The sequence below is a fragment of the Populus trichocarpa genome, chromosome 4, assembly GCF_000002775.5.
Source record: "Populus trichocarpa isolate Nisqually-1 chromosome 4, P.trichocarpa_v4.1, whole genome shotgun sequence".
In the NCBI taxonomy this organism is placed as follows: domain Eukaryota; kingdom Viridiplantae; phylum Streptophyta; class Magnoliopsida; order Malpighiales; family Salicaceae; genus Populus; species Populus trichocarpa.
This window is the reverse complement of record NC_037288.2, coordinates 5,695,153-5,755,928: the sequence shown is the minus strand read 5'-3', so window position 1 is coordinate 5,755,928 and position 60,776 is coordinate 5,695,153. Positions and strand designations below refer to the sequence as shown.

The following is a 60,776-nucleotide window of genomic DNA, read 5'->3' as shown; positions in this document are numbered from 1 at the left end:
AGGACCCACACACATGATTGAAGACACGTGTTGCCTGTTCCTGGCTCTTCAATGTCATCTAACCGTTGCATAGTTGATTTGATGCTTTGTCTCATAACGTGGCAGATTCACAACGGCTCCAAGAAAATCTCCATCTAACAATGTTGTGGCGCCAGCACAAAGTTACCGATCCAGAATGGCAAATATCACGCGCTCTTCAAGGGTCAAAACGCCTCGTCAGTGGCCGCGTGTCCAATCTACACGTGCGACAATCCCATTAAATTTAAATAATTAATATTTGGATCACCGGCCTGGGACGTGAACTCCATGAATGGACCAATGAGGGACAGGGATTAGATACTGATGAGATGAGATGTGGTGACGTCATGCTTAGGTGAATCCACGTGGAAGGCTAACAGATGATGGACGGTGGGTTAAGAGGGTGACTTGTGTTGTTCTAACTCAAGGCAAAATGTTCGGTCCTTTCTTTTTTGTCGCTGTCTTAATTATAACATGTTTGATTCTGTTTATTAAAATTGTTTTTTTAATTATTTTATTTATTTATTTTAAATTAATTTTTTAAATGTTTTCAACTCGTTTTAATATACTGATACAATAATAAATTTTTAAAAATAAAAAAATTATTTCAATATATATCATAACAAAAATAAATATTTTAAAAAGTAATCGTTACTCTAATACCATAACATACTACTCATCATATCTTATAGTATTATTGTGAGGATTTTCATCATGTATTTGTATTGTACATTTCAATACTCCTTTCGAAACCCTTACTTTTGAGTAAGAAAGCAGTATTAGTTTGTTTTTTGTATTTTAAAAATATTTTAAAAAAATTAATTTTTTTTTAATAATATTTTTGTATTTTTAAATTATTTTGATTTGCTGATATTAAAAATAAAATTTAAAAAATAAAAAAATATTATTTCAATATATTTCAAAGTAAAAAGTACTTTGAAAAGACCTATTAGAATATTTTTAAAAAAATCGGTTCGGTTCAGTTTTGGTTTCATAAGCCTAAAATCAAAAAACCAAATTGAACCGAACCGTTTTAGTTAAGAAATAAACCAAATCAAAACAAACCAAATCAAAAAGAATCCATTAGAAAGTCCAAAAACAGCCCAAAAAAACAATATAATTTTTAATTTTTAATATAAAATAACCGAACTGAATCAAACCAGTCGGTTAAATTTCAATTTTTAATTTAAAATAACCGAACCGAATCAAAACCAGTCAGTTGGAACCAATTTTAGTTTTTTTATATATTTTACAAAATTTTAATTTAGTTATTTTTATATATAAAAATCAAATCGAATCGAAAATTATCATCCCTAATTAACATGATTGTTTTCTTTGGTAATGGATTTTTTTTTTCAATCATAACGTGGCTTTTGTCGTATATTAGGAAAGATATTGAGATTGTTTAAGGATAGAGAGCTCTGTGGATCGATTAATGTATGTGATGATGACAACACAAATGGCATTTATGAGAAATATGATATACTTAAGTATCGTGGAATGGTTCAAGTGGTTAAGTTAAGATGATGACGAGGATGGATGGTTCAACATCCATCGGCTACAAAATCCAATGCCAACCACTTGTTCAGATTACAAGATCTACAGATCATTAGAGTGCATGAGTTGAGTTAAAGGAATAGATATTTGAATTCTATAGAAAGAATTGATATATGTGAATTGATATATGTTTGAGCTTGCAAATTGATAATTAGATTTCATTTCCAAGTTTAATTTGCGGAAAAATATTTATAGTGCTCAGAAAAGTATTTCAAACCCCGGATTCTTTACTTGTTTGACCATCATATCTCCATGGCAGCTTCTCAGCACCCAAAGTTGTTGTTGGATTTTCTTTCTTTGAGTTTTCTGGGCTAAAGATTCCAGCTAAAGATTCCATGGCAAAAACATTGAAGTAGTGATGTTTTTGGACAAATTGTCGAGATTTTCAATAAAAAGTATTGTTATTTTGGCTGAACAAGGTGTGAAAGAGATATGTGGTTCTTCCCATCCCGATATGAACAATCTACGTTGATATTGCTAAATCTTTCCCCATTGATTAACATAAAAGTACAGAGTATTTTATTCAATGATGATCTAGTAGAATCAAATTAAGATTTATTCCTTGAACAGAATAGATTTGTTCATGCAAATATAAGAATTGCATAGCAGAAAGGGAACAGCAATACAGAGTTTGGATTGTACTAGCTATCAGTTTTTTATTATTATTAATGTGAGTGTCCGGATTAACTTGCGTGCACCTCGATTAATTCTATGGGCTTTGAAGTTAACGATCATTTAAGCCTCCAGTGACCCTGAGATTTGTAATACTCGAACTAATGACCTCTAGAAAGTAAATCTAAAACTTGATCAGTTAAGCTATACCCTTAAAGCTAGTTACCTGTCTTCTTAGAAGTGTATAGTACTTGTCAGGTATGCATCAACTCTTTTTGAATGCCAGTGACAGCTGAATACCCCATTATTTTATGTCTCTTTTTTCATAGATTATGGCCCCAACTCTGTCCTAATCAACTAAACTCGCCTATGCCTAAGGCCCTAAAACGCTGTCTAGCTGCATAAACTCTCTGTGTTTTGTTTCCAGCTGGGCTGTCAGTTCATATTTTCCTGAAGAATTGAACGATTAAGCCACGGATTATTCTACGAGATTGGGATATGAATTCATAACAATGACTGTTTTGGTAGGAAGGACGAGCAGAATATATGGACCAAGTGCCTGTGAGGTTGTCAAAAAGTCTTCAAGCTTCCCACATGGTAAAACAGGCAGGAAGCTTGCTGGACTCACGAGGACAAGTGGGAATAAAGTTCAAAGTTGTCATTCGCACATTCACAGTGAATAAAGACAGCAGCATCCATGCACTTGGCCATGTTCTTTTCGAGCTTATTGAAAAATCAACAGCATGCTATGTTCAGTTCTCGATTTTTCAGAAATTCTCGATTTTTCAGAAATTACACCGCATTTCTAAACACACCCTTCAACTTCGAACCTCACTAACTTCGAACCTCACTCAGGCTAGCAAGCAATGTTCAGTTTCTCGATTTCTTTAAAACTTCTACTGACTAGGTGGAGACATGCATATGTATGACACTTTGTTTATGATTATTGTTCGTGCTTGTAAGGTTTGATCACGTCTTCCCTTCGACAAGGAGCTTGTTCGTGCTTGTAAGATTTGATCACGTCTTCCTTTCAATAAGGAGCGAGCTAGATAGCCTACCCTGATGGGACTGTTCCTTGCCGTGTGTGGTCCCTTCTGCCCTGCCCAACAGCTAGCCCAAGTAAAGGAATCCCAAATGTATTTTCCCGCAAACCATGTTTACACGCATATATGTCACGGTGATTTCATGGGACGCGGACAAAAATCATGCATCCAATTCTCTCTTACATGGGATATCAGAAAACATGTTTGATCATTGTGGGTTTTATTACCTTTGCTCGGAAATTACAGTTTACGAGTTTTTTTTTTTTTTCAAAAAGTTGTTTTGAAAAAAATTATTTTTTTTTGTTTTAAATTAATTTATTTTGATGTTTTAATATTGTTTTGATGTGAAAAAATATATCATTTTGATATATTTTTCAAGTGAAAAATCTTTTGAAAAACAACACTATCACAGCATCAAACAAGCTCTAAGACCTCGTTTGACATTGTACGCGATTCAACCGCGCATATAAAATTTTTTTCGCTTTAAATTAAATTTTTTAGTGTTTTTTAATCATCTTGATGTATTGATGTCAAAAATATATTTTAAAAAATAATAATATATTCTCATATAAAAAATAATTTAAAATATATTTAAAGATGAGTGTATTTTCATTGGAAGAGCAAGTCAATACATATCCAATGGTGTAAGATTAGTTAATAATTATAAGTGAAATCCGCATACAATTGCCACGCATGTGTTGCCCTAGTGCATTGGGGGAGACATTCTTTGGGATTATTTTGTTATAAAAAAAGGTTAATTAATCCATTAATTAAGACAATGATGATGTAATGTATATGCAAAACAAATATTAAAGTCATATACTTTTATTATATATTCTTACCGTCACAGCTCAATTATTATTGTCATGTTACGATCTAGGGGCGGAGCCACATAACTTTTTTTAAGGGACCAAAACTTAAATATTATTTAGTTTTGACCGTAAAATTTAATTTTTTATTTTCTTATGAAAGCATAATATTAACGTTTTTTTATTTTTTCTGAGCCCAGCCCCAGCCCCTGGTGCAACCTCATCATCATGATTTTATCAACTTTTCAGCCCTTTTGTCCTGTGTAGGCTACTAAACCTTTAATTCAAAATTTAAATTAAAAAAATATATATGATGCTTGTTTTTAAAATAATATTTATTTTTATATTTTAGAATTTATTTTTAATATCAATAAAATCATAAAAAATATTAAATTATATAATTTTTTTAAAAAATATTTTATAACCACAAAAATAAACATACTCTAAATAATTAATCTTCGTCCATTTTTTCTCATGATATTATATTTTAGATCTCATCCTCTTTTTTTTTTTTTTTTTGGGTTAAACAGTTGAAACCTAGTAACTTGAGAATGACTGAGAAAGACATTCTTATTTTTTTATTTTTTATTTTTTTCTGGTGGGATCTCGAAATGTTTGTAGCAAAACACAAGAAGAGAAGTGGAGTTGAAGTTAAAAGCATCCCAGAGACAAAAAGATAAGAGTCAAAAGTAAGGCTTTAAAAGGGTGCGTGTGTGCTTGTGTTGAGCGCCAATCAAACGCTACATACACACACACACAGTTGCAACCATAAAAAAAGAGAGAAGAAGCTTACACTCTTTTTACTTTTTGCTAATACTAAAGTTACTAGCAATAAATCCTCTTTTTTTATGTATATATAAACAGAAAGTTCGACTTTTTGTCATAAAAAAACCAACAAAATTTCCTGTCGAACCTTCTAAACTAAACAACTCTCTTCCTTTTGATCTTCTTGTCAGAAAGTTTTAGCTTTCTCTTGTTAAAGGTTTTAGTTCTTGATTCTTGATTTTGAGTCCCTTTTGCCCTGTCTGTACTGGCTTCACTTTCAGTTCAATTGTGTCTTTCGGTTACCACCACAGCAAAAACGTTTGATGGTAAGACGGTTTTATTCTTTCTTTTCCGAGTATGTTTGTAAGAAAAGATAACCTTTCCCTTTTGGGCTGCTTGTTTGTTTAGAGAGACGTGAAGAAGATAATAACAGACTAAGATGTGGAAAAAGTTTGTTTTTTTTGGAGTCTTGAAATTCAGATAAGTTTCAAAAATCTGTTGAATTGACACAACCAGTTCTGGGCATTTGTTTGTATTGATAAAGTTTGGATCCTTAATCTTATCGATTTCAAGTACAGTGGGAAATGATAAAAAAAGAGATGGCTTTTACTTTGCTTCATGGGTTTTAGGTTGCTTGTTTTTGTTTTGAAACTGGTTTTGGAGATACTTTACTCACAATCTTTGTCCAATTTTCTACTGTTGTAATTATTACTTTAATGGAATTTATTTGCATTTTTCTCTGTCAAGTTCATTATTCAATCCTGTGAGTTTTCTTGATGTGCTTGCTACATACCTACCTTTTTGCTGCTGCTGCTGCCTCTTCAAAGCTATTTCAGTTCTGTTTGTACCCAATTGCATTTTACCTTCACATTTCTCTTCTGAAGTTTTATTTCATGTGTGATGGGAAAAAAACACATCACTTTTTCCCTCTCTAAATTTTAGTTATTGCATTTTTCCTTTTCTCATAATGGGGACGAGAGTAAATTATGTAGTGTCATTTGGTTACTTTTATCGGTTCCCTCTTTTATTGAATTGTTATCTCCCTTTTCTTTGCAGAAATTACTAGAAGTTTTGACCCATTTGTCAATCTTCTAATTGTGGATCAGGTGATTTAATCTATCTAGTACTTTTGTTTGGTGATGAAGTGTTTTAGGAGAAGGATATTATATACATATAGCTTGAAATTGTCAAATACAAAGCATCTTTTTCTAAAGCTTTTGGAGAGTTCTAGAAAGAGTTATTTGGATACGGCTCGTGAGTGACCTACTACTTGTACTTTGTTGGTTGGGACATTTAATGTCTTCTTTTGTATCTTGCTTACTGCTAATCCTCCACTTTTCCTTGTGATTGCTGTCTGCATTCTTTGAACTTAATTACTGCTACCATCCTTTCTCCAAGTTCATGCCATGGGAATTGATACCCTTGTTGTGCTTTGAATCACTGATGTTCCTTGCAAGAGTGATCATATATGCCAAAGATTTTTTTTTATTGCAGCAACTGACTTTCTGTTCCTTGGATTGGTGTATACAGTAACTATTAGGATATGGGATGCCTGGTGTCTACTCCGCAGGATTCGGGTGGAAATCGAAGGAGACCTGGTAGTATAGGGGATGTGTCTGTTTATGTACCTGGTTTTCGGATACCTAAGCCTGTTGATTTCTCTCTGTCACTTGGTGATCATTTGCCGAAGAATTTAGTGAAAAGCCTATCTGCTTTAAGAACTCGTATCGTAGTTATGGCTGGCCAAGAAGCACCAACAGTCTCAAGAACAAGAAGAAAAAGTGCTACACAACATGGTAGGTTGTAACAATCCTGGTGCAGATATCATAATAGATCAGCATTAGGTGAAGTCTTTTGAATTTCAATTTATTTGTTGTCTGCAGGAGGTTCAACATTGGCCGATCTTCATCAGGCTCTTGAAGATTACTTGCCTGTTCTGTTGGGATTAGTTAAAGATGGAAGCCAGCTACAACACAATGTACAATTTGTGTGGATGAATCAAGAGGATGAAGCAGAGGTGGGTGGGGAGTGTGGTCTTGCCTATCCATTTACTATCTGTTGATGAAATCTTCTGTTTTATGGTTTGCAATTCCATTTTTCTGTGCTGAAGAATCATTGATCTGATATTACTGAAGAATTTTACAGGAAACAGCGATTTCTAATGCATGGTATGAGGTGTTGTCAGTTTTGCACTTGATGGCAATGCTATCATTATCACAGGCCAACTTGTTGCTTCTTCCAAGAACATCTTCTGATGGTTACCAGCCAAAAGTATCTGAAGGTAGGTGTTTTCTATAAAAATTTTGTGCATCGATTGATGAAGCTTGGCTAATAGTTTCTTTCTTGCCTGTAATGTGAAGCTGCAAAATCTGTGCTGTAAACAATTCTCTTCTAGAATTAGAAACTCTTTTGGCAAGCATAAGGTAATGCTCTTGTCCAGCAGTTGGAGAGTAACTGCTGGCACAGGAAGCTATTCATGGTATTTCTGATACTTTCTAGCTGGGTCCTGGTTATATTGTAATAGATTGTTAGGTGTGGCAGACAGAGGTGTTAGTCTAATTAGTGACATAAATATCGGCAACATGTTAGTACATAAATATGCATTTCAATATCTAACCTTTAATTAATTAACAACTAGCTATGAAAAGAATAACTTAATATGAATAATCTATAGAGAGGGGTGTGAAATTGAACCTATTGGGTAAAAAATTAATGAGACCCAATGGAATATGCTATCTGAGATTGAAAGACCAATTGCCATTACCTACTAGCGGTCTTACTCATGCATGGTCCTAGAAGGAAGAAATTAGAGATAATGCTATCATGTAGCATCTGTTTGATGAAATCTTTGCACGTGGAGGTTTTGTAAATTATAAGCAATATTGTTGTGGATGAATTCATGCACACATGTTCATTTGTTACCTTTTACTATGCTTCACATTAGATCTCTATTCTGTTCTGGTCACAGAGAGCAGGCGAGCATCAATTGATATTTTCTTAAAGGCTGCAGGATATCTGGATTGTGCTGTCCAGAATGTGCTCCCACAATTACCTAATCCATTAAGGTTTACAAAGATGAAAGACTTGTCCAGAATTGAATTGCTTGTTTTTCATTGCCATCATTTTTATTGCATAATTATTCTGATTTGACTGACTTTTGCTCCCAGGAAAGAACTGCCAGTGGACCTTGCTGAAGGTGTTCTTAGAGCACTTTGCCTTCAAGCATTAGGGCAGGTACTATCTTAGTTTCCTGTATGGATTTGTTTGATGAACTTATAATTTCTACCCATGCTATCCTTGATACCTATGAATGGTAGCTGCACATGGAGATTATCTTGCAGATTTGAGATTAAACTCCTCTCTTTACATTTTTTTTTTATTATCAATACATAAGTTGGGTACCCGCTGACTGATATCAATCATTTTCTTACACTTGATATATTGGACTCCAACACCTCTTCTTTCTGGACTTGTAGCACATACATGACAAGCTAAGAGCATGTAACCTCTTTGTTTCTTTTCATTCCATAAAATTTATTAGAGCAATTCGTTCTGGCAGTTGACATGATTGGAATGATTAAGATTTCCTCCTTTCCCCTTTTGGCTTGCAGCTGTCTCTATGAGATGCTACTGCCTATTGATTAGAATTTTCTTATTCAGTTTTCAGATTTTCTTGTCTTGCTCTGTTTTGGTCATATATTCTTTCCACTGTCTTAGTCTTTCTACTCTTTCCATCTGATGCAGAGTGTTGACATCCAACTAGGAATGGCAATCGATAGTGCCAAAGCTACTCTTGCAGTGAAGCGAAGGCTTGCTTGTGAGATGGTAAAGTACTGGCAGCAGGTATGAGGGCACTAACCTTTTTATTTTTTTACTTTTGTAGCTTCATTTTTTTTTCTCTCTTTTTCTTTGGTCTGTGATGATTATTAAATTACCTTTCAGTAGCTTCCAACAAATAATATGGTTTAGGGATTTACAACCATCAGAAATAAAATTCACAGCATTCACTTGCAATTACCTTTAGCAGGATTTTGTTTTTGGGTTTTCGGTTCAACTGCCCTACTTGTTCAATAGGATGCATTCTAGTTGTAGTAAATGGAGGCAATAAAGAGAAATAGGGGAAAAAAGGAGAAGGGAGGGGAGAGTCAATAGAAGAATAACATGAAAAAATATTATTAATTTGAATCATCAAATTTCACTCTTAAGGCAGCCATTTGAGTGGTAAATTCTCTAATAATGGTACCAAAAGCCTAGCACTATATTTTGGAGTTGAATGTTTCAAGGTTAGGGAGGGGAATGAACCTTTTAAACTTGTCTGGGAGGTTTTTCTTCTTAAAAATTTTCTGAAAAGTAGAGATTCGGAAGTCTATCACAACCAACCCCATCTTTTTCTTTTATTTATTTATTTATTTTGGGGGGGGGGGGTGTTATACTTGTTTTTTCAACATCGCTTTGGTTACATCATTAATCCCACTTTCTGAGCAAATGTGTAAATACATTTGTCTCTAAACTAGAGAGATAAGTGCTCTGCGTTTCCTGACTGTCCCCTTTTTTACTTTAAAATCCTAGCCTTTCCTTCCTTTCTCTTCTTGGTCTACAATAAATGACATCCTGTAAGAACATGTTTCTTGTTTTTTTCTAATTTTACACTGTTCCTACTTCATATACTGAATTAGAAAGTTCAATCTTGCAGTTATGGAATATAACTTGCTTTCCTTTACTGCTTTCTTGACAGGCTCAAGATAATATAATGAATCTTCCATTAGCAAATGGTTGGGGGGAGAAGCACCGACTCTTAATAGAGTGGAAATATGTGGAAGCAAAGGTATCCAAGAATTGCTTTCATTCCTTTGTTTCCTCTCAGTATTTTGTTGTCATTCACAATAGAAACTGTCCTTCCTGTCTTTGGTATAACTATTGCTTTTAGATCTTAACTTATGAAAATGATATTATGTATTCTCCTTATGCTATGTTGCATGGAAAAGATGAACTACTGAAAACTGAACTAACTATTTGATTGGTATTGGAATATAACTGCAATGAACTTGACTAACTTCCTCTCTTTTCCTTACCTTGCTTCTTTGCTTCCTAGTTTCACCTTCTTCCACATCAATGATCAACTAATTGGTAAATCAAGCTGACTTGCACTCAAGAAACTGTACTTGCTTTCACCAATCTCGAATTGCACTCGACTTTAACCTCATGAGAGCCCGGCATAATTTCTCGTGATTCTTGAGCTCTAAAAAATGGTTTTGATCAAACAGGATCTGTAGCACCTCGCCATTTTGTCCACTCAAAATCTTCCATTGACACGTGCACACACACACACACGAGCAAGCAGATAACAAAAATGAATTTTCTTTATGTCATTTGACCTTCCCATGCCACAAGACTAATTTCAATTTGGATCAGTAGGCTGATATTGGTTAGGTTTTCTAGCCACTGATTTGTTGGCCTGTTCTTTTTAGCTCAATCTCTACTGTAATCATATTTTTCTTTAGATAGCATGTTTTCTTTTCATTTAAAAAATCCTTTCTAACTTTTCTTGTAATAATATTCCAACTTCTCATATAAAAAAAAATCCTTTCTAACTGTTTTGGTTTCTTGTAATTTGCATTTTATATCGCTGACATTCCATCAAACTTTTCTTTTAATAATATTCTTTCACCAAACCAGGCTGCAGCATACTATTATCATGGCTTAATCCTTGATGAGGGGAACACAGAGAAGTCTCATGGGATGGCTGTAGCTGCCTTGCAAGCTGCAGATGAGTATTTTAAAGAAAGTAAGAGGGCATGTGAGGCATTCAATGCAGCTTCTCCATTGTCAAGGTAATAAATCTATTAAAGTCCCTCCTGCTTAGGACCTTCATAAGGTGTCTCTCTGTGATGGGCAATGCATTGTATACTGGTTCATCTTTGTTTTATGGTATAGCTTTTTCTTCATAATATCAATTTAATGTGATTTTTTCGGTGGTATTGATCTTCACTAAATTAGCGTATTTGTTTCCTGATCTTACTGCATGCTACTAGTCAAAAAGTTAAACAATTGCTAAGGGTCTTGGCTATTAATGCCTTAACGTTTTGGTATATCCATGGCATTGGTACTGTTTGGCCATGCTGTTTCCATGGGTTTTGCATGTTAGGACATGGTTTTCCAAATTATGTGATTTATTTTTATTGAATCCTAGGTAGGCGATGCATTCAGATGTTCTGTAGTAATATAGGCCTTCACTTAATTGAAATTTTGCTTCTCCTTTTCAAGTTTCAATTCATTTTGATGCAGAAAACCGCTGCTTTGGGGAACCATGAAATATCTCTCTGACAAAATTCCAAAAGATACTTCTAGCAAAGTGCGGATAAACCGCGATCTATACTCCTATGAAAAGTAAGTGATGCTTTTATTAGGTGAATTTTGGGTTGAAGTTATTTCCAAATTGCTTGGTTAATAAGTGAAATTACATGATCCTGTAACTTGGGGTTCTGGTGATTTTGACTGCAGAATCATGGAGACAGCACCAACGTTGCCTGATTTTGCTTTGGCGCTGAAACCTGATGACTTTCAGCTCCCTCCAGCTGACTCTTCCTGGAACGAGGAGAATGTAGTTGCTGGACAAGCCAGTTCCAACCATCTGAGGAGCGAGTGAAGATAAGCCATGCTACATTTCCAGAGAAGATAGGCACATGTGGCCTAAAAATTGTTGAGACAAGGGCGAGTCAACAAGTGAACCATTCTTCCATTGGGTGCCAAATCTACTTTCGGCACACCCTGCTTTCCGCCTCTTTATTCCCCCCCCCCCCCCCCTCTTTCTTTATCTTCTCTCATTGTCAAAGATCTGTAAGTTATCATGCAGTAGAGCTCTGTACAAGTGCCCGTTGTGTGTAAATTGGATACTGCCTGAAATTGATTTTCTTTTCCAACACCAGAATAACCGAATGCCATTCTCCTCATTGAACTTGAAGCTAGCAAAATTTGTCTAGTTTGATAGAAAGCTGGCGTGTAAAATTGATTACAGCTGGTGTATCTGTGTGCACAGAATGAATGGCGTGGGAAAGAAATAAGGACAAGCATTTTTTTGCTATTTTCTATTGGTAGCCTCATTGCTTTTACTTCTTCCGCAACACTAGCATTGATGTTGCCTTCTTCAAGTTCTCAAATCTCAGCAGTAGAATGTCATCATTAAGATTAAATGAATGATTGACAGGAAAAGAGCAGCTTCAGGTGCCCCCATAAAATTGCCATCTTGAAAAAAAAATTCCAATCCAAGCTCCTCTGCCTACACGTAGTGCTGATTGTTCATTCGGCATCTGAACAGCAGTGAAGTAACAATAACCTGGTTCTGAAGTATTTTTTGTGCTTGAAAATAATAATTCAATAATATCAAAAATAATAATTTAAACCGCAATACCAAATATAATTTTAGTTCTTATAAATTGGCTTGCAATATATAAAAAAAAAATACCAGTAGTAACAACTTTGTACCAAAATTATTTTAATATTAATTTTACCACTAAATTATTTTAATATCTCAATTAATAACTTTTTTTTATATAAAATCACTTAAAATAAATATTTGCTACCAAACGACATTGCTCTTTAGAAGGAAAACAATACAATTTGAATGGAGAAATGGCTGAAAGTGATGGTAAAAATGATATAAAAAATTGTTGGGTAATACATTAAAACTGCCTGTATAGTTGAGTGGCGTTTTTCAAGTTTATCCTAAGAAGATCATCACTTCACTTGTAAAAACATAGAGGTAGAGAATGACAGTAGAAAAATCTAAAATTAGCAGAAACTAATCCACAGACAGCCTGTGGCATGGGAAGTTTACTCGGACATTAGAAACATACAACTAGGTTGCCATACTGCACATTACATGAAGGATATCGGTTCCTGTGTTACTAATATTCCCAATTTTGTAATGCTTGATTCGTTACTGAAAAAGTAAAAAAGTTCTCTCACGAAGCTGCAGCTTTGGCTGGCCAAATGAACTACAACTCTGTTCTTGGTAAAACTCCCCTGCTAATCTTCGACAACACCATTGCCACCATTCTCAGACAATTGCTTTTCTTTTTCCTGTTCCTCTGCAAAAATGACAGTGATTAGACAAATGTTATGGATGTTACATCACCGCAAATGGCAAATAAAATGACAATTTCTTTGATAATTTAAAATGGTCAAATGCAATCATGGAGGCGACCAATTGAAATCACATTTCATCACACATGCAAAATCAAACTGCACAATCACTTACCCATTAGTTTATATATTGCCTTTTGCGTGCGTCTTTCAAGCTTATCAAGCTTATTCTGCACATCTCTTCGCAGGTCCCAGTTTGGCTTCTTTGGAGCAATGTTGAGAAACGGATCCTAAAAATACAAAAATATAAGCAGAAAAAAGAGAGAAAGAACAAAGACACAGACCACTACTAAGGAAACTTGATATTTGAAGTAACAATTACCTCTTCCTTCTCTGATGGTGGAGGTGCAGCTGCAACAGGATCTTCAAACTTTGGTAGCACTGGTGGAGCAAGCTTACCCTCCTGAAGCTCCTTGTCTTGAGGAACATAATTTCGGAACTTCATGCTGGGATTACTGAAAAGAAGAAAAGGCAGTTGTGCACGTTAAAACATACTCTATGATATTATTAACACACGCACACTGGACATAAACACCCATAAACATGTCAAATTTGTAGCACATTTTCACGAAACCAGCTAACTATATGCTAATGATTTCTATTTGAACATTGTTTTGTTCTGAGCAAGGGGGTGTTAGGTAGAAAGTCTGATAATCTCTAAGATCTCATTGACAATCTTCATTGTATCTTTGCACAATGAAAGGGGGCAGGGGGAAGCAAACCACTAACTAATTCACACAATGAAACATTTATCCTTGACGATTATTGATTCAAAAAACCCTTTGCCTTAATATTAGATAAGTTCCATGGCATTACAATTACTTGCTTCTTCTTTTTTTCAAGTCATTGGAAAGTTTCCTTCGAAACAAAAAAGCATATATCCAATCAAATATCTTCTGGACTAGATGGATCCTATTCCTAGATGGTGACTGACTATAATTTCATCTTTGGGAAGCATTAACAGAGCATTTTCCTAAATAGCTACATATTGGGATAGAAATAACCATTATAGATCCTAGCTGTTCTTTTTTCCCTAACATGTACAATTTTTCCCCTCAATTATCCCAATAGCTAAGACAAAGAAACAATAACTTCAATCTAAGCAGTTGTCTTCAACCCATCCAGTGATAAACAATAAACAAAGTAACTAGCCAACCAGTAACCATTAACCTAACTACAAAAAGCAAACGATTTTCTAAATCTTTATTTATGCAAACAAAAACATATTAACTAACTTGTGGGGTTAGGTTAATGAGCAAAGTTAAAAAAGGGGAAGAGGGTGATATATTAAGCTATACTCACGATTCTTCGGCAGCTTCATCGTCATCATCGTCGGCGGTCTTGGCAGAATCAGCATCAGGAGTATTTAGCAATTCTTGAGCAGCTTTGAGAGCCTTAAGCCTCTCACGGCGGGCTGCTGCTGCTTGTTCAATTGACTCTTCTTCCTCTAAACCCATTACTACTTACAGTCTTCCTTCCACGATTGATGCTTCAAATTAACCTTGAGCCAGTGATGTAATCCCTGTCTTTCCCTTTTCTTTCTCTCCTATGCCTCCTCTCTAAGCTCCAAAAGGATGCTTCGAAAAATAAATATATGGGTCTAATCCAACCGACCCTTTATCTTTTAACTGGGCCACAGGATTCTAAAAATGGGTTTTAAAGCTCGCGATGGTAAATGGGCCTTTTCTAACACAGAGACAGACAAATACTGCCATGTTGCAAAGGTAAAACACTACTCCCATCCCATTTTTCCTTCTTCTTCTTCTTCTTCTTCAAAGAAACCAGTTTGATTTGAGAGTGATATGATGAGCTAACTTATAATTGATGAGTAGCTGTTGTCTGTATTTGATGATTGATGATGGAGCAAGTAGAAGCAGCAAGAAAGAGATGCTCAAGAGTCATTGACACCATACACAAATTACCTTCTCAAACCAACATCACTGAATCATGCAAACGCACTCTCCTCAAATTAGCCCAATCTGAGCTCCATTTCCTCTCCTCTCGCTCCACATCTACCCCCCACCACACGCCCCTCAGGTTTTCTCTTCAACAAAAAAAGACCATCACTTTTTCATCACTGAAACAAATCCAATATTACAATCTATTCTAAAGTTTCGTGTTTTTGTTTTGCAGTGTTAATATTGGGCACTTAGAGGCTGTGATTCACATTCTACAACAACCCTGTATAACTGGAGTTTCACGGGTTTGCAAGCCAATTCCTTCATCACTTCCAAATAGGAAAAAGATTGAATCTCCTACAAAGAATGCGGTTCATGTTGATATTGTCTGTACTCTTAATAAAAACCCAGTTTGGATTATTGTTTCTGATAGGAACCCAAGATATGTTTCTTGGTTTAGAGATGGTAAAAGTAGTAAGGGCTTAAAATTTAGACTTGAACAAGTTTTGGGTGCTGCTCAATCTACTCAGATAATGAAACCTTGCTCTATTGTTTTGTTTTTCTCACACGGGATTAGTGATTTTGTTAACGAGAAGCTTAGAGAAGAATTTGGGGCATGGCAGCTTGGATTGGAGTTTGCTTTGTTTGATTTTGATTTATGTGAGGAATTAGAAGGTGGTGAATGGATTAATGTGGTTGCAAATGCAAGGTCATTTCAAGAGGCATGTGTTTTTGAAATCAAGGTTGGTGGTACAAAGGAAAATACAGTTTTGGGTTCTAAATATGGGGTTGAGAGGTCATTGAGTCTTAATCCTACTGGGCTGGAGATGATGGAAGAGGTTACAAAAGAAAACTTGGATGATGGTTTTGATTCTCTTATTTCGGAGATGAAGTTGTCATTGATGAAAGTTAAAAGTGTGGATGTTGTTGGGCCGGGGGATTTCATTGGAGATGATGATGGTGATGATTTTATAAATCTTGATACAACAGCCTTAATTGCAATTGTATCAGGAAATAGCAATGGTTGTACTGAGAAACTTTTGGCTACACCAGAGGATGAATTAAGGAAGCGATTTAAAGGAAATTATGAGTTTGTGATTGTACAGGTAAGATTTGATTTGATTTTTTGTTTTTGGCTGCTTCATTGCCGCACAATCTTTAGCATCTATATCACATAGGGTGTAATCTCTGTGCTTGTATTTCAACTGGAAGTTCAAGTAGCTGTTGTTATATATTGCATGGATTGCAAAGCTGAAAATGGACAGTTAAGTTAGCATACATCATAGCTGTTCAGATGTCCTTGTATTGAGTGGCATGCAGTAAGATGTGTGCTAAAACGGTTTGATACGTTATTAATTCTCTTTAAGAGTGTTGCTATTTTAATTTATAAATTTTCTCCTATGACCATTATGGACCGTAGTGCATGTTGTCCTCCAATGTCAATGTCTAAATCTTTCTCAACCTCTCGCCAGGTCAAATCTGAAATTCAGAATCCAATACTTGCAGAGATGGCTGGTGTTATACAAGGAAAGAGAGGCATAATATGTGAAAGTGTTCTTTCAGAGTTTAAACAGTTGGTATCAATGTGTGGAGGGCCTAATGAGAAGCTTAGAGCGGATAAAATACTGAAATGCCTTATGTAAGTTATTTGGCAGATTGTTCTTTTCTTAAGCCATTGAATCTAGTTTAAAACGGTTCAAGAGAATTGATTTTGATAATCATGCAACTGTTGGTGTTGTTGGAGCTTCTTTATTTTTTTATTTTTCTCTCTCTCAGGTTTTCTTCTTCTAATCAGTCTATCCTCCATCTTATTAATTCCTCTTCTTATCGTGCTTCTTCTTTCTTTCTTAGCTGTACATATAATATGTAGTCTTTAATATGAACAAGATCTGAAACCAGCCATTGAACTCTATTTTTGTGCTTCAATTTTAACCTTATAGCAACCAATCATACATATTTATCCATGAAACTCTGTTTCCCTAAAGCCGTTTTAATCAACTATAAATAATAAATGATTCTCATCCCGCAACTTAGTTGAGAGTGTCCTGGTTTGGTTCCAGGATTCCAGTGCTAAATGTGCTCCCTTTTTTCCCTCCCTAAAACAGAATGTGAGTAAACTCTGTTGGTGTAGTTCTGGGCCTAGGATAAATCACATGAAACCAACTGAATCACATTTCCACAAATATTTTGCTCAATTCCAGATTTCATGTCTTTCTTTCCTTATTTTTTTGTTTTGTTTTGTTTTTTCTTTTTTGATGTATGGAATATGGATATTATGTGTGATTTGCTGTACTGATGCTAAGAAATTGGAATAGGGTTGTGCCGGATAGTCCTTCAGAACGCATGATGGGCGTCCCAACAACAAGAAAGTTGGCATTGAAGAACAAGGTCGTTTTTGGGACTGGTGACCATTGGCGTGCTCCGACTTTAACAGCAAATATGGCATTTGTGCGAGCAGTTTCACAGACTGGGATGCCTCTGTTCACCATCGAGCATAGACCAAGGGCCTTAACTGGTGATTAGTTGTATGCAAATGTGTGACTGATTAGCAATTAAAATATTTGTGGTTAGCAATCACAGGTATCAAAACTTTATCTTGCTATTCATTAGTTACTAGCTGTACATCTGTAGTACATAAGAAAAAAAAAATTTGGCTTACTATGAAATTGATGCAGAAAGTAAAATAGGAATTGATTGGAAATCACTAATCTTAAAATGTAACTAACAACAATAAGAAGTCTGTCATTAAAGTACTGTAATGTTCATTAATTTCAACACTGTTAAGATTACATCAGAATAAGCAGGATCTCACTGCCTAAATGTGGAATTCTCTCCAATAATAATCTTAGAAAACCTCTCTGCCCATTTGGAGAAAGAATTTAACTGGAAAATCTGATCATATAATTTTTAATTAAACGCTGTCTTAGCCGGTGCAAACAAGAAAATAATATTGACCATCTTCTGGGAAGTTCCAAATTTGTTGATATGGTTAATTACAGCTGATTTTTTTCTCTCCTCCGCCATTCTCAACTTATCTTATAGTTTGAGGTGTGACATTCTGAAGAACAGTAGGTTTCGATTGGGGTCTTTTCTCAAGACTTGCTGTATTTTTGTGACCGAATCATGGTTCTTTCACTAATATGGTAATTCTGTGTGTCTAGTCTCCTCCGGAATGTGCTTTTCTGAACAAGTCTTATCGTCTAGAGCGTGTCATTTTTTAAGATTGGGTTGGATCCTGGTCGTGCTTTTTGCTTAGACTGCAGGGATTTTGTGACCTAGTCATGGTTCTTTTACTCATGCTAGTTCTGTGTCTGTGTCTGAGTCCTCCAAGAACACGCTGCTTACCACTGTAAGAAGTAAAGTTTTAGCTCACTTTCTTAGTCAGAAAAGTTGTTTTTAGCATGGTGGTTTGATGTCAGCCAGCAAGCATGCAGGTGGCATGCATTCCATTTAACAATTTCTACTTTCCTAAAATAATTATATCCTTTGTCACTGATATTACAAAAAAAAAGAGTAAATATAGGAAAAATCATCATCACAACTGAGAAATGAGTACCGAAAGCCGGGGGGAATGGGAAAAAAAAATAGAAAGAAAAAAGAATTCTAATGCAATACATGCATTGAAATTCAAAGCTTTAATCTAAACTTGCAATTACTAGCCTTGATGCTAATCAGATTGTTGGTAGATAAGCTATTCACCACCAACAAGCAATTCCCTAAGATCCTCACCTTCCTCAGCTTCAACCTCCCAAGTTTGATAGAAACTGGTGCATCAATCTTAAGATCCAATGGAATACGTCCTGTTTGTTGTTGCTCTTGCAATGTCCTCATTAAAGTGCTTCCATACCGTGTTTGCCCTGTTAAGCTCACATCCAATTTTGTTATGTTCTGGTGACCTTGGTAGAATTTTGGTATTGAACCTTGACAAAGCTTAGTGTCTGTGTACCATACACTCAGCAGCCCACCTTTCTCGTAGTAAATTCCAATCTTCTTGTTTGGGTTATTTGCTGTGATCTTCACATCGAATGTAGCATATAAGGTCATATCAAAGTTGAGCCTCAGGTCACTTATTCTCAAGCTATCTACGGAGTAGTTGGGGATTTTTGGTTTGAAGACAAGGTAAAGAATGCCCGCGGTGGCTCCGACAATCCCTAGTAGAAGGACAAGGAGACCTACTGTCCAACATATGCACTTGCAACAGCAACAGCTTGTGGTTTGTGATAACTTACTCCCTTGCATAACTGCTGGAATGGTACGTAATGACAGTGGAGGTTGCTGCTGACTCAGACTCGAACTGCGCTTTCCAGATGCTACCAAACCTCGCAACACCAGTGGTGCTGCTAGTGGTGGCGCTTCCACATCTACTGCTGGATGAATTCTCTGGTTATCTCCCATCACCTGAATTCTTTCTTCTTCTCCTTTTTTTCCCTTCTATATCAAAACTTATTTGCAGACTTGGGAGTTTGTTTTCATCGTTGCTCTCTTCTTTACTTAAACCAGTAGTTGTACCTCAAAAGCATTGAAAATATATAAAACCCTTTCATAATTATATCAAGTAGAGGGAGCTAGCTGACTAGAGGAGGTTCCTTGTAATGTATGACCTCTGATTTTGTGCTTGAAACAAGGCACTTTTTGACAGGGAAGGTCTTACCTTCCGCGCCTAATAATAGCACATGGGACTCTTGATACAAGGTAGTTCAACTAAGTAAGATGCATTTATTGGAATTTCAACATTCCAGGAATCTTTATATGCAGCATGTCTCCCTAGAAATTAATTAAAAAAAAGGGCAAGGTACCTCCTCTCGGACCTAAATATTAAAATGTGCTGCAAGTAGATTCATCTAGAAGAAAAGAAAAACAACGTCGTGATGTAAGGAGCTAATTTTTTTTTTTTTTAGAAATCCTAATAGAAGGCCTCAATTGAAAAATAAAATTGTTTTGGGGCAAAATTGATTCGAAAACTTGTTTGAGGGAAATTTGATGCTAACCAAATAATGTGATTTCTCATCATCCACTTTCGCTTAACTTTTGTTTTCAGAACAATAATAACCCGAAGGATTAATGAGAAATTGTGAGAGCTCACACAAAAACTAACAGAAACAAAGAACACAAAGAACAAGAAAGGAGATGAGAAGTACACTAATAACACAGCCTCGTTCTGTAACGCATGAACCATTTCATCAAGTTCAAACAAATCTTCACAGGTACAATCATCCCAATGTATATGATCACATTGACCAGGCATAACCTTGAATAAACACTCATCTTTGCTCCACTTACCCCCTCTAACAAACTTCTTCAGCCAGAAGCCGAGTTATTTTGGCATGTGGATGACACAGCGTAGACACTTCCCTTCTCTCATGAGTTCGAAAGCTTTGTTGATTTCCTCAAATGGCAGATTATGTGTTATGAACTCATCTATCTGGATTTCCTGTATTAAAACTGTGAAGTTAGTACAAACATCTGGCAGATTATATTTGAAAGATACTTTTGATTATAGATGACCGAGTGTTTATGGACTTGGAGACAATCGATCCCGGTGACTGTAGAATTTGACATCGAGGGCTCGTTTGGTGACAGAAATGGACACAGACTAGATCAACCAACCAGTAAACTGGAAAGTTATTTCACAACACAGGATGTGCTCTTGTATAAACTCGATAATGGCATATCAGGACATGTAAGAATTGTCAAGCTAGTGGACAAGGTACAAAGAGGCAGGTGTTTCGATCAAACTTGAAGGGTATGGGGTAACATTTTCGTCAAAACAACCTTCAGTTGTTAATATAATGCACTCCAGAAAGTTATTGTAGTGATTATCAAGAAGGATCTGCTATGAATTTATGATGCTTTACTTACCTTATTCATATACATGTCAACTAATGAAGGAAGATCTGATTTTGGTTTCCACCCTCCAAATAAAGAGCCCTTCAATGTTCTTCCAGAAAGAAATAGGCCATAATGAGCAGATACTTCAGGCTTAACTTTTGGCACACCGAGAGTAACTGTTAATCCCCATCCCTATGATGTGCACGATAAGAAACAAAAAGTTCAAAAATCAATAAAGATTCAAGTAAATAAAGAAGCCAGAGTATTGGAAAGAAAGGTACATCACAGCAAGATTGTAATGCAGTTGTAATCATTCCAGTGTCACCGATGCATTCAAATGAGTAATCTGCCCCTCCATCAGTAATACGTTTGATAACCTGAAAAATTAAACATCACAAAGACAAGGTAAAACTAATACAAAATCAAGTTGGCTTCTGGTATTTCCATTTTCCCATTTCTTAAAAGTACAAGAAGCAGCCAACCCTCTATCTGTAAATCTTTGCTCTCCTTTTTCCATCACTGCCTAATCATCTATCTGCCTTGTGAATGTCCCTTTTATCAAAATTTAAAATTAACATACATTTTTTTATGTTAAAGATTGAAGAAATTCCTCATTCCTGCAGTTTAGGTGAATGATACCTGTTGAATAGGTTCGTTGCAGTCATTTGGGTTGATAAACTCAGTTATTCCAAAATCCTTTGCTGCACCCGTAAGAGAATCTCCATTAAGATCCAGAGATATTGGATTGCTTATAAACACAGAACCAAGAATTTTAAAGTGCGATGCTTAATTATACCCTTGTCACATTTTTCAGGGTTAGTGTCAACACCAATTATTTGAGATGCCCCTCTAATTCTAGCACCTTGCGCGACCTAATCATAAAATGAAAAACAACATATATATTGTCAACATCATGCTAATGAAAGTACATTCTACTGGTATTTGGAAAATATTGATGCTATAGATGTTACTAACAAGCATACTTACAGAAAGGCCTACAGTCCCAAGACCAAAAATCACTACAGTTGATCCTTTAGATATATCAGCAACATTCCAAGCTGCTCCCAAACCTGAAATTGAACAATATTTATCATGCTCAATCCTACCAATGAATACATTGACACTCACGTGCTATTGGAGTGATAGCCATGTTATCATCTACTTTCTTGCTTATCAATCTTATACCGAAAGGTGGATGGAGAATCTATATTTGTCACCTCTGGCCCTCCCTCTCAAACAACACAGACAACCAAAAAATTCCTGAACACCATTGGCTGGAGCCTGTGGTGAGGGACTATCCCTGGTGTTTTAGCCATGTTCCATGGACCTCTCACCTATTCAATTAAAAGACACCCCCGTTTCTTCTTGTACCATGTTGGTTGCAGGTGTATACCTAAACAATTGGGGATGATTGTGGGATTGAATGTGATAAGAAGATATAGACAGAAGACCCTAACATTAACTTGATAATAATATCGCGACTCTAAATACCATACCAGCAGCTAGACCACAACTAAGAAGGCATATTTTCTCCAGAGGTGCAGCGGAGCTAACTTTAACAGCACATCCAGTGTGCACCACTGTATATTCACTGAAACTTGAAACTGCACAATAATGATAAACTGGTTTCCCATTGATCGAGAAGCGTGTTCCTTGGTCACTATGCATTACACCTCGCCTTTCCAACCCCAATACTTGGCACATGTTGCTTTTTCCAGACATGCACTGTCTACATGTCTTGCATTCTCCGGTGAACACTGTGAGCACATGGTCACCCTCTTGAAATTCAGTCACTCCCTCCCCAATACTCTCAACAATCCTGCAGATTTATTGTTAGAAATTTAACATAAGTTGCCAACCTCGCTGCACAGTAGACAATCTTTATTCTTTAAATCTCAAGAACTACAATTCGGTAGTAGTAAGATGTACAATATGCATTAGTGCTTCTCATGCAAAACATAGTGATATAAAATGCAATTATCTTGCAAATTCTCTATCACAGAACATTTTTGTAGGAAATCTAAGACAAATTTTAGCTGCCAACAGATGGTCTAGATTCTCATATTAAACTGACCAACACATGCACATACACATTTGTTTGAACTTTGATCTAGACCAATTAAACAAATCCAGTAATCATAGGAACCTCAATTTTGAATAAATCATTTCATAATTATGCACAGGCATGCAGAGCATTATGTAATTAGATTGCAAGTAAAAAGTGCAGAAAAGACCCTGATGCTTCATGGCCAAATATCCGAGGAAATATAGCCTGCAACAAACAAGCATGATCTATTAGACATTCAGCCTGTTGGCTTGATTGATTTACAACTCTCAGCTAAAACAAAAAATTCTAACTATAACATAAACATGAGCATATATTTCTTAGTTTCGATTGACGAGGAAGGGTGGACTGACATACTAATTTCAAGATAACCCACCTCCCAAAAACTTAAATGAAAACTTTTTCTTCCAGAATAATTTCAAGATATACACCAATTTCAATTGGATTAGCTTAGAATCCAGTTCAATATATATAGCAATTGAGTTTGAGAAGTTGCCATTATTTAATGTTTAAGCTCCGTTCAATAAGAAAGTAGACTGGAATTGGTTGGCTAGGATTGACTAAAAATTATGAAACAGTAAGTAAAAATAAGTAGAAAGTAGGGTTAAATTACATGAGAATCCAAAGCAGAGATGTCACTGCGGCAGAGAGAGGTAGTGACCACTTTGATTCTGATCTCTTGAGGGTGTGGAGGACTCACTTCGACTTCCTGCATCACCAATGCCTCCCCAGCTCCCCATGCCACCGCAGCTTTTTATCAAAATCATTAAACAAACAACAATGCAATGTTATAAACTTAGATAAACAAATCATCATCATCATCATCAAGTCAGAAAAAGAAAACAAGAAAGTTACCTTTGCAAGTGATGACATTGGGTTGCTTGATCGAAGATGACATTTTGATTGCTTTTTCAAAGGGATATGGTGGCAGAGAAGAGAATCTTGAAGGTTTCGCAAACGAGATGGTAGAATCAATGAGAGTTTGCGTTTCTCTCTGTTTATTTAATGGCAGGAAACAAAGATGGGTAGGTAGGTTGGTAGGTACTGGGAAGTGGGGACTCTTTTTTCTAGTTTGGTAGTTGGTGAATATATATATATATATATATATATATATATATATTAAGTAATACTCTAAAAGGCGTGGGGAAAACACTGTAGCTTTCCCCACGCCTTTTAACTTTCCCCACTTTCCCCATTCCCCACGCTATAATAAGAATATTATAATAATTATTATTATATTATATTATATTATAATTATAAACTGCTCATATTTTTTTTTCGTTCTTTTTCCTTTTTTTTTTACCCAAAATTCATTTCTTCTTCTTTTTTTTGTTTTTTTTTTAATTTTTTTTTTCAAAATTATCTTTGCTAATTTTTTTAAATATTGAGCTGGTTGAAAATTTAACTATATAGCTTTTTTCTTTAAAACATTATAGATTACTATAATATTCTCATATATTATTTTTTTTTTATGATTTCTTTATTCTTTTTTTTTTCAAAATGGTCTTTGTAGATTTTATTTTTTTATATTAAGTTGACTGAGAATTTAGCTTTGTAGTTTTTTTAAAAAAAATAATATGAATTGCTACAGTGTTTCCCCTACATAGTTTTTGTTTTGCTGCAGTGTTTCCTCATATATTTTTTAAAAAAATTATCTTTATCGAATTTATTTTTTCAATATTGAGCTGGCTGATAATCTAACTTTAGCTTTCCCCGTATGTTTTTTTTCTTTTTTTCCAAAATTATCATTTTTTACATATTTTCTTCTTTTTTTTTTGTTTTTTTCAGAATTATTTTTGTTGATTTTATTTTTTTACTATTGAGCTGGTTGAATATTTAGTTTTTTTATCTTTTTCTTTAAAACACTGTAGCTTTCCCCACGTGTTTTTTTTCCGCTTTTGTTTCCTTTTTTGTACATTTTTTTTTCATTTCTTTTACCCAAAATTGACTCTTTTTTTTTAGATAACCTTTGTCGGTTTTTTTTATATATTGAGCTGGTTGAGAGATTAGTTTTCTAGCTTTTTTATAAAAAAAAATACTATGAATTACTACAGTGTTTCCCTTACATGGTTTTTGTTTGGCTACAGTGTTTCCCCCACATGTTTTTTTTTAAAATTATCTTTGTTTAATTTTTTTAAAATATTGAGTTGGTTGAGAATTTAGTTTTAACTTTAGCTTTCCCCACTTTTTTTTTCATTTTTTAAAATTTTCCCCACTTTTTTTCATTATAATTATAATTATAATAATTATTATATTGTATTATATTATATAACTGTTTTTTTCTTTTGTTTTTTCTTTTTATTTTTTTAATGAATTTTTTTTGTTTGATTTAGTTTGTTAATGTTAATTTTTTTTATTTAGTTATCAGATTTTCATGATACGAATCTCGGGTTTGATGGGTTAACCTGATTTGACGAGTTATTTTTTTCATTTAGTTTAGTTTGTTAAAGTTAATTTTATTTCTATTTAATTATCAGACTTTCATATTTTTATGACACGTATCCTGGGCTTGACGGGTTAACTTGGTTTGATGGGTTAACCCGGTTAATTCTAGGTAAACCCATCATTTTTTTTTCTATTTAGTTATCAAACTTTTATGACGCAAAACGGGATAACCTGGTTTAAAAGGTTGACCCAATTAATTCAATGTTTTTTTTTTCTTCATTAGTTTTTTCCTTCCTGTTGATTTTTTTTCTTTGTTTTTTTTAATTAATCTATTTAGTTATCACACTTTTATGACACGACCTTATAGCCAGACCCACATCCAGTATTCTTGGGTCCGGTGTTACAGCCAGACTCACTTAAACTTGGGTCATACAAGTTTAATTTTATTATTAATATTATAAATATTACTCTTAAGTCAGACGTTGCAGCAAAATCCAAAATTCTTGGGTATAACTTTATAGAAAAACCCAAGATTTTTAAAGTTTTATTTTTTTTAATATTTTTTATGCAAAAAAAATAACCCGCGGCATCGCGCGGGTATCAAAGCTAGTATATATATATAATGAAACAGTTAGAAAGGGGCAAAAAAATTCAAAAATTACCTGTGATAAAAATTAAAAAAAAATTGACAGAATGGTCATAGAATATGTTGATTGGTCCTGCAGAGCTTTATTAGTTTCTTGAAAAAGTCCATTGTTCTAAGCTTGAGTTATTACTTGACACATTTTATAAATGATGGTGAAATTAGTTTTTCAAGATTACTACAACCAATCTTTGTTGGTTTTATGAAGAATTATTCTGGTTAATTCTGCGTACGATAATGCGGTGACCTTGTTAATGGAGTGATTATGCTCACACAAAACAACATTGATCGAAAGTTTACAAGAAAGGTTGAGATTTGTGAAAAATGGAGGCTCATTTTTTGTTTCCTGAAGTACAACTTTTTAGCTGTGGCAAGCACCCCTTTGAGTGCTGAAGCTGCTGCTGATGATGCTGCTCCACAAGATATCAAGATCAGCACATCCATGCATAAGCACACCAGAAGCTAGCTAGCTAGCTGCGTGCCGATCCAGCACATGTTGTGAATGATTTAAGCTCCAGCCAAAAACCATTCTATGGTGGACTCCAAAAATGACTTTTGCTGCTTATTTCCATATAATATAATCATTTTTAAAATAAAATAAAAAATTTCTTGGGAATTAATATACTAGTTCTAACATGGATTGCCTATACAAGACTTGGTTAAAGAAAATAATTAATTCCTTAATTAGAATGAAAAATGAAAGCTAGCCTGTGATACCCTAATCAATACGTTCCAAACCACAACTTTTTCCAACAATATTGAAAATTCAAAAAATCATAAAGGCCAAAGCCAAAGGAGCCATCGAGCATTTTCCTTTGCAAACTATACATTTCTAAATTTCTTTTAAGTTAAAAGCAGCTGTGTTCCTTCTTCGCTAGCATGTGGCTGTGTGTGCAAGCACGCATGCGCAAGGGAGATAGTGAAACTCAAGAGAAAGAAGGGTTCTGAAAAGTTTATGAAGGTATTTGATATTTTTCTTATTGCTATTGCTTGTTGAAACTTCAATACATCTTGACTATTTATAGCCTTTCGGAGCTTAACAAGAAATCTAGTTTCTGAACAATAACTAATAAACATTATCCTAACCTAATCTAAGATAGTTGTAATAAATCAGAACTCAGAACTCAAGTCAGAAACTAAGTTATGCCCGGGTAGAGTTGCCGCCTTCAAGGCTGTCTCTGCCGCATACAAGTCCTCTTAATTCTGGATTTTCCTTCTCCTTTTTCTCCCTCTCCAGTTGCCGCAACGAATCTGCCTCTGGTTGCCGACTTACTGCTGCTGAAAATCCTCCTCCCGTAAGAACTTCTTCCACCGACCTTGCTGCTGGAATTTCTGCCGTGACTTTGCTGCTATTTCCTTGCTTATTCCACAACCTCCTAGCTCTATTGTATGCTTTTTTTAGCAGCCTACCTTGGTCCTCATCAGGAGACTGATACTCTCACCCTTCCGCCGAAGTTCTCCAGCCAAGAATATTGTTGTATGGGATCCACAGAGTTGCACTAATGTGTCCAACAAATATACCGCAGCACCTTCACTATAGAGCAGAGCACATAAATGAAGTTAAAATGCTGAATTTTCAAGAACCACTCAATCATGATTTTCCAATATTTTAGAAGATTTGCAAATAAATAGGAAGGAAGTGAGGAAAATGAGCAGTGTGCTGCAACTATCAACTAATCCAAGTGCAAGATTTGACAATTCTAGAAAAGAATGCTGGAGAAGTTTACTAAAATGTTTTCTATTCCTCAATGAAGTCCACAAAGAAATCCTTACGACATGTTGCTAGCAAAGAGACCAAAATCAACTACAAAATGATCGCAATTTGCAACTCAGTATTCATATTCATAAGCAGCTTAGATTTACTCTGGATGAACTGTAGAAACAGATAGCAGTGAAAGGTTTTGCAGTCAATGAGGATTTCGTGTTAATGTGCTTTTCCAGTACTATTGAAACAGAGCTAGCACACTCTCGCGTTAAAGGCCCAATCCTTAGTCTCTTAGAAGTTCTATTTACTCCCAGAAACTTATCAACTAAACTAGTTGTCACCTGTACCAATATGTTATCATTTATTCTGTGTAATAATCTTACGAACAGAAACTATGAGATAACAAATATCATTTATGAATGAAAATTCAATCCATGTTCATTTTAAGACGATGATAGAAATACTTAAAAGAGTTCCAGATTTCTTACCTCTTACTTCCTAGTCACAATTCAATCACTCCCAGAAACCGACCGCCTCCATCTTTTAGCTGTCATTTTTCAGCATTACTGTGTTGCTTTTTCCTTATTAGATTCATCAATGGACATATACCAAATTTAATGTACATTAACCAATTTTTGGATGTCTAATGGTTCCCCTTAAATGATCCTCAACTCAAGTCTGTGGTTTAGTACCGAAAATTGAAACTTCAAATCCAAAGATAAATTCAATTTGGGATTGTTATACTAATACTATGCAATTGAGTTGCCATAATTTTATAAGCCAATAATACCTGAAGTCACTGCTACCCATGGGATACAGTAATTAGTACTGTTGAAATGCTACAGAACCACAAGTGACCGTTTCTTTTCTTGTAATAAATTAACTACACTATGTTCAATTCAAGTATGAATACTGAAGCTTGTTTTGAACATGCACGGAATCCTGGCACTTGAATTTAAAATATGGCATACGATTTGTATTCGTACTGGTCAATGTACCTTCAGGACCTCAGGTCAAAGAACCATATGCTCTTTTGATCAAATGTCTTTCAGTGTTTGTCAATTATATGCGATACCCTTGTATCATTTACATAGATAACTATGAGTTCATTCAATTTCTATCTCTAGCGGCACTCGTTCCTCTGGTTGCGAACCTTCAGCATCAATATCTTCTTCAGTAATACCAGAAGCTTCTACAGTCCTTGTGACCCATTCCTTGAGTGGATCTTCGTTTAAATCAAGCCTTAAGAGCCCCGCAAACATCCCACCCATGAATGCAACTGGTTCCTATAAAGGAAGCAATAACATTAAAGTAGTAATACCTTTTTATCAGGTTCTGTATACGATAGCAAAAATAAAAAGAAGAAAAGTGTAAAATAACCGAAGACAAATCCACATCAAGTAGAATGTAGGTTTCTGAAACACATCATACATTCACTGCTCAGGGAAATGATTCAAGTAGATTTGCTTTTGACAAAGAACTAATATCACTATGGCAAACACACCATGCATTAATCCTTCAATCCTACTAAACAGTAGGCAAAGAAAATGAATTGACAGGTCTCCATTTCACATGATTTAAACAACTGAATACAAATACAGGTTATAACAATCCCCGGGGCTCTAAGGAACATATTCAAGTAAAAAAAAACCACAGGATCTAACTCGAAGATCCACAGAAACTCGAAGATCCACAGAAAAGGACTGTAATTGCTGAAAGGGTGGGAAACAATTAGCTAAGAAAGTTGTGTCATAAAAATCCAACTTGATCCTGTGGGTGGATCCTTCATCTCCTACAGAATCACTCCCACTCATTCCCCCAGAAAATTGTCAAACCAATCTCCATGGACCAATGTAGTAGATCAAATCCTGGTCAAGTGTTCTACAGCACTTCAATAGCCTCAATCAAAGGGGTACGGGCGTAAGGCTATAGTAAGCTTGTCAAGGTTTAGGTTTGGTTGAGTAAAAAGAGGAGAAGAACCTTAAGAAAATTAAACTTGAAGGAGAGAAGAGAAAAAAAAAAAGACTTTGTTTTGTCTACTATATATCTTCTTCTGCTATTATTCTGCTCAAAACCAGCAAGGAGATTTATTTTTTGTTCCTTAAACCTCATATCGTATGGACTACATTAAAGGAAGTGCCAAGAGAGTGTCACAATGATATCAGACTTATTTGACCATGCTTTTCAAGTAATTAATTGTACAAAAATGTGCAATGTGTATGCTCTACTGTAGAAGATGCCCGTACACTCTATTATAGTATTCAGCAACTAGAGGTGCTCTTTGTTGTCAAGCTTCAGGAGAAGCATGCTTACTAAATACATGAAGGAATTTAAAATGTTGCTGAAAACAGGCATATATTAGTACTCATTCTAAAGTGGCCTGGTTATTCCCCTCCCAATGAGCAGCACCGATATGATTAAAATCTGCAAAAGCTTGATCATGTCCTGAAGTCAAGCTTGTAACTAGTTTCCATTTACATAATTATGTATACAACAAATCAAAGAAGTCATTCAGGATTTCCAACCAATTGGGGGATGCACTACAGGCTGACCATCAATAACCCCATCTCGTACGATCCGAAGCATATATCACTCTGTTATCTCCTTTGTGTGCCTACTTATCTATTATTACACTCTAAAACCAATGAATGGATTCTAAATGTCTTACTGGGCATTCACTACTTCAAAGAAAACGTATCTGCAGACAAAAAGTAGGCTCCTTTTCTTCTATTTTTTATTTAACAAAAAGATTAATTGCTTCTTCAACATCTTCAGCGCAAGATGTCAGCAACTTATTAAACATTTTCATGCTTCAAGGATTTGCTGATGGGACCAAATTCAAGAACCCTTCAAGCAGACCTCAAGATATCAATCCCATAAAAAAAACTACATAAGTAGAGAAGCGATAACAGCCAATTGAAAGCCGGAGGAAATGAATTAGAAGAGAAAGTAGCAAGGTACCTTGAGAGCATCTTTGAGGATGGGTTCATTGGAGGGGTTGAATAGACAAGAAGCTTTAACCACCCTAGTAACATTAAGAACTTGCTTATTATGTTTGCTGATGGTGCTTCGATTCAGCCACGAGGGTAACTGGGTTTCTCTTCTTAACTTCTGCGATTTCTACAGAATACGGATGTTTCCATTCAATATTCCAGACAAAACAATCAATTGGAGTTGAAAGAAAAAGAAGTAGCAGTTGAGAGCAAAAGTTCTTACCAAGGCCCATTGGGAAGTAGTGGTAATAGAACCAGAGACAACAGAGAGTGCCATGTTTTTTTTGGAGAAATCGAGAGTTTCTTCTTCTTAGCTTCTGTCTTGTCCTGTTGATAAATGAGTTGTCAGTCAATGTCTTAATTCCAAGATTTCATTTTCATTTTTCTCCCCCCTTTGTCCAGTAATTTCTTCACGAAACTTTTTTGTTTACTAATCGACCCCCTTAAAATTCACTCGTTTATCAATCGTGCCCTTCTCACTGCCTTCTTCCTTGATGAAATTAACGGAGAATGTTTTGCTTTCGTTATGTAATTAGATAAATGGCTCGTGCATTACTGCGGATAGATTCATGAATAATAAAAATTATTATGGTAATGATAGTTGTAAATTAGATTTGTAAACACCACATTAGACCTAAATGATTTGGATCTAATAACTATATTAAATTATATAAAATTTATTAAACAATAATTATATAAAAAAACAATATATGATTGCACATAACACGTAAAACTTATTGAACAATAATTTAAAAAAAAAAAAACAATATTATCATAGATGAATTATGCCTATCTCTCTAAAACTAAACACACTCAATATCATTTAAAAATAAGCATAATCTAATTAAAATATAAACAAAAAATTTATTTGAAAAAATATATACAAATAATGCATTATTTTAAAAAATTAGAAAAAATTAAAAAACCATAAAAAAATAATCAGGCTAGGCACTTGTGGACTTAGTAAGCCAGGCATTTGGGTGTGGCAAACACGTTACTTGGGTTTGGCAACCTAGCGTGTTTAAAATTAACGTGTTAAAAAAAAAGAGGCATGATTGCCCCAATCAATCTCAGATGCAAAATCCTTCTACAGCCTCTTGAATCCAACAAACTCTAAAAGAAATAATTAAAATAAACAACCTAGCACAGTCACAGAGTACTTATAGCGTAGTGATAGAGTACTTATACATGCTTAGAACGAAGAGAAACAGTAAATAAACCACTGTCATCCCGTGCAAAATCAACCAAAATCTCATCCAACTACACCAGACCAACTACACCAGACCAACACTCTCTCAATAACAACCACGCAATCGGATACATCATAGGTAAGGCCTATATCTAACTACCAACCCCTTCATATTGAACAAATCAGGGGAATGATAGCCCATCAAACACCCACTGACAACAAACAACCAAGCAAATCACAACACGCCACGCATGCCATAAAAAATGGCAAAAAGCAAACCACTCACAACTTATCGCAAAAACCAACTAATTCCTTTCCGATAAATACTGCTTCAATCCATAGTGAAAACACTCATAATCTATAGTACATGACTAAACTCTTTTAGTTTTTTTTTTTTTTTGGTAATATTCAATTTGCTTCTAAGAAGATAGATGATTTATCAATCGACTCTAATTACAAGAGTCTTTGTTAAAGTATATTTTTGTATGCCATTAGGATATTTATTAGTAATAGATGATTTACATCTTGTACAATACTATTTGCTTTAACTTTAACTTTTAGGAATTTGATTGAATTTGCTATGAATTTTGTTAATTAAAAATTGAGTTAATGCAATTTAGTTAAAATTATGTTAAATTGACTAGAATCCAATTTTTGTTTTTTATAGAATATCTAATAACATATTTATAACATATTCATTTAAGAGAGCAAAGTTAAAAGGGTAATACACATGTGTTTTAACCTTTGTCCCAAAAGATCACCATCAACTTAATCTAAAATTTATTGTTAGTGTTATAACAACTCTTGTAATGAATAATCTTTTAATTATGGTTTCAAGTATACAAGATGAAATAAAATTGCATTACAAGTATAAAATATCATATAACAAAGCATGGGTTGCAAAATAGAAAGTGATTAAGCATCTTTTTGGTTCACGTGAGGAGTTTTTCAAGAAATTACCTAAGTTGTTATTGGCAATAAAGAAATCAAATCCTGAAACAGTTGTTGATGAGACACACAAAGAAAATCTTGATGATATTACAATGATTTGTTTAGAGAGTTTTTTGGTCATTTAGACCTTGTATTGAAGGTTTCAAGTACTGTAGACCATCAATCAATATTGATATGACATATTTGTATGGGCAATATGATGTAAAGTTATTAATTGCAATTTCTTTTGATGTGAATAATGGGATATTCTCATTAGCTTTTGCAATTGTTGATGAAGAAAATAATGATAATTAGATATATAAAATAATGACAATTGAATATGGTTTTTGCTTTGCTTATAAAGATATGTTACTAGTAGTAGAATCAGTATATGTATAATATCACATAGACATGCAGACATTAAGAATGAAGTAATAGAAATTTGACGTCAACCTTTAAGATATTATCGGTATTGTATCATACATTTTGTTAGCAACTTCAACCATAAATTCAAAGACTTGACTATTAAACAAATATTAATGGAGATGTGTTACAAACCATCTAGGTGCAAAATTGATTTATGGTATCAAAAGAATGTGTAACTTGAACCTAGCATATAAAGAATGCCTTGAAAAGGAGCCAAAAGAAAATAGGCTTATGTTATGATGGTGATCACCGGTATGGTAATATGACAATTAATATTTCAAAGTCATTTAATCATGTTTTTAAAAATGCTCGTGTAATGCCTATTTCTACTCTGGTGCAATTAACATTTTACAGATATAATGATTATTGGGTCAAACAAAGACGTAAAGCTAGTAATGACATTCAAAGTGGAGTAATATGGCCTCCAGCAATTCAAATTGAATTGATAATGAGTATGGATAGATCAAGAGATCATATTATAGTGTTGTTTGACTCCAAGAAATAGATTTTCCAGGTCAACACTCCTATTAAACCAGGTGTTGTGAAAGAAGTCAGGCGAGCAATCAAATTGAATGATAGAATATACACATGTGGTACATGACAAACATTCCATCATTCACATGTTCTTACATGTTGTGTCGAGAATCACTTGGACTTCACACGGTTTGTTGATGATTATTACATGGTTTAAAGCTACGGTTTACTGATGTATTTATCATTTTCGTTAACATGGATGATATATATTTGGTTAATTTGTAAAAATATTATTTTTATATACCAAGTTAGTAGCTATAGGGTCTCTTAATACACGCACGCACGCACGTACTTGGATGAAGGGGAAGCTAAGACAAATCGAACTCTGCTTTGAAAGCCACTGTATGACCACCACACGACGTCCCACGCACCACCCAAAGAGTGTAAGGACAATTCACACTCTGAGTCTATTTGGGAACGCGGTTGAAACGACGTTCCCTCAATATTCTAAAAAAAATTGCTAATTTTTTTTAATGTTTTCAGATCGTTATGATGTGTTCTCAAAAATAATTTTTTAAAAATGAAAAAAATATCATTTTGATGCATTTCTAAGCGAAAAAGCACTTTGAACCGCAACCGCTACTGCGATCCCAAATAGACCCTTTGGCATGTCTACTGCATGTGCCAACCAATTGTTTTTTTTTTAATAATATCTATATTAAATCTATTACCCAAGAGCCCCTCTAACAATCTGATTATTACACACACAAAAACACAATATTAAAAAACACAAAGATCCCTAGATCTAAGCTGTAATTTTTTTTAGTTTAAGGGGAAATGCGTTAATTATTTATTTTAAAAAGAAAGGGACGATAAAGCTCTTAGAGCCAAGCTTTAAAATCTTTGCTTTTAAGGTTGATTGAGTGATTTTACAGTGCTGAAGATAGGTGTAAGGACCTTCTTACCCCTATCCAAATCCTAAATGACTTTTTGTCCATTTTGAAAGACAATTATACCCCATGTAAGGCTTGATGGTTTTATAGTGAAGGACAAAATTATCACTTCACTATTGTAATCCATAGTTATTTACATCATCGTTTATGGTGTCAACACTAAAAACTTATAGTTTTCATGTAATATCTCATCTCTTCCTTCCCTCTCTCAAATTCTTCATCATATGTAAATATTTTGTTCATATAGGCAAGTCCTATTCTAAGAAGTTGATTTAATAAAGTTGAATTAAAAATTTAGTGATCATGGTTTAATTAACAAATGGTTATTATACCTCACCTCACATAATATTATTTACTGAATAATATTTTTTTCTATTCTTTATTGAACCCTCCTCATATAACATTATTTATTATAATAGTGTTTTTTTATTTGCTGTATCCCTCCCCATATAACAATATTCATTAGAATAATGTTTTCTTTTTTTCATTCCTCTTTTTTTTTTTAATTTCTAATCTATTTTTTTTTTTAAAAAAACAATTAATTACATCTTTCAACATTAGATTTATTGAGAATTGAGCTTCATGATTTTTTTTAAATTATTTTTATCAGATTATCTCAGACTTATATCCCATATTGCAGATTTAACAGATTAACTCGATTGACTTGAGTTTTTTTTCCTCTTTCCTAAATGATTTTTTTTCTTAATTTCATCATTCAACATTGAGTTGATTGAGAATTAGACTTCATGATTTATTTCGGTCTACTTTCTATGAGGATATTCTCATCTCATGACTCAGGTCACGAGTTTGACAAGTTAACCCTTGTTGACTTGAGTATTTTTTATGTTTTTTTTTTAATTAATATTTATTTTTCAATTTTATTTTTCAACACTGGGTTGATTGAGAATTGAGCTTCATAATTTGCTTCAATTTACCTTCTATTGGGTTATCTCGATCTTATGACCTGGATCGTGGGTTTGATAGGATAACCCGAGTTGATTCATGCTATTTTTTGTTATTTTTTTTCAGTTTCATCTTTCAACACTGAGTTTATTGAAAATTTAGTTTCATAATTTGTTTTGATTAACTTTTTATGGGGTTATCATGATCTCATGATTTGGTATGCAAATTGACAAGTTAACCCAGGTTGACTCAAATTGATCCAATATGTTGTCGTAGTAATGTTTATTAAAAAAAATCTCATTTTAAATATTTATTTTGAGTCAAATTATATTTTTTTATCTATTATACGAGTTGTTTTTAAACCCGTCAATATGTTTGAATCACATCTAATTAATTTTCAAATGATTTAAAAAACATTTCTACTAGAAAAAAGTCAATAATTTAATAATTTAATTACGTGTTGTTATAAAGAAAGGAAGGAAGGACAGGAGAGGAGAGCATTTGGTGTGTGTCTCTCTCTCTCTCTATATATATATATGCGCGTGCGTTCTCGTTCCATTTTCTCTTTCTTTTTTGTTTAATTTATTTCGTCTTCTCTCAAAAAAAGAAAAAAACAATTGATTGATTTTATAAAATTAATAACTCATGACTATGCTATATTTATGAATTCACCAAATTACTCGTTCAAAAAGAAGACAAGTTATACAGTACATAACAGTGTCAGAACTCAGTAGTTTACAACAGAAGAGAGATGGTGCAGGTGGGGTTATATTGGGCTTATGAATATTTAGGAGTGGGCTGGGCTTGTTTGGGCTGGGCCTATGAGGGAAGTGGAGAATATCTTGGCATGGCGGTGACGAACAATATTTTTCACCTTTTTTGTATGTAGTGTGAACTGTGAATCTCATCTCAGATCCCTAAACCTAAAAATTCTTTCATTTGAAAAAAAAAAAAAACTGAGAAACTCTTTCGATTTATTAAAAATAAATAAATAATGGGTTTTGTTGCTATTTAGGAAATTTGAATCGTAGAAAAAATTAGAAATTTTGGAGCAGCAGCAGCCAACAAGGAAGGAAGGAAGGAAGGAAGGAAGGAAGGAAGAGAGTGGTGGTGGAGGGTTGGGTTTGATTATTATTATAGTAATAATAAGAATGGCAGGAAGAGAAGTAAGGGAATACACTAATCTCACTGACCCTAAAGGTACCCAAATTTCTTCTTCTTTCATTCAAATTCGATTATGCATGTGATTGATTTACTGTTTTGATTCTGAATTTTAATTGATTTTAGATAAGAAATCGTTGGGGAAAGGAGGGAGAGACAAAGTAATTGATGATGAAGACATCACTTTCCATCGCATGGTTGCTAAGGTTAGACCTTTCTTTCGTCATTCCTATTCCCATTATTTACTGCTGCTGCTGCTTGATTTAGCAAAGTATAGGAAAGGGTAGTTTCTGATAACATGCCCTGGCAGGGATTCTGGCTTTGATTCAATGCTGCTAACAGATGCAAGAGGTTGCTGGAGAACGTGGTGGCTACCTTCATGGCCGAGGCGGTAACTACCTCTCCCAATCTCTCTTTCTCCATATATATATACACACCTATTCTTTCACCGGGTTTTTTTTTTTTTTTGGAATCCTACTTCTTCTTTTACATATACCTTCGTGAGCTTTGTTTATGCAGCACTGGATAGCGATGATTTACTTTATCTCAAAGAGCAAATGGAGGCTGAAGAAGATGCAGAACGCCTCTTACGCCGCACTGAGAAAAGGGCATTTGCTGCTTTTAAAATATCCTTCTTGTGCTCTTTTATTTCTAATTTGTTTCCATATCGTCTTCTAATAAACGAAGTCTTGTTTTCCCAGTCCTAGCATGTGGTTGTTTGTGCTTTGGTTGATGGCTACCATCCATCTAATCACATCTTTCATGACGCAGATCCAAGTATCTTCTAATGTGTAGTTTATAGGGTCAAAATTTATTTACTTTGTGATGGTTAACAACTCATAATCTAAAAAACTGAGAAAAACATCTGTCAGTCTGTTCTCATTCATCTTGTAGTTTTTCACAACTTCTTGTCTTTGTGGTTGTTGGAAATTACATCTGCTCTGCCTTTTCAATTTCATAGTTCTCCTTACTTTTCACAAATTTATCCATCTACTAATCACTAATGTTTCCATTCTAGTTTTTTTCCCTTAAAAAATCAGGTACAATTGCAGTTTTTAGTGAGTTACATCATACTCAGATGTTAAATTGGTGAACACTGTTTTTTTTTATGCTGTAAGCATGCCTTATCCGTATTTTCCTGGAATGCTCTTTAATTTTTTCCATTAATAAAACTCATACAATATTTTTGTCTCATCTTATACCTGAACATCCAACTGTAATAGCGTAGCGTTACATTAGCTGATCTGGAATGCCCCGTTGATTTTAAAGGATCATTACTTTGGCATTCCTATATTCTAGGTCTATCTGATATCCTAATGCAATGCTGTCTTTATTGCAACCCTGCTCTCTGTTGTTGTTTGTCTTCCCTAACCAATGAGTACAAAGCTGCAAGTCTGGCAGATTCTTCACCTGCATCAGTTCCCTTGTCATTTCGTGTTGAACCGAAGCCAAAGAGTGGAATTAGGTATTTCTGTCCCAGCATGCTCTTAATCTTTTATGTTTCAGCTAAAAAGGTTAATTCTTTTTAGCTTCCTGTGCTGGTTTGACTTCTGAAATTTTCTTGATTATAGGCAGCAAGACTTGCTGAAAAAGGTGGTTGAAGTTAAACCAAAACGACCTAAAGTTTCAAACTCGTCTGATGGGAACTATTCCTCCCCAATTTCAAGTGATCGTGCTTCAGACAATAAAATCAAGGTTAACCAGGAAAAGAAAGAGCACATACCAGCATCAAGCAAACCAGAAGGCGAGACAAATGTTAAAAATGAGGCTGAGGAAAATCCTGTTAAAAGTTTGCTAGGTTTAGCATATGCAAGTTCTGATGAAGAAGAAGACTAGAATCGATAATAATGTGCTGATGCATTGTTACAGTGCATTGAATGTTCTTTTATTGATAGTTGTAATGTTTTCACAAGTACAAAATTAGGCTCGTTATCTGACCACTAGTATCTCGCAGTGAATTCTATGTTTTCCAAAGCTATACTATACAATTTTTGTTTTATGTAGTTATTCCATGGTCATGTTGCAAAATGCTCATCTTTTTCTCTGTTAGTTTTGGATCAGCATCTCGAATTTGAGCACCTTAAAGCACCCGATGAACTTGTTATTGACCTTACATATTTGGCATTTGCAACCTTGAGCCATTTTTGAATATTGTTGTTAGGCTTTGCCTTACCTATGCCTGTTTGATTAAAAGAAGCTCCAATTTCAAATAAATCCTCCACACAGTAGAAGTTCCATGACTTGCTTTTCTCATCAAAGCCATTCATCTGTGTTGCCTTCTGAGAAATCAAGGACATCAGTTTGAGGATATTCTGGAGGATTTTCTTCTGCTTCTCTGTAGTTTATTTTCTCTACTTAGGCTATCCTTTGGCATGACCATGTGCCTCTCCCTGGTCTTGGAAGGCCGATGGCAGAAATATTACCTCTTTGTTTCCTGACTCAATGAAGTTGTTGCCTTCACTCTGAATGCTGGTTCGCATGCTTCCACCAATTGCATACTCTCCCCATCCTTCCTAGAGATTGCTTGCCAAGTGACCCTGCATTATTTCCATGTCTAAGAGAGATCAATGATTTGTATAGATTTGATTCATTTACTATAACAGTTCATTTTGGACAGTATGGAATTCACTCAGCATAGGCTAATGTAGTTAGCAATCACGTTGGCATTCGTTGCTTGCAAATAGGTCCAAAATGATTGAGGGCAAGAGTCGCCTTCATGTTCTTGCCCATCAAACACTCATCATCGTGCCCAAGAAGCATAACCTTGACCTGGTCTCTGAAATAGTAACATTTGTAGATCCAAGAGTGGCATCAAGAAGAATATCCTGGCATGGATAGAGTGTGTTGTGGTCTGTCCAAGCCCATGATGCACTGATCAGCCTGATTGCATCACCTTCTTCCTGACCTTTTGCCCTTGCATTTCCATTATGGCCATTACTGAGCTAGGTCCCTGTGCCTTAACAGTGGTGAATCATCATGCCGTGGATGATTACATCGGTTGCCTGAAAAAGATTAATGTTCCGAAATTGTAGGATATGCATAACCTACATGATAATGCAATGGAAACAGCTGAAAAATTCAGAGGGCAGTGTGCACGAGGAGCATTCGTTGTTTGCAATGTGAACCTCGACGCGTCGATCATCCATGGCCTTGAAGCTAACGTCCAATCCATCAAGATAAATGATCAAAGGAAATAGCAAAAATATTGAAGTGATTTGCTTTCTATATTTAATTAAATGTGATGTTCTATCCAAATTACACTTAATTGCTAGCATCATACAACGGATGGCATGTTATTAATTTCTGTAATCCACGGCCATTGATCTCTTGAAACTAAACCTTGTCGATGGCAACAACTGATCCACGGTCATTGCTGATCATATTCTATTTGTGTGTTAGTTGGCTCCGGTGCCAAAGACTTGGATGCCACTGATGATTGATTTGGGGAAGAAAATACAGTAATTATAACCTGCAGAAACAAGGGGAAGAAGAAACCATGTGGTGTTTGTGTTCACCATCCATGAATGAATGGCGGCATGGCCACTCCTGGCTGAAACATGTTTTGCCTCGTAAGACCTATTTGTTTCCGCCGTGCTTTTTTAAAAAATTATTATTTTTTATTTTAAATTATATTTTTAAATCATGTTTTAATGAATAGATATTAAAAATAATTTTTTAAAAATAAAAAATATTATTTTAATATATTTTCAAACTAACATATTTTAAAAATATATTACGCTATCCAAATACACCACCTTTTACTTTCTTTTATATATATCAAATAACCAAAACTAAACTTTCAATTTACTTTCTTATATATATCAAATAACCTAAACTAAACTTTCAATAGTGTTTTATAATCAGTGAAATTGAATTCAATTTTATAAATAATTGAATTCAATTGATAATGTATTATAATTTTTATGTTTAGAATAAAAAACTAAATTTTATAATTAAATTAAATTATATACTTGGAATATTAATAAAATTGAATTGAATTAGCGATATTGATTATTTTACTTTTAATTTAAAATTGCACAATAAAATTTTTCAGTGAATAATTTAATCTATAATAAATATTTCGAATAGGCTTTTTTTTTATATATGTTCTCTTGTATAATCATGGCTTTAAATAATCTTTATAACAAACTAGATTTTCTCAAAATATTAACTCTATTAATTTGGTATGAAAATCTTTTAGATGAAGATAGTGGTAATAAAGCACATGAAAATCTTCATAAGGATGTGCCAAACAATAAATAAAAAGGTGTTTAAAAGTGTAGTAGTGATTATTTTTAAAAATATTTTTCGTTTAGAAATGCATTTAAATGATATTTTTTATTTTTAAAAATTATTTTTCATATAAACACATCAAAATTATCTGAAAATACTAAAAAAAATATTAATTTGAAATAAAAAAATAAATTTTTTTAATTTTTTTAATAAATACTTTTGAAACACAAGAATAAATCAATTCTTAAAATGATTGTTAAACCTTAAATCTAAATGAAGGGCTCCTCGTCTAAATATTATTATTATAAAATTATATTTTTTTTATTTTAAAAATATTTTTAAAAATTTTAATTTTTAATTTTTAATTACTTTAATCTTTTATTTTTTTGGATTATTTTAACATATTAATATAAAAATTAATTTTTTAAAAATAAAAAATAATTTTTTTAATATATTTTTATAAAAAATACTCTACAAAATAACTACAGTGCTCACCCACAGTGTAAAATCTCAAACACTGACATAAAACTATACAGCAGCAGCAGCAGCCACCCATGACCCTCCTCCTCCCTCTCTCCCTCCTTCCCTCTCTCTCTCCCCGACTCACCGCGCCACTACCCTCCCACCTCTGTACCGCCCTGCAAAGCTGACAACATCACCCCACAACACTCCCTCCTCCATCCCGCTCGCTCAGCACAGTTGACAGCAGCACGCACCACCTCCCTTCCTCTCTCTCTCTCTCTCTCTCGCCCACCACACCTCCCTCTCTTTTGCCCAGCACAGCAACCACCTCTCTCTCAGGTCAGTCCCTCCCCTCCCCTCATTCTCTCCATTATTGCATTTTATTGTGTTCTTCTCTTTTAATTATTTTTCTTGGATTTATGATTTCTATAGCTAATTGCTACCTTCCTGGTTTTGTTGGACTTGATTTTCATATATATATATATAGGATTTTCCATTTCCCATCATAAATGTATTGATTATTTCTGCGATTTGCTTGCTATTATTACATGCATCACTCTGAATTTACTGATTACTGACTGAGTTTGCTATATATATATAGGATTTTCCATTTCCCATCATAAATGTATTGATTATTTCTGCGATTTGCTTGCTATTATTACATGCATCACTCTGAATTTACTGATTACTGACTGAGTTTGCTATATATATATAGGATTTTCCATTTCCCATCATAAATGTATTGATTATTTCTGCGATTTGCTTGCTATTATTACATGCATCACTCTGAATTTACTGATTACTGACTGAGTTTGCTATATATATATAGGATTTTCCATTTCCCATCATAAATGTATTGATTATTTCTGCGATTTGCTTGCTATTATTACATGCATCACTCTGAATTTACTGATTACTGACTGAGTTTGATTAGGCAATGCTCTTTTTTTGTGCTTAATTTTTTTTGTGTGACAATGATGTCAGGATAATTCATAAAAAAAAAGGATTAGAAAAATTTGTTGATTGATTATTATTTTAATTGATGTGTACTGCTGTAATAAATTTCTATTCCTGGTGTGCACTGTTGGCCAAAACAAGGAAGAAAAAAAACAGTCCATACATCTCTGTACACAAATTATCATGCAGAAATGAAGCAGAGGTACCTTAGTATCATGATTTAATCTCTGCACTACGTAGCATGACTTCAAATTCCCTTTCAAATAATCAATGCAAGTTATCTCCTTGAGAGCAAGATTTTTTTCTCTCTATTTTCTCAAAAAGAAAGGGTACAGAGAGGCTTCACTTTCTGTGGAATGTAATCATAATTTAGATGGCAGCAACACGATTACCTATACCAGTTTAAACGAGGAAAATTAAACAACGATACCTAGATCATACCCACTTTCCATGAGTGAACCACACCTTTTTATCAGCCAAACTCCATAGCATCTGAAAGACAGAACAATTAGAAGGTAAGTTGGTACATTACATGCAAACCATTAATTGATTACCACATATGGAGAAGGGATATCAAAGCCAGACACAAACCTTTTAGCATTTGATATCACAAATGCTTCCAAGGATGGCAATTTTATCCAAACCCAATGGATACCGACCCAATTTGAATGGATAGGAAATTTTTTCACCAATCAAGTTTGGTGGCTAAAGGTCGGGTATAGATACTGCCTGCCTGAACCCGATCCGAAATACATTAATAACCTTAAACCTTGAAAAAAATTACAATTTATACCAAGCTATATATATAGAAGAAGAAGAAGAAAATTAGGGTTCCTCTCCTAGCCGTGATTTCCCTTCCTCACTCTCTTTAAAGAACAGAAAGTGCATCTCTTCTCCATCCTTCCTTAGCGGCGCCTCTTGTCTGGTCGTCACCTTTGAAGTTAGTTTGTTGTCTGCATGGTTGCTTTATGCATGTTTCTTTTTGTCTGTTGTGTTTTGTATATGTAGTTAGTTTGTTTGTATACACTTTTCTACATCTAGAACTTCAAATTTTTTCTTCCAACCTTTACCCCAAAGTCCCCGTACCTCGATTGTACTTTTAGAATGGTTTGATTGCAAGAAGATTTGTTATTCGTTATCGATTCCTTTTTACCAAGCTCTTGAATGTAATCGTGAACTAATGATTCTAAAAATCTTGTTTCCCAGGTTCTAGCGATTCAATACTTACCCCATAACTTATGACATATTGCACACAACAGGTCTATTCTCAGCTGAGCAGAAAAGGTATGAGCTAGTGTTTTTGCTTGTCTTATTGTTTATTTCTTCATACTTTGCTGGTGGAGGGTAAATATAAATTTCTGCAAGCTATTTTGTTAGTTCTAGGCACAAATGCAATATCTCAAGTATCATGCTTGAGATGGATCACCTGGTGGAAGTGTTTATGTATGTGTTATAGGTGAGCTTCAAGAGATAACAACTTTAATGAGATGGGTGGGCAGTGTGCACACTTCGGGACACGAGTAATGAGGAGTAGTAAACTCTTGACCCACTTCACCTCTAATTCCAGATCCTTTTCCACTGCATCATTTGCTGGCTTGACCAGCACCAGCACTAGCACCACTCCCTCTGCTAATAACCACACAGACCCCGCAAAAGATGATGACCAACAACAGCCATTACAATCACACAAGATAGTTGATACCTTATACAACCTTAAGAATCAGCCTCACCTTGCTTTCTCCATCTTTTCCCACCTCAAAAACCCCGACATCCCTGCCTATGCTGCCATCATTCGAATCCTTTGTCATTGGGGTCTCCACAAGATGCTCCACTCCATTTTCCTTCATCTTCACCAAAATAACAACGACTTTACTTCTTTTGATATTTCCCATTTGCTTGACACGCTCTCTCTCCCTCATCATATTGACATTGATCTTGAAAAGGAGGACACTGTGAAGCATCGCTCTTCTTTCTTGATCCAAGTCTATGATGCCTTGGTCAAGTCCTATGTCACTGCAGGCATGCTTGATGAGGCTATCAATGCTTTATTTCAGATCAAAAGGCGCGGATTCCTGCCCCATATTTTCACCTTTAACTATCTCATGAACAAATTGATTGCAAATGGTAAAGTGGATGCGGCTTTGGCCATTTACAAGCAGTTGAAGAGTTTGGGTTTGAACCCCAATGACTACACCTATTCTATCATCATAAAGGCCTTTTGCAGAAAGGGCAGTTTAGTGGAGGCCTCGAATGTCTTTCAGGAGATGGAACTTTGTGGGGTCATTCCTAATGCTTATGCTTACACGACTTATATTGAAGGACTCTGTGCAAATCAGAGGTCAGACTTCGGATATCAGGTGCTTCAAGCGTGGAAAGAAGGCAACATTCCTATTGATGTGTATGCTTATGTGGCTGTAATTCGTGGATTTTGTAATGAGATGAAAATGGACCGAGCAGAGGTTGTCTTGGGAGACATGGAAAAACAAGAGTTGATTTCTGATGCGCGTTGCTATAGTGAATTGATTCGTGGATATTGCAAGGCTGGGGATCTTTCGAAAGCCTTGGCACTCCACAATGACATGGAATCAAAAGGTATCAAAACAAATTGTGTCATTGTCAGCACAATTCTCCAATACTTTTGTGAGAAGGGAATGCATTCCCAAGTGGTGGAAGAATTTAAAAGATTTAAGGATTTAAGAATTTTTCTAGATGAGGTTTCATACAACATTGTGGTTGATGCTTTATGCAAACTAGAGAAAGTGGATCAAGCTGTAGCATTGCTGGATGAAATGAAGGGTAAGCAAATGGATATGGACATTATGCACTACACAACTCTAATAAATGGGTATTGTCACGTAGGAAAGCTGGTTGATGCATTTAGGGTATTTGAGGAAATGGAAGGAAAGGGTTTGGAGCCAGATGTTGTCACTTTCAACATACTTCTTGCTGCCTTTTCTAGGAGAGGCCTTGCAAACGAGGCGCTTAAGCTCTATGAATATATGAAGTCACAGGATCTAAAACCTAATGCTATTACACACAATGTGATGATTGAAGGTTTATGTATTGGAGGCAAAGTGACTGAAGCTGAAGCATTTTTCTGTAACATGGAGGATAAGAGTATAGATAATTATGGTGCCATGATTACTGGGTACTGTGAGGCTAAACATACTGAAAAGGCCTCTGAACTTTTCTTTGAACTTTCAGAACGGGGTCTTCTAATGGATAGAGGTTATATCTATAAGCTACTTGAAAAACTCTGTGAGGAAGGTGAAAAGGATAGAGCTCTTTGGTTGCTTAAGACAATGTTGGATTTGAATATGGAACCTAGCAAAGACATGTATGGTAAAGTCATTACTGCTTGTTATCGGGCTGGAGATATGAGAAATGCAGAGGCAGTTTTCGACATTTTACGTAAGAGTGGATTAACTCCTGACATTTTTACCTACACAACAATGATAAATGTTTGTTGCAGACAGAATCGCTTGTCGGAAGCCCGCAATCTTTTCCAGGATATGAAGCACAGAGGAATTAAGCCTGATCTAGTTACTTTTACTGTTTTGCTGGATGGACATTTAAAGAGAGTACATTCTGAAGCATTTGCAAGGAAAAGAAAGGAAGTAAATTTGGCTGCTTCAAATATTTGGAAAGAAATGCAGAATACAGAAATCAGACCAGATGTTATTTGTTACACAGCTTTGATTGATGGGCATTGTAAGGTAGATAGACTTGAGGATGCCATAGGCCTCTATGATGAAATGATGTATAGAGGAGTAGAACCTGATAGAGCAACGTGCACAGCTCTTCTGTCTGGCTGTCGTAACAGGGGAGATGTTGATATGGTACTTACAAAACTGAACCTTATTAATCTTACATCTGTCAAGGAGATGTAACCAGATGACCATACTCAATAATGGCTGGATGAAGCTGTGAAAAGTTTCAGTTTCTTAAGTAAGTGCATGAGTGAATACCAGTAACTGGATGAACCTAAAATTTTTGAACTGGCTAATAAACTATTCAAAAGTAGAGCATGTCATTATCTTAATTATTTTTTCCTTTTTCTTACCGGATTTGAAATTGTGTTTGCATTACCAGCTATGCAACCTCTAATGTAAACATATCATTGTGCTTTTGAATCTCTCTTTTCAGGTAGACCACATCCCTTGCCAGAAATTTGCTCTAGAAATACAGACAACTACTGTTTGCAGAACTGAGCCAACATTCACTCAACCCAGATCCTACTTCCATGGTATGAGTGGTCTGTCAATTTCAAAATTATTAATTGACATCTCCATGAATATAACTTGTTCACGCTTCACACTGTACTCAATTATTGCAGCTTAAGTTGAGCTTGGATAGTTTATCAAGTGTGATCTTGAAAATGAGGATGGAAATGAACATGGCTTTGAAAGAGATATGATGTGATCTGCAATGACTTCATATGGAAAAGGAAGATCGCTTTGCTTGAAAGTATGTTTATTAATTAAAATTAGTTGGTTTAAAAAATACTTAGTTCCCTGCATTACTTTACATATAAGAAGCATTGATTTTTTGCCTCTTTTTTTTTGGTTACTTTGCTTCTATATGGTGCTTCATTTCATAGGATTGGTTTTGATTCTATATTTTGTGTGATGTCTGAAGTTCTACTGCAACAGATTTAAATGTTCATTTTTTTCCTTCATGCATTATAAGCTAGGTTTTGTATCCAACCTGTGCTTTATTATGAGTATTTTAATAGTGAGAATCATTAAGCTCCTGCATCCTACAAACTTATCAAGGAAGTTCAACTGTACTGGTGGCAGCATTTTTGCATTTTTCCCTTTTTTCTTCTGGTTTCTAATTAAGATAGAAGCATTCTGAAAATGAAAAAAACATTTTTCCTTGTTAATGGATTATCAATTGAAAAATCACGGCTATTGAGGTGTGAATCCTGGGTCTTATTTTAGTTTTTAATCATGTAATCTTTTGAGGTTTGGTTTGTTTTCTTATTTTTATTTTTTGAACTGAGTTTGTTTGAGGATGGTTGCTATCATATGAATTTTGCTATGTATATTGCATGGATAGATGATCACCTTGTACAATACCCTTTTTTCCAGTTTTTTTCTCCTTTCTTTTTCCATTCTTTTTTTGCATTTTCTTGACCTCTGCTGGAGCTTGTTAGTTCTATTCCAACAAATAATGGGCATGTTAATAAAAAAAAAGTATTTTCTTAATCTATGCACGCAACCGAAGCAAATTATTTGAGAATGATTTGTTATTGGATAGGGCAGATGGAGGTCATAATGATTGATAGTCCTGATGCAGTAAATAGTCTGTATTATCTTGTTTTTAGACATTTGCAAATGAGGGGATTTCCACTCTGGTATATTTTGCATGTCATGATGTGCTTGTTATGGAGTTCATATGAAGGGCAAAGAAATAGTCATGTTCCTGATTTTTTATGCATGTTGTTTCTGCATCTTGATGCTTTTAGATGTCTAATAATGATATGGATGCATATCATTAGGCTTGTGACATTTGCTTAATTAGTCCCTTTCTATATAGTAGACCCTGCAAGGTCAAGCTGAGAATGCGGGATGTGCAATTTCCGGGTGGTTTTTTATTATTGGAAAGAGAAGGTATGGATTACATAATAGTGCTGCACACTGAATGTTACAGAAGTTCTACTTACTATAAACATAAGTATTCTAATGTGAACTTCTGATTTTTGCAGTTGATTTGAACATTAAATTATAGACACTACACTATGGTAATGTTAATACGAGTGGGAGAGTTTGAGAGATGTTGCTTCGAAGGAAGAAAAGAAGAACAAGAAGAGTTTGCAAATGGATTTACTCCTTTATTGGGATTGTCAAGTTCTTTGTCTAGGTTCTTATCCTCTCCTGTCCTGCATTGCTGCCTTTATTTTTCTTCTGACTGGTTGGTGATTGGATATGGATTTGTTATGTGATTCCAATCATATGATTTTTTCCATGATTGCTGTTTGCCACTATGAACTTCTTTCATTCACTGATGAATTTTGTTGATATTAGTCTCTGCTCAGCTGCCGAATATTTATTTCAAATTGTTCATGGAGCCCTTCCCCAATTGTGTTTTGATCCTAATTCATCTGTGCCACCTGCTGAAATAACTGTTCTTGTCCTGGACTATCTTTACACGAAACTGGATCAAGTGTCTTGTGCAAGGTGGTGAGGTTGGGACTATTTTCTATCAATCTTATTTTTTGTCGTTTCTCAAGGGTTCTGCTTTACACCTTATCATTTCAAATGCACAATTTCTGTTAATTCCAGGTAGAAGAGTTCTCATGCTACTCAATATGTCTGTGGGGGTGTATGCTACCGTATATTCAATGTCTTGATTCTTGACATTTTGAAGGAACTCTTGATGATCCTTATGAAGAGGTGATTTAGGTTCAAACTTTTTGTCATACACGAAACTCTATATTCTATAATGGTTTTATCGAATTAGTTTCTTGTGCCAAAAAATCATACTCATTTTATTTGCAATCCATGGAGCAAGAGCTTTTTTAAATGTAAATTTCTTTACTGGAGATCCTATGAAAGCTTGCCTCCTTAACTCTTTGCTGATCATCCTTTTTTTTTTTTTTTGGAAAATAATTGTTGGGATCAATGTTATTTAGTTGTAATGAATAATTATGCCTCTCTCAATTTAGCCTATAAAAGCAACTAGTTCTCTCAGCAGATGTTCTTTTATGCAAACAGAGCAATCCCAATTGATTAAGCCCGAGTTCTGTGAGAAGAGCTATGAGTTAAGACAATTACTGTGCAGGAAGTTAGATGTTGAGCATCGTGCTCTACATTCTTCTCTACCTTTATCGAATAACAAGTCAGGAATGAGTGAAAAAGATTAGAATCTGTTTTCCAACTCAACAAAAGGAACTTCTAGCATGTCCTCTGTTTATCAAGGAAATTTCTAAGTCAATTGTCTCTGCTGGAAAATCATGGCAGCTGGTCCGTCATGTTCCTGTGTTATTCTCAATGATGTCTGAAATAAGGAGACATCCAGATATTAATGTTCCTGGAGGCTCTACTGATGATAGTTTAAACATTTGCTGACAGACCTTTGCAGGGTTAACCTTGCCGGAGATTTTGTGTTTCGTGGTCACATTTCTGGATACTTTTGACAAGATGAGCAAAGCAAATCAAAGAGCGTCACTCCTTTGGTGTCTTCCATAATCAGTAAGGAAGGAGCGAGGATGGTGAATCCTTGCACAAGTTCTTGATTAATACAATATTACAGAGAAAGGTGATCGATTTAAAACGTGCACACAATTTTGGGATTGATTCTTCTGATCTGGTACAAGAGCACATGAATACAAGTGCTGTGGATGAACTTCCCCTACAGGGAACGTTCTGTCCAGAAAATCCAGCTATCACCGTGTGTCAAAGTTTGCGTGATAAGAATAGAGATTCCTGGAAAACATTGAACTTATCTAGACGTTTCTATCTACCCCCTTTGAATGATGAGGTCTTACGACAGGCTATATTTGCTGGAGAAAATGGGCCCGTTTCTGTTGTCGAACAGACTATTATGCCTTCAGTTTTCGATTTGGTGTCTCTGATTCACTGAATGGCCCAAAATTGTTGCAAGTCTTGTTTCCTCCCACTGTTCTTCCTTCTTTTCAGGTAATTCTTGATTGATTTCTCTCTTTAGAAAGAATAAAAGAAAAAGGAATTATCTTCTAACAACACAATGAAACTACACAACTGGTTTAATTTCAATAGTCACATTTATCAATAAATTAATTAGGAAAATTAATCTCACTATAATTTTAGTTTCAGAGTGCCCATCTTTTAATATTATAATAAATATTCATATATACAAAGATCCATCAAATAGTTTACAAGAGAAGATCCATCCATCAATGTAGTCGCTCATTTATTACATCATAAAAAATCCAATCATTAAAAACATTTTGGAGGAGTGGTTCTTTTCACTCACTGCAGGATAAACTTTCTTCCTTCTACTCGTGTTACAAAGTGCACCAACTCAAACATTCTCCATGTTTATATAACAGTAACATCTGTTTTTGGATAATATATAGAATAATTACAATGCTTCTTTTGTTATAATTTTATTCTACAGTTCAATTCGAATACTGGCTAATTATATATAATTGTCCTTTCCCCCGTAAATTGGAATAATCTAAGTTCTCATAAAACCATGCTTTATTGATTAATGCAAGATATATAGTATGGTCCAGATACCTTCATCGTCATTAATATATCAAAGTATAATTCTAAGATGAGCTGTGATTGACAATGAGTGGTATCGCATTATATAGGACAATTTCCAGGTGGTGAACCTGCCTGCCATGCATACTTTGTCTCCTTTGACTTTCCTTTTGCCTTATTCCTCCCTCCACGTATAAAAACAAGAGCAATATTTTCTAATTACATGTATAATATTCAAATCCATTTTCATTCATTAACCAAGGAACAGCTCACCAGTCTTGAGAACAATGAGGGAGAAAAAAGAACCCTAAACAATTTATATACCAATTAAGGAAGCATCTCCTGTCACATTGTTATTATATCCTACATTTTATAATTTTCTTTGTTGTTTCCGCTTAATTTGTGCAAGGAAAAACTCTGGAATCGCTGCGACCTTGCCTAGTGCACATCGTCAAACTCTAGTGCTAGTCCTAACAGTAAAGAAAAGCAATGACTTTATTTATGCAATCAATTAATGCTTGCAACCCAAGTTTTAATTCTTCTGATCACTATCAATCATTCCACTTTCAATCACCAGTTAAGCCCATGTCTTTCTCCTTTCTTCAATTTCATAAGACATGATCATGAATTTGGCTGCTGTTACAACATATGTTGTTTTGTTTGCCCTATACATTGCTCCCATGTCTGTTCATTCATTATATCAAAGCAAGGAGTTCTTTCCTGAAGAAAGAGAAGCGTTGATGCAGATAAGAGATTTGGTCAGTTCTACTTTGGATTTGCATGGAAATTGGACTGGACCCCCTTGTCACAAAAATTCCAGTCAATGGTCAGGCATTACTTGTTCTAATTGGCATGTGGTTGGTCTTGTGCTTGAAGGAGTCCAGCTCACAGGTTCTCTCCCACCTGCCTTTTCACAAAACATTACTTTCTTGGCTAATCTTAGTTTCAGAAACAATTCAATATATGGGCCGCTTCCTAATCTCAGCAATCTTGTGCATTTGGAATCTGTCTTCTTTTCATACAATCGTTTGACTGGTTCAATTCCATCTGAATACATTGAACTGCCAAACTTGAAACAATTGGAGTTGCAACAGAATTATTTAGATGGGGAGATACCGCCTTTTAACCAACCAACACTGACCCTTTTTAATGTGTCCTACAATCATCTTCAAGGCTCCATTCCTGACACTGATGTCCTTCGGAGGTTCTCAGAGAGCTCCTATGATCATAACTCAAATCTCTGCGGGATTCCATTGGAACCATGCCCAGTTCTGCCTCCTGCTCCACTTGTGCCGCCTCCATCTCCTCCTGTAAGTCCACCACAGAACAAGAAAAGGAAGCTTCCAATTTGGATCATTGCCTTGATTGTGGTTGTAGTAGCTCTTGTTCCGTTGATGGTCATGTTTGTTTTCTTGTGTTGTTATAAGAAGGCACAAGAAGTGGAAACACCAAAAGAACGGCAGGCAGGTATAACACAATGATTATCTTGAATTTTCCACATGATTGGCTACATGGTTCAATTCTTTTACATCATAGGCTTTTAATTTATTTATTTTTGTTTATGTTTCAATTTCCATTTTCCAATAGGGGGTGATAGTTCACCAGAGTGGACAGACAAGAAAATGCCGCATTCTCAAAGCACTGAGGATCCTGAAAGAAGAATAGAGTTACAATTTTTCGACAAGAATATACCTGTTTTTGACTTGGATGATTTACTAAGAGCATCTGCGGAGGTGTTAGGAAAGGGGAAACTTGGGACTACGTACAGTGCAAACCTGGAATCAGGTGCTGTTGTTGCTGTTAAAAGAGTAATGTACATGAACAGCTTGAGCAAGAAGGAATTTATTCAGCAGATGCTGCTGCTGGGAAGGATGAGGCACGAAAACCTTGTGCATATCATCTCCTTTTACTATTCCAAGCAGGAAAAGCTGATTGTCTATGAGTTTGTACCAGATGGAAGTTTATTTGAGCTGTTGCATGGTTAGTTCAACTTCTCTCGCTTTCCATCATCTTAGTGATTATTTGAGTCAATTTCTGGTCCTCCAAATTACTACATGACAAAATTGCAAAGAACTACGTACATTGTCATAACTAATTTGTTTTCTGACATGTTATATATACCTGTGGGTGCTAGAGAATAGAGAAGCTGGTAGAGTCCCTTTGAATTGGGCTGCAAGACTGTCAATAATCAAAGACATAGCGAAGGGTATGGCTTTCCTTCACCAGTCATTACCTTCGCACAAGGCCCCTCATGCCAACCTCAAATCATCTAATGTGTTAATCCACAGAGATCGCCAAAGTTACCATTCTAAGCTCACAAACTATAGCTTCTTGCCTCTGCTGCCTTCTCGGAAATCATCCGAAAGACTAGCTATTGGCAGGTCACCAGAATTCTGTCAAGGGAAGAAGCTAACACACAAAGCTGATGTATACTGCTTTGGAATCATCCTTTTAGAGGTCATAACTGGGAAGATTCCAGAAGAGACTTCGCCAGCAGGAAACGAAGAAAAAGTGGATGATCTTTCTGAATGGGTTAGAATGGTAGTGAATAATGATTGGTCAACAGACATATTAGATGTAGAGATATTGGCTTCAAGCGCAGGGCATAATGAGATGTTGAAGCTGACAGAGATAGCTCTGCAGTGTACAGATATGGAACCAGAAAAACGACCTAAGATGAGTGAAGTATTGAGAAGGATAGAAGAGATTGATCGAACAAACCAAGAAAATGACTAGAAAGAGACTGTTTTGAAAGCTCTGCTAATTAACTCCCATTCTGTTGCTAATCAAGTCTTCCATGGTGTGATCACTGCTAGGAAGGGATCGATGCTCATAATTACCATGTTGACTGTTGAGGCTTGGAGCTCAGTTCAACTAAAGCTAACCATGCAACAGGCCAGGGGTTGACGAATGGCAGGACTGGTTGGAAGATATATTTAGTGCTATATGCCTCAACTTTAAGCACACAACAAGATCAAGTATAATCAGAATGATTTTTTTCAGACTGACATTTTTGTATTGAATACTGGTTTTGATCTTCTAATGTATCATTTTACATTCTGCAGAAAACAAATAGTGAATTCCAATCGTCTAACATTGTTACATAATTCCAATAATTACAACAGTTAATGTAAAGCATGGCATAACATAACATAAAAGCTGGATTAAGTTGCTCGCTCATTGTGTACAAAATCGAAAAAGAAAAGTACAGGCAAAGCAAAGAATAATCTCTACAAAATTGTTTTTTAGCCAGTTTGGTGTGGAATCGGGCCACCAAAGAAGAACATGAACTTGTAGCAATGAGCAGCCGAGCCATTTGTCAAGAAATCCCAGTCCCAACCAAGATCATCAATCAACAAAATCTAGCAGATAGATAGCTAGGCTAACCATGGCAATTGAACACAAGAAGTAATAATAATACCTCTTTAACTGCTTGGTCTGCCAACGGAGAATCATTTTAACTCTGTGATTATTGAATTGAACCATGACTATGCAAGGGAGCAGAAGGAATTATTGGTGGCCGCAGATGATACATTCACAATTGTATTAATTGCATGTGGGCTGGGTTAGATAGCATCAGTAATCTTCTATATATCAAATGACAAACAAGTAATCAGCGATCGATAGAAATAGGAGAAGCAGAGGTCAGCAAAGGAGGAGTTGACGTCTGAATCGGGGCCTGAAAGAGGATTGTTTCTGGACAGAAATTTGCAGAATTTTGACTTTTCTCTTTATTTTTTCCTCGTATTCTAGAGTTTAACTTTAGTCCTTGTTTAAAGATATTGGAATATAATTTTCTTGAGTTTATGGAAGTTCATCTAGATAAGGTAACTTTGGTGGAATTCTAGGCGATTGATCGCATATATCAAGTGAGGAAGAATTGATCATTTAAGACTTTCAACAAAATAAGTATTTTACATTGTTTTAGTTTTAGTTGTAGTTTACTAGTTATGGGTGATCGCGTTATGCAGATATATATTATTTTTAAAAAAAATATTTTAATGTTGTAAACACGTTTTAGCTCTGACCAATTAAATAAATTAATTTTATTTAAATTATATTGGAAAAATAAGCAATGATAGAAAATAGAAAAACATAGATATAAAAAAAATGATCAGTGAGGATAAAAAAAAACAATATATTACCAACTTGAATTGAAAGGTGAAATTAAAAAGAATAAAACTTTTATAAAAGAGTTAAGGGGAAAAATCATAAAAATAAAGATGAAATTAAAAACATTAATACATGATCAAATAAACTTAAACATGTTGAATTTTTCAACGTAATTTATTACATAAAACAAATCATAAATGTAAATCGAAAAATTTATGCATGTATATAATTAAATAAACCACTAACCATTGTGTAAATAAATAGAAAAAAAAAGTGATCAACAATAAATAAAAACATAATTGAAAAAATTAAAATACCAATGTAGATAAAAATATTTAATATCGCAACATGGGTCATTTATCTAGTTGTCTCTAATGGATTTGTTTATGAAAATCAATTTTTAATAGAGATTGACACACACATAAAATTTATTGAACAAAATAAAAGTAAAAAAAATATTATACAAGGTTGCAAATATTAAAAATATTTAATCTATATAAAATATACAAAAAAAATTATAGATGAATCATACTAATCTTTGAAAAAACTATACACACCCAACATAATTAAAAAATAATCGCTATTCAAGAAAGTCTAAAAAATTCAAAAAAAATAATAGAAAATGGATATTAATTAAAATTATAGAAATTATTTGAAAAAACACATAAAAAATCATTATTATAAAAAAATAATAAAAAAGGAATGAGGTCAGGCCCAATGCCTAGCCCAATCAAGAAAAGGCTCGTGTGCGAGCCTTTAATTGTTTTTTTGTTTAATGGGACGGACGACGCATCATCCACCCCAATTTCTTTGAAAAAGATATGCTACGTGTTATTTGAAAATTCTAGAATTCGACCATTAGTGTAGCTAGAAAAACAAGGTTATTTGTTTTCTAACAAAAAAAACTCATTTTAACCCATTGTTTTACTCGAAACACCTAGGAAACACCCTAGAAATCTTGTTAAACCAATTCATAACCTCCAAAAACACAAAAACAAAAAGTCCAAAACCCGAAACAAAAAATCTTCCGAGCTTAGATCTATTTTTTAAGTGTTTTTAAGTAAAAGAATATCTAATCATGACCCCCTTCATCATATGAAACTATTTGACATAAAAATTGACCATTTTAGTAGCCTAAATCTTCCACAACGCCAACTTTCTAAGCCGGAATCCTGTAACACTCTCTCTTCTCCAAAAAAAAAAACTAAAAAAAAAAGAGAAAACTGAATTTTGATACCAAGATGTGTTTTTTTAAAATTAACAAATAGCTCAAAAAAATAAGGGACACAAATGAACCTTTTAAACCAATTGCAGACCTGCCACTTATTTTACATGACTTTTTCACTTCAAGCTTCTATCTTTCAATTCAACCCTCACCTCCAAGAAACATGCAATTGGGTTCTAATTTGAGCTTAAAGGGCTCAATTGTGTATAAAAAAATTCAAGGATCAAAGTGAGATTAAAAAAAAAAGGCACTATTGTTATCCATAATAATATGTGAAATGATGAACAGTTGAGAGTTATATACTTAATACGTATGCCCTATTGATTCTTCGAGACTGACGTTTGATTGCAAAGAAGTTATTGAAACCGCATTTGCTGAGAGTATATGTATGGGTGTAGAAGCTTCAGATTTCTCAAACCCATTTTCGCCAACTGGCTGCTCTTTTGTCACCAGACAAGAGCCTGGGAAGGCTTAGCAAACTATTAACCCTTGTAATACCTTCTAGGGCTGACCACTCTTCATCCTCTGAAGTTGAAATGCACTCTGCCAGGCTCCTCTTGGACTGGCCCTGGCACATTACTGAAGGATTTTCCACTGTCAACTCAGGGACAGGTACAATCTCGTCAGAGTTACGTGTGGTGCCCGAATGCATAAAAATAGGATCACGAGAATCCTCTTTTGTTTCTAATTGACCAGTGTTCTCATCAGTCGCAAAATGCTCCCCTGGCTCCATAGGAATCTTTCTCAAATCCTGCTCTTCCACCTCCCCATTTACTGCACATGGATGTTCAAGAAAGAGGCATACAACTGCACAATCATCAGTCTTGGATGTTGGATATTTAAGTCTCCATGCTCGGACAGCACAGTCTACAAGAGCCCTGGCTGCTGTTGCACGGCCAGGGGCTGAAGCCACGATATCAACAGCTTCCTTATTTGAGAGGACATCCCAAACCTGTGTTAATAGGATATCAATACTGATATCAGTATTAGAAAAGTAGGGATGGAGTTCATCCATATGATGGTGGGTGGTCAGTCTCTGTCTATTGCACTTAACAAGAGTGCAGATCCATCCGCTTTCTAATTATCCGATAACAATAAAGCTCAGCAAAGTGGTAAAGCAAAAACTATCAAGATCATGGCAAAAACATGGAAACATAGCAGGCTTCTCAGACATTAACTTGCCAAATGTCCTAGAATAAGAAAGAGATTCTCTCAAATAGATTAAAATGAAGGAAAGGAATAATACCCCATCTGTGGCAAGAATAATGAATTCATCTCTATCGTTAAGGCAGCGATAATAAACATCCGGAACAGAAATTAAACCGAAATCTTTTAAGCAGAAGTCCCCAAAAGCTCTAGCCATTGCCAGACCAGGTGAGTTATTATTAGGCAACCATACACGTGGAACCTCTGGCTCGTCCTGCAATGCAAAGACCCTTCCTTTACATTGCTGGATCCTGGCAGCTTCCCCTAAGCAGAATAGACAAGATTGCTCAGTTCTATCAATTTCGAAGCAGTTTTCTAATATATGATATTGCAGATAGACTTAATTTCTATTTTCTATTTGCTTGCAACTGAACCTAAGGCAAAACATGAAAGTGTGCATGAGTGTGTTTTTAGAGAGAGAGAGAGACTTGGTAAATCAGGCTTCAAGTCAACAGTCAATTGAACAGCAAGCAAAGAGTCATCTTTGTCTCTGGTTGCCAGAACTGCCCTGGAGTCACCAACATTTCCAATAACAAGATCTTGGCCCTGAAAAGACATATTTTCACATGATAGACTTATTAGATCCGGGTTTAAGTTATTATGTGGAAAAAGGGTCATTTTGGGAAATTTAAACAAGACACAAGCAATGTTTCTCAATAGGTGGCAAGTAAGCAAAGAAACTATACATCAATGGTAATTATTATTTTCGTTGTTAAAATAAGATGATTTTACTATAAGATAAATCAAACACAAATACTCAGAAGTGAACATGAAATCCTCAAGAAAAATCAAATCAAATTAAAAGATTAGTACATTCCAACTGAAAGAACACTGAATCTTAGATCTTTTCATCAACTTCCAGATGTAGCTTAAGAATACAAGGTTGACAATTTTCTAGGTCAATGACAAATGGTCGAGCTCAGGCTGCACAAATTTGGAACAATCCAAGTCCATTGACATCCCTACTCAAAGAACAAGCAAATTCAATTGAAAGAAGCAGAGGCTAAACTAATGCCCAAGCACATCTCTGCCTATGTCAATATACAAAAAAGGTATTGAGTTGATCAAGATAACATGTCAAGGATAACAAGCATCATTTACAACATTTAATTCCTCCGTAGAATGTAGATCAACAAACAGCTTAAAATCGACCTCAAACTTTGCTATAGAAAAAAAGGAGCTAAGGCGATAGGTATACTAATTTAGACCATGCAGTAACTCCAAGCTACTAAAACTTGAGAGAGGGATGCCGCTATGAACTGAGCACACAGACTTGAAATGATAATCACTTGCGCTTACTCAAAATAAACAGAAATGCGGAACAAACTGAATTTGGTCTCAATATTAAAAAAAAAAAAAAGTTTGAGAATGTAGGAAGAACAAGCACCTGCTTGATCAGAGTAACAGCAGTCGTCCCACTGCAAAAACAATCGATTGTTGGATGCAACTTCAACTCCTTATCCATTAATTTAAAAGCCTTCAATATAGACTTTTTGAGTGGAAGAAACATATCTGGGGGTGTTTCAGTTTCCTCAACGTCTAAGGAATCAAAGGATTCATCATCCATACTTAAGGAAGAAGCGTCCTCAGGATTTGTAGTTGGTGCAGGAGCATTTGCAGTGTCAGAAAGGCAGCATTGTTGAGCAGGATTCCAGTGAGTAGATATTATGAGCGGAAGGGAATCCCGAACTTTCTTGGCGACCAAATGACCATAAGGACCATGGCCATCAAATACCCCACAAAAAACGGCATCGCTTGATGTGGTTGAGCTGAAATTCTACAGCAGAGAGAAACATTCCAATTTCCAACCCAGTCAGAGTCAGTCAACATTATATCAAACCTACAGCCAGGCGAGCAATCAAAAATAAAATCCGTGTCACTTTTTTATGAAACAATGCCGTATCTTCTTCTTATTATTATTATTAATCATTTGTCTTTGAATAAGAATTATACACTGCAATATGAAGAAAAGAAATAGGTTATTAGTAGTGATAATTAATGTGGATGGAGGAGGAAGAAAAGGGGGAGGTGGTAAAGTAATATGATCGAGTATGGGGTACCTCCCAGAGGAGCATGGCGTCTTGATTGGTGCCTTTCTTGCCCTGCTGGGTATATACGCAGCCGATTTTGGTGGCAGCGTTGGTGGCGAACCTGCCAGGAATATGAAGGAGCACACTTGGGTCAGCATTAGCATTAGTAGCTGATGACACGAATGATTTCTTCTTCCCAGTTGTTGTTGTTGATGACGGTGACTTCTTCTTCTCCCCCATGATGGAGTAGCAAGATCCCATTACGACTGCTGCCACTCTAGTTGACTAGTTACTTCAAACTGTCACTCACTCAATCACTGTATATTATAGATATAAATACTAATATTAATAATTGATATGAAATGAGAATTAAAAAAGAAAGAAGGGAAGAAGCAATTGTTAATGATAAATACACCCAAATTTCTCTCCCTGTATATAGGAAAACTACAACGAAGAGATAGTGATACGTGGAAGACGATTGATTTGATTTGAGGTGATCCGACCCGATCCGATGAAAGTCAAAATGAAAATGGGCGACTTGAGGAGCAGAGCAAGCGGTCGTGAGAAACCAAGAAAGGAAGAAACAAGGAGCGGCGTCGTAGTCATCTATACCTACCATACATAATGTAAGAACGAATGTATGTATGTTTACTTGGTTTGGTCTACACTAGATACCTATTTAACACTTTACGGATTGGATAATTTTTTTCAATTAAAAAATTGACATGTAGACTTTTTTATATATTTTTTAAAATAAAAATTATTAAATGTAAATAAAAAGTTATGAATATATCTAATTAAATAAATTGAGAATTATCAATAAATAAATAAATAAAAAACCATTAACAATAACTAAAAATACAAATAGAAAAATCAAGAACGAAGCATAGCAAGATATTTAATCTCGTAACATGATATATTTACTCAATTATGTTTGCTGACTATTGTTTTATTAAAATTAGTTTTTTATTCAATGAAATAGACACCTAGATGAAATTGTTTGAGTAAAATAAAAGGGAAAAAAATATTATACAAGGTTGTACATATTATATAAATATTTTTTTACTTAAAAACATTATCTATATAAAAAATAAAAAAAATTATAGATGAATTAGAATAATCTCTTCAAATATTATAAAAACTCTATTAAAAAAAATTAAATAAGCACACAAAAAAACTTCATATGAGAGGGGGGTTAAATTAAAAAAAAAGTATTTTAAAAAAAGTATCAATTAAAAAATGCAAAAATAGAAGAAAATAATAATAACTTGAGCATTGTGGTTTAACCCGTCAAACCTGTAATTCGGGTCATGAACTCAACTAGGCTCAATAATTTTTCTCTCTTGAACTTGTATTTAACCTAGTATAAAATTTAAAAGTAAAAAAAAAAAAGACTAAAAAGAACCGAGAGGCATGCGAGCCTATGACCCAGCATGTCTGGCCCATTATAAGGAAGAGCTCAAATGCATGGGTGGGCTTTCAAGCTCAAGCCACACACCTTGATTAGTTTTATTCTTTCATTATTATTTTTAAAAGAGATAAACAACTTGTTGTCTGATCCTAATTATTTTGAGCAAAAAAGACTGACAACGTGTCGTCTAAGAGCCCAAATGTTAACCACCTAAATAATATATAAAACAAAATGAACCAACTAAATAATTTTTTATTTTTTAAAAAAGATTACAAAATATACTAAAATGTCAAGATAAAACACGGTAGAAATTCATAGTAACTCAAAATATTTTTCATTTTTATCCTCAATTTTATTTTTCTTTCATTTATAGCCTTTTATGTCCAAATTAATGACCAGTCTATTAAAACTTGTTAAGGAAAGAAAAATTTAACAAAAGAGGAAAAG

At 34.8% G+C, this 60,776-nt stretch overlaps 10 protein-coding genes across 28 annotated transcripts; 5 read left to right on the top strand and 5 right to left on the bottom strand.

The window, feature by feature from the left end:
* The first annotated feature begins 4,798 nt into the window (after positions 1 to 4,798).
* Positions 4,799 to 11,885, top strand: LOC7494375 (uncharacterized). 6 transcript variants are annotated; one of them, XM_052452201.1, is made up of 13 exons: positions 4,808 to 5,130; positions 5,213 to 5,347; positions 5,861 to 5,910; positions 6,335 to 6,600; positions 6,688 to 6,821; positions 6,950 to 7,085; positions 7,773 to 7,869; positions 7,972 to 8,038; positions 8,549 to 8,647; positions 9,540 to 9,629; positions 10,481 to 10,635; positions 11,090 to 11,191; positions 11,306 to 11,885. In XM_052452201.1, exons 4-13 carry the CDS (start codon positions 6,348 to 6,350, stop codon positions 11,448 to 11,450), a joined length of 1,278 nt encoding a protein of 425 aa, XP_052308161.1. In that variant the 5' UTR covers positions 4,808 to 5,130; positions 5,213 to 5,347; positions 5,861 to 5,910; positions 6,335 to 6,347; the 3' UTR covers positions 11,451 to 11,885. The 6 variants fall into 6 exon arrangements, with proteins under 6 accessions (XP_002305035.1, XP_024455979.1, XP_024455978.1 ...); XM_024600208.2 differs by having other exon boundaries at positions 5,213 to 5,433; XM_002304999.4 differs by lacking the exon at positions 5,213 to 5,347 and having other exon boundaries at positions 4,799 to 5,130.
* Positions 11,886 to 12,592: 707 nt separating this feature from the next.
* LOC7494376 (uncharacterized) lies at positions 12,593 to 14,547 on the bottom strand. Its single transcript, XM_002305657.4, has 4 exons — positions 14,249 to 14,547; positions 13,269 to 13,401; positions 13,062 to 13,176; positions 12,593 to 12,891 (listed from the first exon to the last, which is right to left on the bottom strand). Exons 1-4 carry the CDS (start codon positions 14,401 to 14,403, stop codon positions 12,830 to 12,832), a joined length of 465 nt encoding a protein of 154 aa, XP_002305693.1. The 5' UTR covers positions 14,404 to 14,547; the 3' UTR covers positions 12,593 to 12,829.
* On the top strand, positions 14,545 to 17,510 carry LOC7490825 (uncharacterized). 2 transcript variants are annotated; one of them, XM_024598728.2, is made up of 5 exons: positions 14,545 to 14,670; positions 14,779 to 14,983; positions 15,080 to 15,950; positions 16,317 to 16,483; positions 17,160 to 17,510. In XM_024598728.2, the coding sequence occupies exons 2-5, from the start codon at positions 14,802 to 14,804 to the stop codon at positions 17,365 to 17,367; spliced, it is 1,428 nt and encodes a 475-aa protein (XP_024454496.2). In that variant the 5' UTR covers positions 14,545 to 14,670; positions 14,779 to 14,801; the 3' UTR covers positions 17,368 to 17,510. The 2 variants fall into 2 exon arrangements, with proteins under 2 accessions (XP_024454496.2, XP_002305036.4); XM_002305000.4 differs by lacking the exon at positions 14,545 to 14,670 and having other exon boundaries at positions 14,677 to 14,983.
* An 832-nt stretch (positions 17,511 to 18,342) lies between these two features.
* Positions 18,343 to 19,239, bottom strand: LOC7494378 (NDR1/HIN1-like protein 6). The gene has a single exon (XM_002305658.4). It carries the CDS (start codon positions 19,237 to 19,239, stop codon positions 18,472 to 18,474), a length of 768 nt encoding a protein of 255 aa, XP_002305694.2. The 3' UTR covers positions 18,343 to 18,471.
* Positions 19,240 to 19,979: 740 nt separating this feature from the next.
* Positions 19,980 to 23,792, bottom strand: LOC7490826 (alcohol dehydrogenase-like 6). Of its 2 annotated transcripts, XM_002305659.4 has the most exons (10): positions 23,594 to 23,792; positions 23,352 to 23,488; positions 22,908 to 22,945; positions 22,170 to 22,492; positions 21,661 to 21,743; positions 21,470 to 21,545; positions 21,313 to 21,374; positions 20,955 to 21,050; positions 20,704 to 20,865; positions 19,980 to 20,275 (listed from the first exon to the last, which is right to left on the bottom strand). In XM_002305659.4, exons 1-10 carry the CDS (start codon positions 23,634 to 23,636, stop codon positions 20,159 to 20,161), a joined length of 1,137 nt encoding a protein of 378 aa, XP_002305695.1. In that variant the 5' UTR covers positions 23,637 to 23,792; the 3' UTR covers positions 19,980 to 20,158. The 2 variants fall into 2 exon arrangements, with proteins under 2 accessions (XP_002305695.1, XP_024454497.1); XM_024598729.2 differs by lacking the exons at positions 22,908 to 22,945; positions 23,594 to 23,792 and having other exon boundaries at positions 23,352 to 23,492.
* A 4,628-nt stretch (positions 23,793 to 28,420) lies between these two features.
* Positions 28,421 to 30,851, bottom strand: LOC18097520 (UPF0426 protein At1g28150, chloroplastic). Its single transcript, XM_024598933.2, has 3 exons — positions 30,688 to 30,851; positions 30,433 to 30,591; positions 28,421 to 28,757 (listed from the first exon to the last, which is right to left on the bottom strand). Exons 1-3 carry the CDS (start codon positions 30,739 to 30,741, stop codon positions 28,578 to 28,580), a joined length of 393 nt encoding a protein of 130 aa, XP_024454701.1. The 5' UTR covers positions 30,742 to 30,851; the 3' UTR covers positions 28,421 to 28,577.
* Positions 30,852 to 36,212: 5,361 nt separating this feature from the next.
* On the top strand, positions 36,213 to 38,507 carry LOC7490828 (uncharacterized). Its single transcript, XM_052452639.1, has 6 exons — positions 36,213 to 36,539; positions 36,627 to 36,706; positions 36,843 to 36,891; positions 37,020 to 37,127; positions 37,884 to 37,965; positions 38,072 to 38,507. Exons 1-6 carry the CDS (start codon positions 36,491 to 36,493, stop codon positions 38,334 to 38,336), a joined length of 633 nt encoding a protein of 210 aa, XP_052308599.1. The 5' UTR covers positions 36,213 to 36,490; the 3' UTR covers positions 38,337 to 38,507.
* A 2,741-nt stretch (positions 38,508 to 41,248) lies between these two features.
* LOC7494379 (pentatricopeptide repeat-containing protein At2g26790, mitochondrial) lies at positions 41,249 to 49,222 on the top strand. Of its 10 annotated transcripts, none has more exons than XR_008058972.1 (8): positions 41,249 to 41,534; positions 43,359 to 46,100; positions 46,299 to 46,398; positions 46,489 to 46,619; positions 47,697 to 47,767; positions 47,863 to 48,342; positions 48,440 to 48,550; positions 48,939 to 49,222. XR_008058972.1 is itself a non-coding variant. In XM_052452067.1 (8 exons), exon 2 carries the CDS (start codon positions 43,640 to 43,642, stop codon positions 46,040 to 46,042), a length of 2,403 nt encoding a protein of 800 aa, XP_052308027.1. In that variant the 5' UTR covers positions 41,249 to 41,534; positions 43,359 to 43,639; the 3' UTR covers positions 46,043 to 46,100; positions 46,299 to 46,398; positions 46,489 to 46,619; positions 47,697 to 47,767; positions 47,863 to 48,017; positions 48,182 to 48,342; positions 48,440 to 48,739. The 10 variants fall into 10 exon arrangements, 2 of the variants coding, with proteins under 2 accessions (XP_052308027.1, XP_052308026.1); XR_008058970.1 differs by having other exon boundaries at positions 48,872 to 49,222; XR_008058971.1 differs by lacking the exon at positions 48,939 to 49,222 and adding an exon at positions 48,852 to 48,870.
* A 606-nt stretch (positions 49,223 to 49,828) lies between these two features.
* Positions 49,829 to 53,417, top strand: LOC7469607 (probable inactive receptor kinase At2g26730). 2 transcript variants are annotated; one of them, XM_024599282.2, is made up of 4 exons: positions 49,829 to 51,235; positions 51,518 to 51,811; positions 51,932 to 52,324; positions 52,479 to 53,417. In XM_024599282.2, exons 1-4 carry the CDS (start codon positions 50,962 to 50,964, stop codon positions 53,078 to 53,080), a joined length of 1,563 nt encoding a protein of 520 aa, XP_024455050.2. In that variant the 5' UTR covers positions 49,829 to 50,961; the 3' UTR covers positions 53,081 to 53,417. The 2 variants fall into 2 exon arrangements, with proteins under 2 accessions (XP_024455050.2, XP_024455049.2); XM_024599281.2 differs by having other exon boundaries at positions 49,829 to 51,811.
* Positions 53,418 to 55,851: 2,434 nt separating this feature from the next.
* LOC7490829 (probable protein phosphatase 2C 66) lies at positions 55,852 to 59,566 on the bottom strand. 2 transcript variants are annotated; one of them, XM_024598512.2, is made up of 6 exons: positions 59,332 to 59,566; positions 58,949 to 59,235; positions 58,276 to 58,665; positions 57,317 to 57,434; positions 56,929 to 57,152; positions 55,852 to 56,634 (listed from the first exon to the last, which is right to left on the bottom strand). In XM_024598512.2, exons 2-6 carry the CDS (start codon positions 59,177 to 59,179, stop codon positions 56,095 to 56,097), a joined length of 1,503 nt encoding a protein of 500 aa, XP_024454280.1. In that variant the 5' UTR covers positions 59,180 to 59,235; positions 59,332 to 59,566; the 3' UTR covers positions 55,852 to 56,094. The 2 variants fall into 2 exon arrangements, with proteins under 2 accessions (XP_024454280.1, XP_024454281.1); XM_024598513.2 differs by having other exon boundaries at positions 58,949 to 59,566.
* Positions 59,567 to 60,776: the final 1,210 nt, after the last annotated feature.

Excerpts from the sequence above, each read along its gene's own strand:
- LOC18097520 (XM_024598933.2), bottom strand. The coding sequence starts at position 30,741 with ATGGCACTCTCTGTTGTCTCTGGTTCTATTACCACTACTTCCCAATGG. Across the intron at positions 30,592-30,687 it reads CTACTTCCCAATGGGCCTTG|AAATCGCAGAAGTTAAGAAG; the intron begins GTAAGAACTTTT and ends CGTATTCTGTAG. Across the intron at positions 28,758-30,432 it reads TCCTCAAAGATGCTCTCAAG|GAACCAGTTGCATTCATGGG; the intron begins GTACCTTGCTAC and ends CTTCCTTTATAG.
- LOC7494379 (XM_052452067.1), top strand. The coding sequence starts at position 43,640 with ATGGGTGGGCAGTGTGCACACTTCGGGACACGAGTAATGAGGAGTAGT.
- LOC7494376 (XM_002305657.4), bottom strand. The coding sequence starts at position 14,403 with ATGGGTTTAGAGGAAGAAGAGTCAATTGAACAAGCAGCAGCAGCCCGC. Across the intron at positions 13,402-14,248 it reads GATGAAGCTGCCGAAGAATC|TAATCCCAGCATGAAGTTCC; the intron begins GTGAGTATAGCT and ends TCTTCTTTTCAG. Across the intron at positions 13,177-13,268 it reads CACCATCAGAGAAGGAAGAG|GATCCGTTTCTCAACATTGC; the intron begins GTAATTGTTACT and ends TTGTATTTTTAG.
- LOC7490829 (XM_024598513.2), bottom strand. The coding sequence starts at position 59,179 with ATGGGATCTTGCTACTCCATCATGGGGGAGAAGAAGAAGTCACCGTCA. Across the intron at positions 58,666-58,948 it reads ACGCCATGCTCCTCTGGGAG|AATTTCAGCTCAACCACATC; the intron begins GTACCCCATACT and ends TCTCTGCTGTAG. Across the intron at positions 56,635-56,928 it reads TTATTCTTGCCACAGATGGG|GTTTGGGATGTCCTCTCAAA; the intron begins GTATTATTCCTT and ends CTATTAACACAG.
- LOC7490825 (XM_024598728.2), top strand. The coding sequence starts at position 14,802 with ATGATGGAGCAAGTAGAAGCAGCAAGAAAGAGATGCTCAAGAGTCATT. Across the intron at positions 14,984-15,079 it reads CCCCACCACACGCCCCTCAG|TGTTAATATTGGGCACTTAG; the intron begins GTTTTCTCTTCA and ends TTTGTTTTGCAG. Across the intron at positions 15,951-16,316 it reads ATGAGTTTGTGATTGTACAG|GTCAAATCTGAAATTCAGAA; the intron begins GTAAGATTTGAT and ends ACCTCTCGCCAG.
- LOC7490826 (XM_002305659.4), bottom strand. The coding sequence starts at position 23,636 with ATGTCATCTTCGATCAAGCAACCCAATGTCATCACTTGCAAAG. Across the intron at positions 21,375-21,469 it reads CCCTGAAAAATGTGACAAGG|CAAAGGATTTTGGAATAACT; the intron begins GTATAATTAAGC and ends TTACGGGTGCAG. Across the intron at positions 20,866-20,954 it reads CATTACAATCTTGCTGTGAT|GGATGGGGATTAACAGTTAC; the intron begins GTACCTTTCTTT and ends TGCACATCATAG.
- LOC7494378 (XM_002305658.4), bottom strand. The coding sequence starts at position 19,239 with ATGGGAGATAACCAGAGAATTCATCCAGCAGTAGATGTGGAAGCGCCA.
- LOC7494375 (XM_002304999.4), top strand. The coding sequence starts at position 6,348 with ATGGGATGCCTGGTGTCTACTCCGCAGGATTCGGGTGGAAATCGAAGG. Across the intron at positions 7,870-7,971 it reads CAATTACCTAATCCATTAAG|GAAAGAACTGCCAGTGGACC; the intron begins GTTTACAAAGAT and ends TTTTGCTCCCAG. Across the intron at positions 11,192-11,305 it reads GATCTATACTCCTATGAAAA|AATCATGGAGACAGCACCAA; the intron begins GTAAGTGATGCT and ends TTTTGACTGCAG.
- LOC7469607 (XM_024599281.2), top strand. The coding sequence starts at position 50,962 with ATGATCATGAATTTGGCTGCTGTTACAACATATGTTGTTTTGTTTGCC. Across the intron at positions 51,812-51,931 it reads ACCAAAAGAACGGCAGGCAG|GGGGTGATAGTTCACCAGAG; the intron begins GTATAACACAAT and ends ATTTTCCAATAG. Across the intron at positions 52,325-52,478 it reads TTTATTTGAGCTGTTGCATG|AGAATAGAGAAGCTGGTAGA; the intron begins GTTAGTTCAACT and ends TGTGGGTGCTAG.
- LOC7490828 (XM_052452639.1), top strand. The coding sequence starts at position 36,491 with ATGGCAGGAAGAGAAGTAAGGGAATACACTAATCTCACTGACCCTAAA. Across the intron at positions 36,707-36,842 it reads TCCATCGCATGGTTGCTAAG|ATGCAAGAGGTTGCTGGAGA; the intron begins GTTAGACCTTTC and ends TGCTGCTAACAG. Across the intron at positions 37,966-38,071 it reads AAGCCAAAGAGTGGAATTAG|GCAGCAAGACTTGCTGAAAA; the intron begins GTATTTCTGTCC and ends TCTTGATTATAG.